At 41.3% G+C, this 72,089-nt stretch overlaps 1 long non-coding RNA gene across 1 annotated transcript; it reads left to right on the top strand.

Moving 5' to 3' along the window:
• Window positions 1-42,398: 42,398 nt before the first annotated feature.
• Window positions 42,399-57,622, top strand: LOC112641437 (uncharacterized). Its single transcript, XR_003124645.3, has 5 exons — window positions 42,399-42,529; window positions 51,530-51,692; window positions 52,675-52,967; window positions 55,449-55,596; window positions 57,480-57,622. It is a non-coding gene; the product is annotated as an uncharacterized LOC112641437 (long non-coding RNA).
• Window positions 57,623-72,089: the final 14,467 nt, after the last annotated feature.

Raw genomic sequence — 72,089 nt, 5'->3', positions numbered from 1 at the left:
AAAACTTTGCTTGGGACTTTAGTAATTTTTGTTGCTCAGCAAGAGATAAGATTGCATTGCCCTGAAAGTGCTTTTCAAAACCACCTAGAGGTAGTTTGCATTCAAGATAAATAATTAAATATTGTATAAAGTACATTTCTCTGCATCTCTGAAAACATTTATGCTCAGTATTTGATCTGAGTATTTTGTTGCTACTGCTAATGTGAATTTCTAAGCTAAAAATACCTGCCACTGCCCCGGACTTCTCACGGTGCCATTCAACACTCAGGACTGCTGTCGAGTTACTCTGATGATTCCTCACAATGGAGACCTGCTATGAGCCTTACTCATTTCTGCTGTAAAATTGCATGTTTGTGGTTTTCTTGGACGTGTCCCCATATGGTGTAATTAAGTAACATTGCTCACCAGATAAGTAGTACTAATTCAATTTGACTCTCACAGCTGAGAATTGTGTGTTCCCTTAGGATTCTTATTTTGAAGAGCTGGCTAAGCCTGGTCTTGTTCCACTACATTTTTGTCTATTGCCTTTCAAGCATGACTTTTATATCAAATCCCTTCCTCTCTACTTGGTATGTGACAGCAACCTTGGTATAGCGTTATGTTTCCTTGCTGGAGTTCACCTTCTAATTTCTTTGAGTTTCAGGGAAATGTCACTGCATTTTCACATTTCATTTGGAGTTTGAACATTCACCAGGAAAGATAAGATCGCAAACTTGCCCTGTGATCTCTGGTGAGTGAGCCACCATGAGAGGTTGGGACCATAGAATCTTAGTGCCAAGTGCTGTTTCATGGCAATATGGACATACATGTGACAATTTGTATGACATCTGATTTCAAAGATCTGGAATATTTTCTTGATAGAACTTTTATAAGTGTGATGGATATTCTGGCAGAAATACCAATTTTCTTCTTCATATTTAACTCTGTGTTATTCTGCATCAGGATATCGAAGTCGGAGACACGTTTTTTTTTCCATTCTAATCCTATTTAATCTCGGTCCTATTTTCATCACTTCTTCCTGACATTTGTAGGTTCCCCGTTTTCCTTCAGGCAAGACTACAAGGAGTAGCTAATCAATTAATGGCAAATTCATTGTCACATACATTATTACTGAATTTTTACTGACAAACATTTTTAAAAGTCTAGGAAATTTAAAAATACCTTCTACATACCTCAATGGTAGTATTTATTGGTCTTTATAAAAAAAATATTTATAGTAGAGAGAGAGCGTGCGAGAGAGCATGAGTGGGGGGAGAGAGAGAAGGAGGAACAAGCTCCCCACCAAGCAAGAAGCCTGATGTGGGGCTCAGTCCCAGGACCCCGGGATCATGACCTGAGTCAAAGGCAGACACTTAGCCAAGTGAGTCACCCAGGTGCCCCTGGTTTTTCTTTTTTTGAGCAGATTGTAAGGTTCTTGGGAGGAGAGCACGCCATTCAATGATTTTTTGGCACTCCAATACTCACTGCTTGGTAACAAAATAAATTTTAAAATATTTGTTATTTGAATCAGTAGTTTCTAACCCATGGTGATTTTGTCCCTAAGGGGATATTTGATAACATTGTTCATCATCAAAACTAAGGGAGGTTGCTATTAGCATCCAATGGGTAGGAGTCAGGGATACTGCTTAATACTCTAGGGTGTACAGAATAATTTCTACCTGCAACAACAAATTGTTGGGCCCAAATGTCATTAGTGCCTAGACTGAAAAACTATAATTTAAAATTTGTGCTCGCATTCTTAAGAAATTCAAGGAATTCAAGTTTTATTCATCTCTAGTTACCAATTTTCATAAATTACCATCAGTTCAATGAGAATACCCAAAAACAGTGTAGGGTTAGGGTTTGATTTGTGATATCTTTGTGATATGAAAAAAAAATAAATCATCCTTTAAGCTTGAATTTTTAAGTAATTTTCAATTTATGGAGCGATTGGATTCTTGCTTGAGCAGTTTAGAACCAATAGAAAATGCTATCCTGAACTTGGATGAAGTTAATAATGCTCAGTAGCGACTTGGCCTTAATTTGTTCTACAGCCACAGAAGTGTCTGTTCCTAATCTTGACCTGGCTTGAGTGTCATTGATCACAAGAGGCAGTGATCAAAAGAAGGTGAATAGATTCTTTTAAAACTGTCATCACTATTGTATCAACAGTCTCAATGGCAGCCCCGTTTTGCCAGCAGGTCAGTATCAGTGTCTTTATTCTGGAAGGACAGCTCATAAATTAAGCAGTTGACCTTCATGTCAGTCAATCAACATTGGGCCATCCAGGGCTGCCAAAACCATTAACTTTGAGCAATGGCCACTTCACCAAAGTACAAATGCAGTATTTATAAACCTTAAGTTGTTGTCTCTGCCAAAATCTCAATGACACTGTCTATTTCTCGTTTTCTTCCCATCCATTAAAAGGTGGGAAATGATAATCAATAGCCTAGAACATTATCTGCAAAAAATTCAATGACTCGGAAGTTAAAAAGCATACACAATAAAAATTCCAAGTAACATGCTTATTTTACAACTTACATCAGAGAACTAAAAAAGACTACAGCTCCAAAGAATTTAGTGATATCTTACCCCTTTCAGTTATTGCGTAGATGATGAAACAAGGCCTCGAGAAACCAAGCAAACTTCTACTAGGTCATACAAATAGTGGACTATCTTGAGTGACTCTAACTTCTCATGATCCAATTGATCTCTGCATCCCCTAATAAGGCCTACGTGACTAAGAATCCAGTATTTATTTACAACTAAAATACGCAGGAAATGTGGGCACATTTAAGATTTTCTTTCCACATTTGACAAATAGGAAGTAATCAGAACTTCAAATGATATGAGTGTTGCCATAAATAAAAATCCTATGTATATGTTTGAAAAGATTGGCTAATTTAATACACTTACTGCATGCCCATAGAACACTTCGAATGCCTAGAGACACAAAGACAAAACAGGCACAAATGTAGCCCTAAGGGAATTTACAGACCACTGATATCACTAGGAAAGATGTTTGTGTAAATCAGGCTCCCGATAAGAAGCAAGGGTACACTCAAGATAGAATAACGCGAGAAGAAATTACCTGCAGATGAATTTCCGGAGTGGGAGCAATAGAGAAAGAAAACAAATATAGGGCAGAATTAGCAGTGTGGAGGGGCAGGCATCAGCTCTGCTTGCAATGTCCGTGCAGCAGGAACGTCGTTTCAGCCGAGAAAGTGAAAGAACCATTAGACTTGGTTGCCTTACAAAGACCAGTGATTTGCAGGAGGGAACAAAGAGAATTAACAGGAACAAGTTATTGTTTGCTCCTTTTTTCAACTTCCACCTGAGGTCCCCTTTGGCTAACTACAACCAGAAACTAAATGACTTTAGATGAACAGAAAGAGACTATTTGGCATGAATTTCTCTCTCTCTCTCTCTCTTTTTTTTTTATACATCTTTGAGGATTTTCTGAGGTTTTCTTGCCTTAAAATTGAGTAACAATGTCACATCACAGTTCGTTGGACATTGTGATAACACCATCCAGATTCTCTTATAAGAATGAATAGTTCATTCTGTACCTCCTGTCTTTAGACCTCAGCTGTCAGCCTCTTTTGGGGATTGCCATAACTGAAGACTGCCATGTTGCCAAGAGTTATACCTCCTATGCAAGGTGCCTCCTATTGATCAATGATTGATAAAGACCTGGCCCTCTTTCCTTAAACTTAGGACAATTCTGAAAAGTCATCCCAGCTTTGTTTTCCACATATGGTCAACTGAAGTCTCTGTTGAGACTGTGTCAGATCTTAACTTCTTCCTCTCACCAACTCTGCTTCCTTCACTTCCAATTCCATTGGAATTCATCTCAAGAGCACTCCTGCATGGGAATTTCCATCTCAGAGTCTGACTCCTGTGGAGCCCAACCAGAGATAAGTGAGGCCAATAATCATCTGAGAAAACAGACTGGAGATGAGCTTTTGAAACTGAATTGCCTGCTTCTGGTCTGGCAGTGACCCCAAATGGTCACTCCTCCGTTAAGCCACCTCCACTGAGACTGCATCATATCTCTTCTCCCTCTGCTGAGTCTGCTTCATTTATTTCCAAAGGAGTTGAACCCCTTGGATTCTCCCTAATAAAACTCTTACTCTAATCTCCATCTCAGGATTTTTCCCATGCAACAGATGATGAGATGTATATAGCAGATGGTAGTAGGTGGAGAAGAGACAGCCCCTGGTACAAAGTAACATGACAATTGTTACAACTTTTACCTGGGGTGATGAACTGGGAAAAAGGGATTACACTAGTTGGTTCCATATATTAGGTGTGTGAGAAATAGAGAGCAAAAGGTAGCTATAAAGGACCCGTAATTGGGTGGAGTGTTAAACGTTATTGCCTTAGGAAGAGTGATGGAAAGGTTTAATTAATTGACATTTGAAAGCCAAATGTGAAAGGTAGGGGATTTTTTTTTAGCATATAAAAAGGCTTTCACTTCTTGTAGCTTTTATCAGACAAAGCTGCAGGCTAGCTAGCTCCAGCACTCATTCACAGGAGTAACAGAGCTCCAACGTTAGTTTAACTCTCAATCTAATCATTCTGTTATGTGCTAAATCCTAGGCCCTGATTAGGAAAGGAGTCCGTTCTGACACATGGGATGGGATATGTGGATTAATTTGACCTGGAAACGTTGAGTCCCCAAATTCCCATGAACACTCAAAGCTGAAGAAATGACTCACTCCCTATTTAGGGATTTCAGTCTCCGTCTTGTTTCAAAATAGTGGAGAGTCTTCCTTCATACAGGTTAACAAGATCTGCTCCCAGTTCCCCTCCTGGCCGCCGGGGTTAAGTCAGGAAATAACTCAGCTGGTGGCAGGCGGGGGTCAGATAAGGAAGAAAATGAACAATGCCCCAGAGGAACTATAGGGCCTACTGGGCATGAGTGCATAGGATGGTAATAGAAGAGCATGTGATCAAGGGGTTGGGTCAGGGGAAGAAAGGAGGCAAGAAACACAGTCATTATTTTGGCAGAGGTAATTGAATCCAGTCATCAGGCGTCTCTAGTGGGTCTGTTGTGATGCAGCGGGGGCAAGAAGGAGTATATTTAATATCCTGGTGTTATGCTTGGGCTTTCCTGGTACTGCCTTGGTCAGGTCTCATCGTGCATGGACAAGGGCTGCAGCCCTGCTGGATAAGGTATGAGCAACACGGGCTCCAGCCTCTCAGGCGTTGGGCTCTGGGTGCCCCAGGCCCCCTGACACGAGCACAAACGCCACCTGATGGAATAGGGAGCGGCAGGTAGAGGAGGGGAGCACAGGTGGGTTCGTAGGCCCAGTTCTACAGGGAGCAGCCCCGCTGTGCTGCTGCTCCCCAGCCCTCTCCGTCTTTCTCCAGGGAGAGGGGTCACCAGAGCCTGGGCTTCCTGCTCCCCTACTTGGTAGAAGCAGCAGCTCCTGGTGCTGGGAGGACCAGACCCCGGGTCGTCCCCTGCTGCCCCATCCCCAGCTGCCTCCACCCAGGTCGGGGTGGAGGCCGGGGTGGAGGCCAGGGCAGGCCGCAGCTGGGATGGCTCGGGCTGTGCGGGGCAGCTCCCCCTACGAGCTGGGCCCCAGCCTGATAGAGCCCCTTCCTCAGCTCCATCTCAGAATCCTTTCTCTCCTTTCCGGCCGCAGACCATGACGCATATGTGCCCTTGGGGGCAAATGTCAGAGACATGGGTACATTTTATTGAAACATGTACCGGACAATGTTTACAAAGCTGATCTACAAATAATTGCTACTCTGCATAGTTTTCAAGTCCTGTACTATTTTTGCTTTTTATTTCCTCATAATGAACACTTAACATCCTGATCCTAGTTTATTTTGTATGTTTTTTTTTCTGCTTTACTTAATGGAATATATTTGAATTCATAGCTTTCGTGTTGTGTATACAGACATTTTTATTCATATTGCCCAACTGTGACTAAATTAGAGATGTGAATCTACTCAATAACCGTGTTGGTCTGTTTGTCAGCCTTCCTCCCCTCTCAATCTATTTCCAAAGTGAAAAAGGATCAGTTTTCATTGCTTTCTTCAAAAATATCATAACTGAATTTCAAACAGATGCACCAGAGTTTAATAGGAATGCTGTGGGTGACCTGAACAAAAAATGAGAACAAAGCAAGTCAACCGAGTCCTGGTTGGACCCTTATTTAACTCTCTTGTCTGGACATGAGTAAACTAACTTAGTGGAGTTTGTCAAAATTTATTTATCTCTTCAGAAGTCGGTCTGACCTCTATGCCTATTTCATTGCAGACTATGTTCTCACTAACTTTTATTTTCTCTTCTCGCATAATCTGTCTCTGTCTCTCTCTTTTCCTCTGTTGGCATTTGATATTTTGGTTGTTTTAGAAGTGAGCTTTTCATGTCTGTTATCAGCATATTAAGCATAAGGGCAATAGTTCTGTTAGTACTGGCATATATATATCGACAAGCGTTTCAAGACTTAAAAATTTGATCACTGTAGCCGTTAACGAATTGTGATGATCTGAAATGATTGCTCTTATAGATACAATTCTTCCTGACTGATTTCTTAAAATTTGGTACGTTTGTTTCATGAAAATATCTAAGTAAGTTTGTGTAAGACCCTGTGCCTAGGACAGCAGCTATTTATAACCTGAGGATCATAATGAAAATATTCACCTTACTGTTATAATGCACTCAATGTTATACGTTTCCTTCTAATCACCAATCCTACAGATTTTAAGTTGTATTTTCATTTTAACTTAATCAAAATATTTTTAAATTTGTTATGAAACTTTTTTGATCCCATGTTATGTTGAAGTATGTTTTTTTACTCTAGAAGTATTTTGGAATTTTTCCAACTATCATTCTATTATTGATTTCTAGTTTTATTATGGCCTGAGAACACAGTTTGTAAGATTTCTGTTCCTTATATTTGTTCAGATGTGTTGTATGGCCCAGGATGCAGTCTATCTTGATAAATGTTCTACATGACCTTGAGAAGAATGTATATTCTGCTGTTATTGGATGAAGTATTCTATAAACGTCAAGCAGGTCCAGTTGATTCATGGTGTTTTTGAGTTCTATTATGTCCTTACTGATTTTTTGCCTGCTGGATCTGTCCATGACAGAGGAACATGTGACACAGAGAGGATAAGTAACTTGCTCATGATCCCATGGCTACTAGTTTAGATTTTAAGATGAGGAAGGGAGAAGTAATTTATTGACCTAATGATACTTGTTTACATGCTCAAGAATGAATAAAACTCTGATTTACAAGCACAGTGGATAAAACAGTGTCCTCCCAAAAATATGTTCACTTGGAACCTCAGAATTTGACCGAATCTAACCTTTGCATATGTAATTAAAGAAGGATCGAATTAAGATGCATAAGCCCAATGAATGTTGTTTCTAAAAGAGTGAACAAAGAGAGGTTTGAGATACAGAGACACAGAAGGAAGGGCAAGTGATGCTATCTGGAGGTGGAGATTGAATTGGAGTCATGTATCCACAAGCCGGGGAACACCAAGGATTGTCCACAGTTGCCAGGAGCTAGAAGAGAGGCATGGAACTAATTCTCTCTGGTTCTGGACTTCTAGAAATGTAACAGAATACATGTTTTAAGCCACCTAGTTTGTGGTCACTTGTTAGGATGGGCCTAGGAAGCAAAAACAAACATATGTTTCACAAGTTGGATAGCTCAGTGGAGCTAAATTCATCAGCATTTCTTATCAGAATGGTGACCCGAGGAAGCCACAGAGAAAAACAAAGCAGACCAAAATGGGTTTATATTAGTTAAATGAAACATAATCAAGAACATTTATTACTGATTTTTGAAAGTCCATATTATATTATATATATTACATCATATTGGGCTTTAGAAAACTAGATTTCAATGACAGTAACAGAAATAACAAGTCAATCACTCATTTGGAATGTATAGCATTCTTAATACTTATAATTTATAATTATCCCATTTATGTTGGTTTATTACTAGTGTTTTCCACTGGAATATAAGCTCCATGACATATTGGTGACATTGCCAATCTTATTTATTGCTCTACGTCAAATACCCAGCACAGTTTCTGGCACATAGCAACTGTTCAATAAATACTTGTTGGATGAGAGAAGAGTTGATACGTAAAGAATCAGCCCTGTGCCTATGATACAGCTATTTGTAGAAACAAGAGTTTTCATGCCATCCCAGCAATAGAGGCTAGAAAGCAATCTATCCGTTAAAATACATCATAGGTTACAAGGTAACCCTATCCACATAGTTATCATGGCCATTTTACCGTCACTTGGCCACTAGAATTCATAACTTGCAATTAAAATAACTGGGCAACTTTCTATCTTGTACTACTTTTTTGTGATGATGCCATTACATCTCACAGAACTTTTCTCTAGATTTAGCGAAAGAAATATAAGCTAAGAGCAGCTGACTATTTTGGTAAAGAACCTTATACCGCTATGTGAGGAGAATGTAACACTGATTGTTAATATTCATGAAAAATGAATCATTTATTTGCCTTCATTTCATGCACAAAATTCACCATGACATCAGTGGGAGCTTTTTACAATAATAAATCTGTGCCAAATAATAAATTACATTCCCTCGGATTAAATTAAAATGTGCACATTGAAGAAGTTCAATTTTAAGTTTTCATGACAAATGGAAATCTGGACACTAAAAAAACTGAAAGTTCCGTAGAAGAAACCTCTGCTGTTGACTTTCCTAGGATTTTCTTTCTCTTTCCTCTCTTTGTCCTCTAGCAAGCTGTTTGTAAACCTTCAAAATCAGGTGCTGCTGTCAGAGTGATGCTTTACGCTTTCTAAACCGAGTCTTATCTTGGCAATACGGCTTTACCTTATTTTTGATAACTGAATACATACACAGGATTTCCCCACATTCAAAAGACTTACTAGAAAAACAATCACATAAAACAAATGAAATTAAACATTCTTTCCACCACATGTGGATGTAACTCAAAATTTCAGAACTAGTATATTTTCTCGTGAATGCTATCATGTTATCTAAACTGAATTGAGACAGCAATCTCTTAGATTCTGGAATACTAAATCACATACCTACCCACAGATGTCTTGTGAGCTCAAGAGTTCTGAAAAGGGTTAGATAAAACCTCTAGATATTCCTTTATCACCATCAAAAAACACCAGCTAAGGGGACCAAATGTCACGTATCTATTCTTCTCTTATCAGTGCGAAGTGCTCCAAATAATCTCCCCAGCACAGGAGGCATCATGAAAAAAGCACACGCTCTCATTTCCACTCCTAATAAGAATGGAACACGTCAGGTGTTTCGCACATCCTATGCTGAACCACTGCTGTAGGCATCATGATGATTGATTTCACCCTGCAGTCTTCAGTTTACAGGAAATCCATATAAATCAACCAGAATATGGAAATTCATACCTCCCCAGAGTAACAGATTAACTGATTCTAAATTGGAGAAAAAAAGAAAGGTCAATAAGAAAGCATCAATGAGAATCACAGGAAAAATATGCCAGGTATTGAGTACTTTGGGGGGCCACATTGTGGGCTGTTGTTCCTGACTCAACAGTACATCCGGGAGCTTGCAGCGCAAACATGAATGCTTAGGGCAGCTCAGTTTACTGCTGTGGGGGAGTCTTTAATGCTTTTTGATTCGCATGTGAAGAAAAGCAAGGAAACTCTCCCTCCAGAAATCTCTGTCCTCAGGTGGTTTTCCATATAACTTTAGAGAGAGAGACTTCTACTCCTGAGACGGTAGTCACTGCCAAGTTAGAATGGCTTCCATCAGAGACAGAACTCCAAGAGGGGGGCTCCAAAGAATCAGAGGGGTCCAGCCAGAGAGGACTAGAACGGAGTTCTTGTTTGTACTATGGTGAGGTCAAAACTTGTTCACTCTTTTAAGAATATTCCCTAAAGACACAGTGTCTCTGAATGGTCCCTTTGGCCCTACGCTCTACCTGAGAAGGTGAAGCAGCGCCTCCTGAAAACTACGAACCCAACAAGAATTAGAAACGTATGATACCCTTGAAATAATCCGCTCTTTGCTCTGGGGTTGGTGCGACTAGAGGTGGAAGGTAGAAAAGAATGTGTGCAGGCAAAGGGCCTCAGGGTCTTGCAGGGCACCCGGGGGGCCTACCGTGTTGGCGAAGCAGCAGGGCCCCTGGCAGAGGGGCCCCCACCCAGTCATCGGAGGGACCGGGAGAAGCTTCGAGGAAGCTGCCTTCTTACCGAGGTACCAGCGATGGCCTCTGTGAGAGGAGAGCTCATTGTAAGGCCCTGAGCACTGGGTGTGTGTCCAACTCGATCCCAGCTCTCACTGGGTGACGATGGCGGGTTAACGGATTGAGGAAGACATCTGGCAGAAAATAGCAACGTGGGCTCTGGCTTGTTTGGGGGGCTGGGGCGGAAGGCAGGTCCCCCAGGGAGAGACCGGAGAGAAGACAGTGATACTATGGGCGAGTCTCCGACAAGGGAAGAACAGCAGCTGATGGGTCCTGAGAGGTCCCTACAATCTACAGGATACTTCACGTTAATGCATAAGACCAAATCGTTGTGCATCTTTTCTGTAATTCGAGGATGCCCTAGATGTTCATTTTACGAGCATACCTTGTTTTTTTTTTTTTTTTTTTCCTAATGAGCAGGGCTTCCCTATAAGTGAAAATGCTGTAGAATTTGCATTAATAAGAAGTAGAATCAATATACGTTGGGCCTTGTTTACATATAAGAAGCTATTCTGGGTATCTCAAAATAAAATAATGCCTTTGCTTCTTACAAACATTTTCAAGGTTAAGTTATTAATATCTTCTTTGTTAAGATGAATGAACTAAGGGGCACAGGGTTTAAATATCTTGCCAAGAAGCACAGAGCTATGAAGTGTTAGAGGCGGGGCTGGAGCTCAGGTCAGTTTGAGTTCAACCTCACAGGAAGTCCATTCTGCTAAGCCACTTCTTCTAGCAGGTTATGCCTAAATGTAATCACAAAATATTAAGGATTTCTGTCATAAAGCTAAAATATAAAGCTTTTTGACATGAAGACAAAATAAAATCAAAAAGAGCAAGTTGCACAACAGTGAATTTCCAAGTCCAAAAAATTGTTCAGGTAGTAAAATCGGCCACTGGCTTCACAATAGGTTGAAGTGATGACAAGGTTGAAGGAGTTGCTTTTATAAAATTTGTTTCCTGAGACAGGGGAGCCTTCTGGAAGGATGCTTGTCTGTGCACCTGGGTTGTGAGTAAACAAAGAACTCTTATCTCTGTGGCTTTCAGAACAAATCATTTTATCTGAAGGTAAAAAAGAACAGCCAAGGGTATCAATGAAGAGTGTTAAGAAAGAAAAAAATGAGTATCTGTGTCTATTCAGAGAACGAAAAGACTGAAAATCATTTGAAGCCTTGAAGCTCAATATCCAGTGTTTGGAAAAGCTACTGTCTATATATTTCTTTTTCTCCCCAGAGCAGTAGCCCGAGATCATTGAACGTGCCTTCAAAGCAGGTAGGGTGCTTGGCCGGAAGAGGTGAACCCCCACGGCCCACCGAGGGGGCAATGGTGGACTTAATGGGGCCATTTGAGCAGGAAGGGGCAACCGCCACGTCACTGCAGTAACAAGAAATCCTGATTACCTGGAGGCGGGAGCGGGGCTCGGCAGGGCCGCTGCGGCTGCGGGTCGGGAAGGGCACGAGGCCGCCCCTTCCCCAATCCATCTTCTGGCTCGTATCTTCATTTTGTCATCAGCGATTTCACGTAGCAATACCCAGAAAGAGCCGTCGAAGGAAAGGAATTCTGAACTCTAACCACTTTATTTCAACATTCATTCTGTTTTTACCTGGTGATCATTACAATCTAAGAGTTTGGGTTTTTTTTTCCCCCCCAAATAATAGATGACTTCATTCACGAAATTAACTTTATGGTGCCATTTTCACCAATACGGCTGTGCACTTTAGCATTTTAGGCTCAACAAGTTCTTTTAGTGTTTTCAGGTAGGTAATCCATAGGAGCAGGCTATATTTTATATTTGATTCTTTGTAGCCAGTATCAACTGCAAGACTAGTAAAATCTGTTATTTATAGGTAAATGTAAAATTTTCCTCCAACAAAGCTTTGTTTTTAATAAAATAAAATCAACTAAAATATGTAAATAGTTGTACAAACATTCAACATTTAGCTTCTAAGTGATAATAGTAATAATATTACTGGCCAATCGTGACGAATATTTATTGAAAGCCTACTATGTAGCAGACATGAGATCAGGCAAATGACATGCAGGACACAGAGATGTTCCCCCCCACTCTTTTCTCCCCGAGGCGGTCTCTCAGTCCCGGGGACGCCTCCAGTACAGTCCTGTCATGGAAGGAGTAGACGGAGAGGGTCTGGTCAGCATCTGTGTCATCAGTATCCTCGGGTCGCACAGATTCATTCTACCCCGGAAGGCCAACCCCTCCAGCGGGCACCTGCTGGCATGTCTGTTCTCATCCAGCAGCCAGTCTAAAGCATATTTTTGTGAACTACCTAGACCCCACGGCAAGACTTCACCCACAGAAAGTTCATTAACTTCCTTCCTGGGGTGGGGTGGGGGGATCTTGTGTCCATCCACAGGGTATGGTGAGGAAACCCCCAGCATCCTTCTAGTTCATTCATGAGCCATGGGACACTGACTGGGGCTGTGTTCCCAGCTCTTGGCAACCAATGTAGCTGTCGATCCTTTACTGTTCCTCTGTCCATGTGGAAACTTTTGCTCTCAGGTACCAGAGGGCCAAGTCCAACAGAAGTCTCCACTTGTTGCCAAAAATTTATGCAGGGTTCTGTAGGCATTAGGGGATGTGACAAAAGACAAAAGACCCTGGACATCTAACTGCCTGCTTTCCCCTGCTCTAAAAACACAGGATGCTGCTATTTCTTCTGTGATGCAAAATGCACATATGTGTACATAGGGCCTAGGCATGTAAATGTGTAAATTAAAAAAAAAAAAAAACCTGCTCTGCAGGTCATCTTTCAAATGTTATACTTTGACCCAGTTTATCAGATTTCTCTGGCTGTCATCAAAATTTCCCCTGTGACTATAGTCAACTGATGAACTCTCCAGGGGTGTAAGGAGCCTTTTTAGTAAAAATGGGGGAGGAGGAGCAATGTCGTGGAGTAGGAAGCATGTTGATTATTGAGTCACAACATTGTCTTAACACAGAAAATGGAGAGACAGGGAAAGAAGACATTTTTAAATGGAAACTGTCTTTTCGGGTCTGTTTCTCGGGATACATCCTATAATAAAATACTTGTCATATAATCCAACACCCAAAACTTTTTAGGTAGGGGGGAGAAGGTCCAGAGAAGTTGGGTAACTTTTCCAAGGTCACACACCTCCTCCTGTCAAAGTTCGTTTTAGAAGGTGGTTCTCCACTTCCCGGTCCAACGCTTTGTCAAACTGTTACCAGTGTAGAGTTTGAGGTGTTCCTGTGTGTTCCCGGACACACGCTGGCCAGATTTTCCCAGATTGGCCTGCTGTTCCTTTCTAGTTTACTTTCTAAACCTACTCAAGAAATATAACTCAGTGATCATGTAACATAGTCAAGTGTTCCCTTTTCCTCTTACGGAATTAAACCCTGAGGGACTGAGACCTTCTCTCATATGCTCTGGTAATAGTAATAAATACTACGTAGGAGCGTTCAAGAGGGGAAAATGACCCCCTAAGTCTTTTAGAGGTTGATTTAATGTTGCAAATACAGTATGTTTCATCATAATGGTGGTTGAATTGACTATTAAAAGATTTTACAGAGGTATAAAAATTGTGATATGATGTAATAGCCTTTGAAACAATCACATAATTTCAAGCTGTTACTAAAAACATTATACTCATTCAGTGAAAGCAATCATTAACATCTGAAATATGAAAGTAAAATATTTAATATTCAAGGCCCGAGGCCCAATAGCCTTATAGAAGTTTTCATTTTTACAATGAAGAATGAGAGAATTTATGTTATGACTGTCTGTCCTCAGAAGAATGTGGTATCATGAAATGAGTATTTTCAATATATTCAACGAAAATGACCCATCCAGAAGGCTGAATTCAAAAAGATTTTTAAATTCCTTTTAAAAATTACAACATACAGCATATCTGCTGTTACCTGAAAAATGTTTGAAAACTTCTCATCATTGATTTTAGAAAGCTTCTTTCCTAGTGTGGAGGGTGATTGTGGTGGTGGTGCTGGTGGTGGTGGTGGTGGTGGTGCTGGTGGTGGTGGTGGTGGTGGTGATGGTGGTGGTGGTGAGGTGCTCCATGCAACACCTAAGAAGGATATTAGCCTAGTTTATTTTGACAATAAATTCTTAAACGTTTACATTTTCCTTGTGATGGTATCATGACATAATCCTAATTCTATGCATGGTGTAAAGGAGACTCCTAGATGTCAGTATCATTAAAGTTTTTGTTGGTTGATAGATTTTCCCCTTTGGATATAACTCTTATTGATGTTTAAGAGCTTCGAATAAAAATTCATTGAGTGAGTTTCTCTGCTGTCTATGGGAACCTGCTGCGAAACCATTGATCTCTTCTCCTGCAACGCACAGCCCTGTTTGATTCACTGTTTTTTAATATCCAGGGAGCCGGAGCACAGGGGGTGCGGAGTATACATGAAAGGTCAGCAATTTGCTTTTACAAGGCATGCCCTGCTCATCTGTTATACTAACGCCTCTCTCTGCCTCACCCGGTAAGATAAGAACCGTCCAGCCACATTTCAATAATGCAGGCTCATTGAAAATTCTAAAGGAAAGCCCAAGTTGGAGTTGTGGAGAGAAAATTGGATAATATCTGGGGTCAATAAAATCGGAATTAATTATTTCAAAAGAGAGTTTGAAGTCACAGATTTGTGTCTCATGCATACCTCGTTTCCCGCTGTGGTTGAAGAAGAGGGAAGGTCTCTCTGTGTTCCAGGCACGTAAACACAACCTCAGCCATTCACGGTGCAAAAGTAATCATCGTGGGCCCCCCTGGCAGCAACATTCGCCACCCGTGGCTGTTGTCATGAGTCAATTATACTTGGACCACGGGTACAAGGGTTTCCACGCCAGCCTGTTTTTTGTGGTCGAAAAAGTGACCCAATGAGTCACTTTGGAAATACTATTATTTGCCACCCCGCCCCCCGCCCCGCCCCCACCCCCGCTGTTTGTTGTTTGCCGCCGCACATGGCAAGCAGCGGTCTAAGGCAGCGCGGGGCTGCGTGTTAGAACAGGCTCCCGGGGGACAGCAGCGCTGGGCCGCCAGGGGCCCCGAGCCCCGCAGGTGCCCCGCACCCCCGCCGTGGGAGGCAGGTGCTCGTGGGGGAGGGAAGCAGACACAGACACAGCGACGGGGGGGTGGGGGGTGGGGGGTGGGGGTGGGGGCCCTGGGGTCGCTTGCCCTCCGCCGCGCGCTCGCAGGGCCGCGACCCATGGAACCCGCGGCCCTGCACGTCCCGCATCCCTGTGACCGCAGGTGCCCGCCCCCCGCCCCCGCCCCGCCGCGTTCTCAGGGCACGTCCCACGGAACCCGCGGCCCTGGCGTCCGCGTCCCGCCGCCCGCAGGTGTCCGCCCGCTTCCAGAGGAGAGGTTGGGCCGCGGTTGGGCCGCGGGGCACAGGGGCCGCCAGGCCGAGGTGCGGGCTGTGGGGGCGGCTCGGGGCGCAGCGGGGCTGCACGTGCTTGACGCGCTTCGCTCCCACCTCCCGCTGCGGGCGGACGACGGCGGCGGCGGCCGTGACCTCCCGTCAGCGACCCGAGAGCGGTGATGGCAGGACTAGGTGACGAGCGGAGCCTCGGGCAGGGCTGTCCCCGGAGCCCAGGAGAGCACAGTCGAGACACTGATAGGGACACCGAGGCACGGAGACTCGAGGAGGGAGGCCTGCAGCCTAATAGATGATGGGAATGTGCATCTAAACGGCCGAACGACGGCCTTCCTGCTTCCTCGCCCCTTATCCGCGTCGGAGTAATTTGGCCGCCCCCGGTTCTGCCCGCCGCGGGGTGGGGGGGGGGGTCGGAGCGCCGGGCCCTTCCCCCCACCGCGGCCCTGCAGGGCCCGGGCGCCCGCGTCCCGCCCTCGGCTGCTCCCCCCCCCTCTGGCCGCAGGTGGGTCCCCGTCCCCAGGCACGACGTTCAGGGGGCGCTGAGGCGGCTCCTGTGTCTCTGGAGCACCCCGCGTTCCCCCGTCTGTTTCCTTTACACTCTTACTTTCTACTCTGCATCTTTTCTCATAAAACTGTTTTGGGTTTTTTTTTTCTTTTTTTTTTTTTCTGTGCCACTACTATTCCTCATTTTGGACCCAAGCCCATTCCTTCTGTATCTCGAAATACCACTTCTCTAAAATGTGTCACTAAATTGCAAAGAACCATTGTTGGAATAAGCATGTTTAGCTGATGTTCGGATACAGTAAAGCGGACCATACACTACAATTAGTGCTGGTGATAACGTGTGCTGTGATATTTGACATTAGTGCACAAAACATTGCTAGGCATTCCCACATCTGGGGTCTCCTTATGTCCCCTGGATTCTTGCTATAATTTTGAAATTCCATTCCAAAAATTTCTTCATTTCTTCAGACTTTCCCCCCTCTCCAAAAGTGCCCTGAAAAATCATTAAATTCTTTCCACACATTTAAACAAACCATTGTCTTGATTCAGTAAACCTGGACTGGGAACCAGGGATCTACATTTTTACTAAGTTAACAATAAGGGATTCCTGGCTCAGGCCTGCTTTCCTGGTATCGAAACCTTCTGTTCCTCTCTCAGAAGGGCTCTGGTTTAGAAATGCATTACGTGGTCACCCTAAATTAACAAATTTTCCTGCTTATTCTGAAGCAGTTGGTCCATGAACCGCTGTCTAACGCTCATCCTTACCAAAGAAAAAGAATAGATCACAGCCTTTCCTCCTCAAATGAGGCAGTGCGTGGCTATCATGAAATAGAAAAACAGATGGCATGATGAAAATATGAGGATGGAGTGCAGGATGCAAAATATGTTCTTTATCTCACTAGCATTCTTATTCCCATGCATTTCACTCTTTTCATTCTTTTGTAAGCCCCTATGTCTACAAAGGGCTTCATGGATGGGTATTAGAACCTATTACCTAAGGCCATGAGAGGGGGTGGCTGCCGAAACCCCTGTCAGGTGCTGTTGCCATGTTCGTTGTCTCCAGGTACATGACACATAGGTGTCCAGAGATCATTTTCATGACCATACGTGGGCACTTAGATTTCAAATGACCTCTGAATATGTGTCGTCAGCATTACATGACACATGTGCTAACACATGCTAATAAGGAACTATCTCATCTCCTTTCTTCTCCAATTTGTTAATTGATTGTAAAAACTGAAAATTCAGAACCTAAAAATAGTTTGCAGGTTTCGAAGATTAATCCCCCTTCAGTGGTTTCAAGGAAAAGAAATATACACATACGGGAAGTGTAAGACACTTTTTGTTTTTAAATCAATTATCTTGCTATGGATTTTCATTTTAATCGAATGATGCAGTTAATATATTTCCGGTAAACCTAAGTTGACCTACTAAAGTGGTAGTGAACCCCGGGGGGCAATGCTGGTGTTGGTAAGACTGTCTTGGTGATGGGGGGTGGGGGGAACAATAGTTTTAACTGGTATTTTCATGAGTCTCTATAGCATCTGGACATTATCTTTAAAAAAAAAAAAATTCCGTTCCTGTGATTTGTCTCAATAATAAACTCCAACAAATATCTCTTTGTTTATCAGCTTAGATAAAACTTTAACTGGGAAGAATGGGGACAGTGTTAATTGGAAAAGTATTTCATGGGGCTCCTAGATACCAGTTCACCACATGGTTTCACAAGCACAGGGCTGTTCCTTACATGGACATGATGCAGATTCGGAGCCTGGAGTTGCATAAATACTGAAAACCTTCCCCAGGAGGGAAGGTCACAATTTACTGCTTTGCTTTTCCTTTAGAGTTCACTTCAGTGCTTGGAGGGACGCTGACCTGCTGCCTTGTGCCTGCTCCGAATCCATCTCCAGCTGTTGATCTATGGGGTAATAACGCCCAGGGGAAATCTGGCCCACGGCTGAATATTCTAACGTTCACTGAAAACCATTACTGGCATTTTCAATTTCTTTATTATGCAAACCTTTAATGTCCACCCACAAGTTTAGGTAGGACATCTTATGTAAATCATCTCCTTGGCTGTGCCTTGTAGCATATGGCCACAAAAGGACATCCTGTTTGTACACAGATATTTGTCATATTGATAGTTTCTATCGTGGCTGTGACATAAATATCCATACCCTGAAGTATTTAAACAAGAAATAAGCATACGTCTAGAAGTCACGCTAACGCTGATTTTGTCATGGGTTCAGGAGACAGTGAAGTGTTATAAAGAGAAATTATATTTTGAACCAAACCCTGAGTTCTCTGTTTAGCTGTATAATTTTCTCAAGGTGTGAACATTCTCCTGTCTCTGAAATGAAGGGCATTACACCTACTGCTAAATATTACGGCAGTTCCCTACTCCATCAAAACACAGAGCAGCCTCAACATTCTAGAAGCAGATTTAGCTTCTCAGATGTCAACAGAGTCCAGTGAGAGCTGCAGGTTTAGGACTGTTCTTCCTCACTGGCCGTCAGTCAGCAGACATCAAGAGGGGATCCCACACGCTTAGAGTACGACTGTCCCTCCCTTCTGTTTGCAGCAATTAAAATGATTCCTAGACATGTAATCCCCCCTTCAAGCCCTTCATAGTCAAATCCTCACCAGCATTTTATGCCTTAGATTCATCAGCACTGAACATCACTTATGCCTTTTATCTCTGTCTCTACCAATTACCAAATGAGACTCTACATTCCGAAATAGCTCATGGTCTCCATACCACAACCGCCATATAATTAGGCCCATCTGCTCCATTAGTCCTGTCTCCTGGGAACCGTGTGCTGTATCCTCTGGAACTCAGTCCCTCGTCAGCAAAAACCCTTTTATCATTCAGTATCTTCTCTGCAAGGGTGCTTTCCCCCAGTCTGTCACTGAGATGCGGACACTGATTTTCCTGCATTCTTTCAAAGATGGTTGCGCTGCTTTCTGCCACGGTCCCCAAAACTCCGGGCCTGGAGTCGAACTGACTCAACTTCTCTGTTCCTAAAATCATACCTGGCATCTCATGTCCTTACACCGTAGTCTCCCAACCCCCATCCCTGCAGTCACCTACCAGACCATCTACCTCCTTTGCTCCCCATGATCCCTGGATTCTATTAACTCCTTAAACTTTCACTGTTCTTAATTATTGGTGATTTGAATAAACAGATCAATAATCTTTGTACTCTATTAGCCCTTTCAGCTCCTTGCATTGTGTTATCCCGGTAACACTGGCTTTCAGCTTCTTCCATCAGCTTTTCATGCGCACGACAGGCTGGTCATGTTGTCATGGACGATAACCGCAGACGGGAACACACCTGTCGCCCGGGTCGGTCAGGCGTGGAAACAAACGATGCCTAAGCTTCATGCTAGAACGACGCCCGTTTACTTGTTGCTCACGCCAGGCCTGTCGTGCTCGGGGCGGCTCTCCAAGGCAGCCCTCCACTGTGCTTGCTCCGCCTTGCGCTTCTGCTACCCTGTGCCTGGGGGACAGAGGCTCACACGGAGAATGAGACCTTCCCTCCGGCTCGTGGGCCCCCCCAGCAGCCGCCGCGCCCCTGGCTCTCCCACCACGCCCCCGGCCTTCACAGCCTGCTCCATCGACGGCCAAACCTCATCATCCCTTCAGATCCAGTGGGACTGACACCTGATGATGTCACATTAGCGCTGGATTTTCCGCTTTCCCGCCAGCCCTTCTTGATCTTCCGAAGCCAGCTTGAAACCAGGGTAGGGGGGCGGCGCTTCCTTCCAGGCACCCCCTTCCCTTTTCGGCTTCTCCTAATAGCCACAGTTGTCTGTACTCTCAGTCCTGCTTAAACACGTGTCTTTATATGCTTCATACTTTTTCGAGGTCTAGAGAATACTAACAGCCACTTCTATTGGCTTAACTTTGAATTTATCACTGGAAAAATCAAGTGGACGTGCAATGCTGCCTGGTAATAAAATTGCATTTCTTTTTTTTTTTTATTTTTATTTATGATAGTCACACACAGAGAGAGAGAGAGAGAGGCAGAGACATAGGCAGAGGGAGAAGCAGGCTCCATGCACTGGGAGCCCGACGTGGGACTCGATCCCGGGTCTCCAGGATCGGGCCCTGGGCCAAAGGCAGGCGCCAAACCGATGTGCCACCCAGGAATCCCCTAAAATTGCATTTCTTTAATCTGTTGACTCTTCTGTTCACCTAAAATACTATTTGACTCCAGTTTTCCTCCCTCAAGACACTAAGCATTGGGCAGCTGGCCGGCTCAGCCGGTTAAGCATCTGACTTTTGATTTTGGCTCAGCTCAGGGCTCCACACTGGGTGTGGGGCCTGCTTACGATTCTCTCTCCCTCCCGCTGCCCCTCCCCCTCCTCATCCTCAAATAATAACTGCTTCCGTTTCACAAAGGGAGGTGGCCTGGTCCTACAGAACTGCCTCAAATTCACACAATCCCGCTTGCCCTACCGCCATCACTCGTCCTCCCGCCTCCCAATCCATTCCTACAGGTGACAATTGTCTGCCTTGGTCTGATACAAGGCTCCGCTCCTGCGCACGAGGCTCGCCCAGACGCGGGGGACAAGTTTTTTTCTCTCTCGTCCCTTCGTCCTGAAACCCCTAATGCGGTCCCCGCCGTAGCTTCGCATCAGGGTACGGAGCTGTTTCCCGACTTCCTCTCTAACTGCAAATCCTGTTGGCTCTACTTGCAATACGATTTTAAAATAACTGTATTTATTCCACACCTACCTTGGGCCGCACCCTCTGCTCCCTGAACCGTGGCCTTGCCCGCTGCGGGGACCCCGGTCCGGGGCGGCCTCCGGGACCACGACACAACCTCGACTGCTCGCTGCGGCCTTGAGGGTCCCACCGCCTGGCCCCCGGCGGCCCCCCGGCCTGCTCTGGGGTCTATGAACGTCTAACCTTCGGATCCCAGAATCGCCCCGAGACATCCTGTGCGCACCTACTTTCCACTGAACCAGAGGTAAGAGCCGCGGAGGCTGCAGGTTTGGTTCACTTTGTCTACTGGCCTGTTATCTTCGTGGCGCTGCACCTGTTAACTCAGTAAGTAAAGATGGAATAAATAATCAGGTACGTGAAACTGCTCCCCATGTCAGGAGCTTCCTTCCTAACTTACCGGCTACATATGATCAATCTTTAGATTCTTTTTCCTAAAAATAATATTATCCTCCATACTACACCTTAACATACACAATTTCCTTCTAAAATAGTTGTGATTATGTCTGGACTCATCTCTGGTCCTCATCACACCTCCTTTCATGGCTACAGAGTAATCCTCCAAAGAGATTTTATCCGATTGTCCGTCTACTTAAATTCAAGGATCGCCATCACCATTGCCCACCGGGTACATTTACCTGCGCTCTGTCCTCCCCAGCCTCCTCCCCTCCCAGGCTCCCCGCCACACACCGAGCCCAGCCTTGGCCATCGCCAGCTGTGCGCGTGTCCTGCACACCCGCCTGCACCTTCTGTGGGGGCGGCCACTGAAGCCCAAGAGCCTGCTTCTGGAAGCATAAGTGATTGTCTCGCTCATGTGAGCTGCAAGGACAGCACACTGCACACTGGGTGGCTTCCACACAGTACAAGTTACTGCTCATCGTTCCGGAGGCTGGACGTCCAAAGTGAGGGTGCCAGCAGGGTGGGATGCCAGACTTGCTCAAGGTTGAAAACTGGCTGGACTTTCATGTGGCAGAAGGAGCTGGAGAGCTTTGTGGGATTTCTTTTCAGAGAGCACCAATTTCATTCGCAGGGGTGCCAGCCACATGACCTAATCCCCCTCACCAGCCAACTGCTCCCATCTCATTTAGGAGCTAGGATTATGACAGATGAAGGCAAATGTTCAGACCATAGAGATAATCTATGAACTATATCTGTGGAGAAACCACTTTTCTGCATGCGTCGTGTTCTCTGGCCACGGTTTGGGTGTCTGCTCTCTGCCTGGGATCCATTCTAGCTTTCTCCACCTGGATACTGACTCGGTGTTTTTCAAATTCAGCTCATCCACCAAACTCCCTCCAAGGATCTTCTCATCCTAAAGGTGCCACCTACTCCTCATATGTTTTATTCCAGCATCTACGATGTCCTTCTGTGTAATAATATCAAGATTCTTATTCACATATTAATTCGTATGACAATCCCTGTGTTAGTAATACCTGGCTGCCTGTGCGTCTTCTCCACTGGGCCCTGAGTTCTCTGGGTGCAGCAATCATGTTTTTCTCAGACTATTTCAGCAGAGTGGAGCGTAGTGCTCAGTGTATCACATAATCAGTTCATGTTTTTAGGATGAACGAAATCAAATCAAATGATATATCACATGGAAATGATGGAATAGCCATGAAGAGTGTTGGTGCTGCTCTTGAATGCAACCCCCAGTGGAAACTATGGACAACAGATAGCAGCGACTTTCCCAAGACACAAAGTCAGTCAGCAACATGGAGTAAATTGGTTCCAGATTATCTGACTCCAAGGCCAGTGGTGGCAAGTGGGATGTTTCCCTGTTTCCTGCACACCAGGAGGGTCACCACACAACCGGCCCCTTGGGGAGCACACTACACAGTGAAAGAAAACAAGGATTAGCCCCAGTATGGGTGAGGAATTGTCACATGCCCTCCTCTAGCTTCAACGTAACCAGCCAATTTCAATGGGTAGAAATGCAGTTTTTGTGTATCTGTTAAAAAATGTTAGTTGATTCCCTTATATGACAGACAGAATATAAGTACAAAGATGTGAATATGGTACCTTTGACTGATTTCACTGAAAAACACATCCATTCTGTCTCATTCTTCTAAATGGTTCCAGAAATGTGCAAAAAGCATGAAGACATTAGGAATTTAATTCCTTTATAATTCAAAAGAATTTACAGCCCGTCAGAATGAAAGACTCAGAACAGTGTCCCACAGAGGCACACCCGGGGCTCTCACAGACATAGAACAATGAAAGTTGAGGAGTCAGAGGACCCAACATAAAGACGATGCAAGGAATCACCAGAAAAGCAAGTATGAGTAGAAATCATATATAGAATCCAGTAGTTAAGAATAAAAGTCAAAGAAAATGAGTGATTTGGATAAAGAGCCAAAGAATGGAAATGTAGCTTCGAGAGGAGAATTGACACTTTCAAGTCATTCTGTGATCAAATATTTACATAACAGTATGTAAAAGGAATGCTGGCGCTGGGGAAGGCGTCCAATACGATTTATTTCCTAAATTAATTTGTGGTCTAGTTAAGTTTGAACAATTGGCATTTTAACAGATCATGAAGGTTAACAGGAAATGAACATGAAATGATGGCAAGAAGGGCACCGCGAACTAAATGAACAGCTTAAAAGAACTCAGAGTGCAGGAATGCTGGGCTTACATACGCAATGTCAAATGGTTCACTTTAATAATCAAGGATCTATGAAAGGAAATAGGTGGGATCAGATTTGAAGACAGAACTGTGCTCATTGGCACATCTGAATGGTCCCTCCCCCCCCACAAAAAAAAGATACATCCATGTCCTAATCAGCACAACCTTTGGATATTACCTTGTATGGTTAAAGAGTAAATATTACTTTATGTAGCAAAAGGCGTGATAAAGTTAAGGATTTGGGGAGGTGGAACCCATATTGGATTAACCTTGTGAGCAGTAAAAATAATTATAAGTGTCGTTATTAGAGGCAGACAGTGAGACATGAGACAAACACACACAGAGGAGGATACACACACAGAGAGGAGATGATATGAAACAGAGGAGAAAGACACGCAGCCCTAAACCAAGGGATGTTGATGTCCACAAGAAACCGAGAGAGGCAAGGAGCAAAATCTTTCTGGAGCCTCCAGGGAGAGGTCAGCAGCCCTGTTGACATCTTTACTTAAGACTCCTGCCCTCCAGAACTGTAAGGAAAAAAAAATCTGTTGTTTTAAGCCACCAAATTTGTGGTAGTTTGCTACAGAAGCCTTAGGAAACTAACATATAAGACAGAAGTGTCCATTTTTTTTCCTCCCTTAGGTTAGAAGATTTGGGGCACAAGAAAATATGTCATTTTGCTAAATGCTGAATGAATATTATTGTGACATAGCATTAATATTTATCAGGATATCTACTGAGCAAGAATATTACATATGATTTGAAAGGGAAATGAAAATGACTTCTTGGACTGCAAGGGCTAATAGTCCATGATCTTACCATTTAGACATGATTCATAATTTGAAATTACTGAAAATGTCTACCTACTTGTGGTCAGGTGCATTTTCCTTACAAGATTTTTTTTTAAATTTTTATTTATTTATGATAGTCACACAGAGAGAGAGAGAGAGGCAGAGACACAGGCAGAGGGAGAAGCAGGCTCCATGCACCGGGAGCCCGACGTGGGATTCGATCCCGGGTCTCCAGGATCACGCCCTGGGCCAAAGGCAGGCGCCAAACCGCTGCGCCACCCAGGGATCCCCCTTACAAGATTTTGTCTCCGTTGTGGCCACTGTAGAATTAGACTGGGAACCCCTCATACTGTAGTTTGGATGTCAAGACTGTTGTTGCTGCATACACACTGAGAGCATGTGAGAAAGTTCATTACTTCCATAATGAGGCTCTGTGGGGAAGTCAGCACAGGCCCCCAAGCTCAACCACATTGGTCGAGAGAGCAGAGAGGATGCTGGCTTCAGGGTTTTTATGGTAATTAGGTGGTGGGTCAGGGACTTGTGTTGTTTAGACATCCTGTCATCATCAAAAGAGGAAACCAGGATTTCTCATCAGTTTGCCTGGATGTGGAGCAGCTGGGGTAGAGGAAGGAGTGAGACTGGAAAGTTGTCAGCTGCCAAATATCTTTAAAGTATGGAATCAGGTCATTACAGTGTCCATAAAGTTAATTATTCAACATAGTAAGTACTGGATGTTATGTTTTCTCTATTCCTTCTTCTGTGGTAGTTGGTTGTTTATCTTGCTCCATTTTATCTTCAGTTTATTTTCTTCTGCTTTCCTCTGACTATGGAATAAGCCGTCCACAACCACTGGCATTCTAATTATGTAATTGAAGTACGCAGATCTGGATTTACCTTATAAATGATGCGCACCACTTCCCCGGAATCAGGTGGTCTTTGGCGTTCTCATGTTTGCACATGAATGTTTATACTCAGCCTTATGCATTCATCAAAAACTCAACTAATCTGGTAATCTGTAATTATCTGGAAGACTAAACCTTTCTGTCCTATCTTGAATGTAGGTATTGCAAGGTGGCATAAATATATACCTGATCGAGTGAGAGGTCTCTGGGGTGTAGGATTCCAATTTTATATAATGATGTTCAGTCACTATCTGATGCCACTTTCTGTTTTATCAGCCTCAGAAGATACCTGAAGCACTTTGCTAACTCCTCTAATAACTGTCCCATCAGACAAGTGATTGTATCTCATTGGGGAAGTAGGAATGAAGGCACTGACTCTGTATTCCTCGAAGATTCTGAACTTGTCTGATTTAAAGCAAAATGCATGGTTAGACTATCTCGCTCTCTGTAAGGATGCCGTAGCAGGACTTTGTCAAGGGATGGGAGTTAAATAGATTGCTCACGGAGTAGTTTCTGTAATTACATGGTGTGCATATCAAAATGGGTTTATACATTGAACTTCATATCACTATTCATGTTCCTATGAAAACATTTTATTAACCTAAAAGCAAATAACTGACATTTTAATGCCCAACATCACAGTCAAATGACATTTATAATAATACCCAGTAAATCTATAAAATTCTTCACTACACTAACATAATTAAATTAGGAGGTAACAGCAACAGTGGAATACAGGATGCCTGTGATTTCATCCATTTACAGGCCGAGGCACACCCCCATTTATACAATATATGTATATGTTTCAGATCTACATGTAAATATACATACATATGTTTATTTACATCTTTATCCTTTAAAACATTCACTTTTATAGTAAAAAAGTTATATTTAATCATTCCTCAAGATTCAGAAAAAGGGGGAAGGACATCAGTAACATATTTTTTTAATTTTGTATTTTCTTTTTTAGTAAATTGTAGATCTGCCCTTTTTTGTCATTTTGTAGTGTTTATATAGGTAAAACTTCCATTTGGCTTTTTTCTTTTAATCTTATTTTTTTTTTTGGTATTTTATTTTGTGACATTTATATTCTCATCTTAGTGATTCTTGATGTTTACCCCTAAGTATGCTTTTTTTTTCTCAGAAAGAAAATTAGAAAAGATGAATAACATGAACCCACAGTGAATATTCAGAAAGCTTAATAATTACACATCATTGAGAGAAAATCTAGAAACTTCATAAGTAGAACTGAAAATATTGGCCAATAAACTCATAGGCATTAACAGACAAAATATCATAATTCATTGGAGGTGTAATCATTCAGAAAATCTTACATAGTTTGGGAGACTCTGTTGTATAGACAGAGTATCCTTACTCTCTTAACTTCTTGTGGACTGAACTTGAAATGACCGCGTAAAATAAGTACTATACTCTTTGATTCCATTTTGTCTAAGCACAGACACAAGGTGTAAGGTGTCTTACATAGAAGGAAGAATATTGTTAATAATATATTAAACATCCTAGACTTATATATTCACAGAATTTTAGAACCAGAAAGGAATTAGCAGTCATGTGGTTTAGGAGACCAATTCACAAAACAGGTACAGTGACTTAGTAAATGGCACATATTGATTTGGTGGCACAGTTAGGGTTTAAAATCTTGTGGTTTAACTTTATTGATCTTTCAGTAACATAGAGCTATCTACTTAAACATGTTTAATTTCTATGCTATTACATTTCATTTATCAAGAAATAAATCAAGGTCCAAATACTGTTTATACACACACCATTTGAAGAATGTTGAGGACTAGAATATATTTGAAGATAGACTGTCTTACTGGAGATCAATATATAACGTAAGACAATTATATACAGAACTTAGTTCAAAAGGCTAAATGTTATTCAAATTATTTCGTTTGCCTTTTTTCTACATATGTGCCATATACCCATTTTCTTCCTGATCTTATCTAAATCAAGCAGGAATATGATTTAGAAAGTGGATTAAAAAAATAAAGAATGGGGGCACCTGGGGGGCTCAGCAGTTGGGCATCTGCCTTTGGCTCAAGTCGTCATCCCGGGGTCCTGGGATCGAGTCCCACATCGGGCTCCCCGCAGGGAACCTGCTTCTCCCTCTGCCTGGGTCTCTGCCTCTCTCTCTCTCTCTCTCTCTCTGTGTGTCTCTCATGAATAAGTAAATAGGATCTTTAAAAAAAATGAAGAATGGGAAGAAGGAAGGAAAGAAAGCAGAAAGGAAGGAAGAAAAGGAGGAAGAGGGAGGAAAAGAAGATGGGAAAATACGTAGAAATCTTTGACATCACCTCTAGGAAACATGCACCTCCACATGCACACACATGCACACATATGAACATTTGAATAAAATTAAGACAGTTCTGATAAACCCATAAATCACAGATAAAAAAACTCTTTCATTTTACTTCATTGATCCAAGATCCCAATGATTCAAATGTCTAATAAATGCATAATAATTTAGAGTGCATAAACCATTTCCCACCTATTCAAGTCTCAATTCCTTGTTTCAACATTCAAGATTCTCCACATTTGTCCTGATTCTTCCTGCCTAGTCCTAGTTGTGATTGCATGAGATTTTATATTAATTAAAAAGTGAGATTCTGAAAGAATGTTCCTCTTTCTCACTTTCCACTATTATTCATCATATTACTATCTTTGGCCTCAACATTTCTGAGCGTTTAGAGTACCTGACACATAGTAACTATCCAGCAAATATTTTCTGGATAATCAGATAAATGAATAAATACATAACCAATAAAGCTGTATCAGGGACTACTTTAAATTGCGTAGAACATTTCAAATCCATCTCAAAGTCCCTCTGGGTTAGAATATTTGAACCTGAGTTTAACCTTTGCCATCTTTAACCGTATTGCCAAATGATCCACATAGCTTCTTTGTGCTTTTGTTTTCTCAGCTATAAACTGGAGATGGAGGTTTAGTGGATTATTTTACACATCTGATTGCAGGAACTCAAAAAGTACCACAGAAACCTTGTCTTCCCGGACCTCTTAGCTAGGATTTCAAAGTCTGGTCTGATTCCCTCATCTGCACACCAGCATGGCCCCTGTGGATTTTTGGGTTTGCATCCTCTCTTTTCTGTGGTATCGTCTTGTAAGAGGTGCCAAGTCCATGTTTGCTCAGTATAGATCTGGTGTGATTTGGAGGCCTCAAGGAGACATTGTCCCTGCCACAAAATTCTCTACAAGCTGGGAATTCTGCTAGCTTTAGATTCATTCTGTTAACATTTTGATTCCTATTATATTACTGGGAACAACAGTACTTAGTTTAAAATGACTCATAATCATTATTAATAATAATAACAATCAATAAAATAAGTCATAATAAATTATAAAATAATAATGATGTTAATCATAAGTATTGAGTTTCACATTCATCGTAGCATTTAACACAAAAAATTATTGTGTAATACCTAAACTCTTGCTTTTTAATTGGCTGATTTCTGTCACATTGGGATCTAAGAGATCAAACAATGTCACCAAAACATGATCTGCTTTTCTTGCTCAGGCCAGCGTTTCTCCACATAGGTACCATTCTCAGGCAGACACTCTCCCTGTGGGTTCCGGGAAGCATTAGGCTTTTAACTTCCAATGGGAGGAACATGTCATTTTCCCAATATCTCCTAGCATTGTTATGGATTAAAAAGTTGAATGCAGTGGGGCACCTGTTAATTGAATGTGGGACTCTTGATTTTGGCTGGGGTCATGAGAGGCAGCCCCATGTGGGGCTCTGGGCTTGGGGCAGAGTCTGCTTGGGAACGACTCTCCCTCTCCCGCTGCCCCTCCCCCTGCTTGTAAGCTCTCTCTCCTTCTCTCTCTCTTTCTAAAATAAATCAATCAAATCTTAAAAGAACATCAAATGCATGGAAAACACTTAGAGCATAGCCTGACATATAATAGCATTTACTTGCTATTATAATCAGTCTAGCAGAAATTTGAAGCCTCAGGGGCACTGCTCGAGATGGGACCAGGTGTCTACACCCATGTACCTATGCTTTTGTAGGTCAGATTTCATCTCAGCTGTGGAGGAATGGAATCCAGCACTCCAAGATCTTGCGAAACAGGAGGATGGGAAGATTGGAAATCAGAGTTATATTATTAAAAAGAGGACGCAAAGAAGTTATTCAGGGAAAAAATGTATATGTTAATAAACATATATCATACTACATATATATGTTAAATACTTAAGATAGATGATTGATAGATATGTGATAGATAGATGATAGATAGATAGATAGATAGATAGATAGATAGATAGATAATAGATAGATATAGGTATCTATCTAGAGTTTAAGTCTCCACCATGGAGAGAAAATTAATTCCAGCCTGTGTGCAATTCTACAATACAGGTCCAAACACAAGAGAAACTTATTCTCTGTATGAAACATTGCCCTACCTAGTACTGTGCAGAGCGGTACTCCTATTCCTATACCTACTTGCGGTACCAGTTCTTGAGCCACGTTGCACTTCTGTCTCCGCTCTTCCACTTTAAGAAGACTATCATTACATTTGCAGATAATGAGATTCCAGGGGATTCCATTATATTTTGGCAGCCAAAATGAAATACACATTTCATCACCATCTTAAATCTGGAGGAAGCTAATGGCTGGATCCTGACCTTTTGTGCTTGGTGTGGAGATATGCAACATCCTTCACACATATGGACTAGTATGGGGGGAATAGAGTAGAGGCAACGGTAGCAGGAGTCAGAACACACACTTTACAGATCTGTTGGGTGCACGTCTGATTGCAGGATGTTATGATTCAATAGTGATTTATGAAACAGAAGCAAACATTTTCCTAACATCTTGCACAGTCAGTAACTGTCCTATTCTTCTCCAGTTACTGGAAAAGTTACTTTTATTTCTATAAAGCAAGTAATTGGCAGCAATGTGGACATATTGATCCTGAATCCAACATTAGTGTGGCCAGAGGAAAAAGAAATGTAAGTGTATCTTGTATCTATTTGGAGTGAGGTTTAAGCTGTTAAGTGACTTTCTGTGTGCCGTCGTGGGAAATGACTGGCTATTTATGGATCTTGAAAAATACCAGCAGAGTTCTACTTGAATTTATTTTAACATTGTAATGCCAATATTTATATGTCACTTTTTTATTATTCAAGGCTGCTACCAAATTTGAGCTTAGCTATTTCCACTTTATTAAAATAAAAATATTACTAAGTACAGATCTGATTTTTAAAAATGCATTAAATGGATTAAGAAGAGTCAACACAAGGGGCTGGTTAAGATGTAAGTTGTAAAACAAACAAACAAAAAAAAACGAAATAGCGTGCTGTCATTGCCACTGATCATTATTTCAAGCAGCATTAAGAAAACCAAAGACTTCTTATTTTATCCTTTCCTATAAGCACAAACTGCAGTGAATGTATACTTGCGTATTAGGAAAATGTAGTCAGCTACAAATTCTCTTTGATTAGGACTTATTTTATTAGAGATTCTATTTATTTTTTCGCCTCTCCTGAAGTATTTTCAAGTATGCAACTTACTATTCTAAATGTATATTAATCCTCTCCAAAAGCAAGTCAAAACTATGTTTTAAATCATTGAAATAAAATTTTCACCATTAACTCCCACCAAGTCTAACATATGGACACTCAGCATAAAACATTTTTATTAACAATTTGTAAAACCCCTATATCTGCTGGTTTTAGACTGAATAACAGCTTTTATGTCTATAGTTCTTTATAGATTATAAAACACTTTTATACGTGTATTTTCCCCAGCACCTGTGTCACTTCTGTGAAATTAAGTCAGTATTTGAGGGAGTATATTGCAGGCTCATATTCCACATCACAATTGCTGCCAGCCACGCACTCGTGGTTAAGAGAATCCATGTGTCCACCTAACCACCTACCACACAGCGATGTAAGACGGGATTCAACCCCTGGTTAACACAGTTATAAGACAGTCCATTATTTCAGTCACTTAGCTTAGTTTTCAGTGTTTCACATAGAAAACTTACACTTTTTTCCCCCCACTTAGTATGACTGAGTGATGGCAGTAAAATTTATGTAGAAATTATTCATGAGGGAACATTGCTTTTCAAAACCTACTCATATGTCTGTTAAACGTGAATTGACGTGACTATAATCTTCATGGCACTCTCTTGAGGGACTAGGGCTGTTTACAAGTAAACTATCATCTCCACATCCTTCCTGTAAATATTTTCAACCATTGTGATTCTTTGATTCTTTTGGATACTTGGGGAGATTTGTGTCCATTTTCTTCAAGGCACAGAGAATAAACAGCTTGCTTATGTTTGGCAGTACAGACATCATCAGTTTGCTTTGATCTCTCATTAATAATATAAAATATATCTATAGGTAAAAATACAGCAATAATGTAGGAGTCTTATCTGAGCTTCGGTAGTAAAATGATCAAATAGAGGGAAAAAAAACCTTGCAAACGAAACTCATCTGCCATTAATAAACCCCATCTGCCATTTTATGGCATATACACAAACTGCTATAGGAAGATGCCAAGACAATTTAGAATTTCCTTCTACAAGGGCCTGAGCCAGAACTAATTTCATTCAAAGGATAAATGAGCAAAGTATTCCTTTGCCAACTGACAAAACGTAATGATTCATGATTAATGGAGCCTTGTTTTTTTTTCTTCGAAGACCTCTTCTTTCGGCATGGCGATCCTGTAATCAGTGCAAAAGAACCTGAAACTTTAAATGTGAGGGCAGAAAATCTGATCTATATTTTATGGTTAGGATTGGCTCATTATTAGCAAAGAGAATGATTGATGATAGAAAATGTTGTCTTTTGAACCTTATAGGGCATATGCTAAAAATACTTTAAAGCATTCATCTGCCCTGTATGAGACAATATTAAGTTTCTTAGGAAACAAGTTTTTTCGCTGTTTAAATGTTTTCACTCTGATGATCAAATCTAATTACTTAAAATACCATTAAGGGTTGTTGACTCGATCACTTATGATTTGTTTTTTTAATTATAAAATTGGAATCACTCTGACAGTATTAGCAGCCTTTTTAGTGTTCGCAGTAGAGTAAAACAGTAGCTTGTATCTTCCTAAATAATTTAAAATAAAAGCACTCCTGATGGAAAACAATAAAGTGCTCTATTTTTATTCGTAATAATGAAGGTAAAAGAAATGATTGAGAAAAAAGTTAATCAGCGCTCATTTCTTTACCATCCTCATTGTCTGTGATATTAGTTCCCAAATTGTGTGAGACTGTTTCTCAAAACTGTACCAGAGGAACAAGGTAATTATCATTGGTAGTCTATTTGGGTTTCTCCTTTGACCTTGGGCAACTATTTAATGACATAGTGCACTACTGCCAATTTATTGTCAGCATAATTTATCTTGCTGCTAAGTAATGGGGAGATTTGGTAAACATGAGATCAATAAAAATGTGAAATGGCGTTGATCACATTGTGAAAGGATATGAAAGGATGATTACTAGGTTGAATAAAGTTATATTCAGAAGCAGTGTATACATTACGACTAAAAGTCAATGAAATGGCCATATCTAACAATACTTCATAAAGCAAAATTAGAAGATACATGCAAGAGCTTTATTGGACAATGAAACTCTTCCCTGACTAATTTTTATAGTTATAAAATTTATATCAATGTATATTTGCCTGTTGTGTACTTAAATGTTATTACATTAAAAATCAAATCAAGAGGCGCCTGGGTGGCTCCGTGGTTGAGCATCTGACTTCAGCTCAGAGCGTGACCCCAGGGTCCTGGGATCGAGTCCCACTTCGGGCTCCCTGCAGAGAACCTGCTTCTCCCTCTGCCTGTGTCTCTGCCTCTGTCTCTGGGTTTCTCATGAATAAATAAATAAAATCCTAAAAAAAAAATCAATTCAAACTAAAGCATATTGCATACTAGAATAACCAGATGAACTTAATTCCAACTTTTTTTCACTACAAAAATGACAAGGTTATGTCAAAATATAAAAGGAGTCATACGATTTCCAGTTGTACCTTCCAGTCCTTTGAGGGAGAAGACTCCTGTTATCTAGTGCATGTAAAGTGTTTCGAATAGTAACTGGCACAACTTATTAACATGTTAGTGCTTATGATTTTATCATCACCATCACCATCATCTTCATCATCATCAAAGACTTAACGGGAACAAGTGGCAAGATTTGCAGTATAAAAAACAATGGAATTGATGGGAAAATCTCACAGAGTACTCAGTAGCAATGGAGAAATGGTTACCCACAGCTGCCAGAACTAGGGAGAAACACAGGGAGAAAGGCTAATCTACTCCTCCATGTTATGGGGCAGTGGTTTCTACTTTTGAGATTCTTTCATCAATAAAAAGATCATGTGTAAAATGTTCCCAGGACAGTGCCTGGCACGTATCAGACTAAGAAACAAAGAGTGCCTATTCTTTCATTTTTAATAATGTTCATGAAAAGTTCCTTTTTCTCAGGACCCAGACATGTGTTTTTGATATTAATAAGCTTATGCCAAATTAATTTAGCATATACTGAAAATGGTAGACAGTCTCACTGAAAAAATCATAGATGATATTCAAACTAAAATTCATATTAGGAAGATTGGTAGATTTTGCCTTGGGTTGCCAGCATTAATGATTACTATATTGCAGTTATGATGTATGTCAGAAAAGCTTCAGTAAAATCTATAAGCTAAGTTGGTCGCTACTGGAAAGTCAACAGGCCAATTCCGGTACAATTATTTCTCTCTCTCTTTTTTTTAATAATAAATTTATTTTGTATTCGTGTTCAATTTGCCAACATACAGAATAACACCCAGTGCTCATCCCGTCAAGTGCCCCCCTCAGTGCCCATCACCCATTCACCCCCAACCCCTGCCCTCCTTCCCTTCCACCACCCCTAGTTCGTTTCCCAGAGTTAGGAGTCTTTATGTTCTATCTCCCTTTCTGATATTTCCCACACATTTCTTCTCCCTTCCCTTCTATTCCCTTTCACTATTATTTATATTCCCCAAATGAATGAGACCATATAATGTTTGTCCTTCTCCGATTGACTTATTTCACTCAGCATAATACCCTCCAGTGCCATCCACGTTGAAGCAAATGGTGGGTATTTGTCGTTTCTAATGGCTGAGGAATATTCCATTGTATACATAAACCACATCTTCTTTATTCATTCATCTTTCGATGGACACCGAGGCTCCTTCCACAGTTTGGCTATTGTGGACATTGCTGCTTGTTTTGTCTTAGTAGTTACTATGGTTTAATTTAAGCCAAAAAGTGAATAGGCTCTAGACACTCAGAATGGTGGTGCAACTCAAAATGTTAAACACTAATGTTTATTCATGTTAAACCCTCATGTTCCCTAAAAAGGTTTTCATTTTTGCAGTTTTTTAATATTTTTTTTCTTGATTTCTATAAGAAGTCACAATTTTGCAATCCAGCGGTATATTTAGAGTGCTTCCTAGAGCAAAATATGTGGATGTAAAGAACTCTGTGCCTGTGCGGATGCTTGAATAAAACAGTAAAATATATATATATATATATATATATATTTCCTTTCCCTTACTCTTTCTATTCTTTCACTTCCATTCCTTAACATACACAAAAGGGATTTAATTTTTGATTAGACATCCCGACATTATTGTAATTCATTCAACATATTAAACATATAAGCTGTTATTAGCAGCTCTAAATTGGTTGTTGGATTAAATGACTTTTAATTATTCTATTTCAAATTTTCCACTTTTTCAACTACTTACCTAAGGTTTAATGACTATGATGGCAGGGACTGTGTGCATCATGAATATAAAAGAAACCTGAAAGAAGGAACAACCTCAATCTGATCATTAAATTATAAATATCAAAATTCTCAAGACATATAAATCTCATTTAGTTCATGATGCAAATGAGTTAAGTCGGTACTTCAGTTTCGAGTGTATGTGTCGAGTGAGAATCTTTTGAGAAACATTATGTGTCATGTTCACTCACAAAATTTCAGAGAGTTAATTCTGTTTTTCCAACTCAAGTAGGATAAACATTGACTCTGGTGTCCAGTAAACAATATTTCCCCTTTCTGGGTGGGCTGTGGTATTTTATTTTTCCACATTTTGTCTTAAGTTTTTTCACAATAAACATATATTGAACATGTTGGTGTAATATTGTTGATTCAATTTAATATTGACCCGTAGTTTTCATTACTTTCCATATTTCTACTGGTAAATATATTTCCCTAATTCCTTAACAAAATTAACTGAAGGAAAAGACCAAGTTGATAATATTCATGTCCCGAAATGTTTCCTCTGAAGATGCCATGTCCTCTGGCTGGTTGGAGGGTGAGTTGGATAGTTGATTTGTGTAGGGGTACGTTATACTGTGAGAGATGAGATAAACAACCAATAGGTAACTCCAGGATTTCAGGCTAACTAATTAATAACACAATCCTTCCCTTAAAACCTTTTCCCCTCAGAAAATGCTTCTAGAATCTATTCCTAAATAAAGCCTCCCCGGGGGCACTTCTTTCCCACACACATCAAAAATATACAAAACTCTCCTTTATAACAGATTCTTGGATTGGGCCTAATGCATTCTGAAAAAGAAGGATAGAGATTAAGAAGAAAAGAATCACTGCAAAGAGCATGGGGGCGTCTCCCCGTTTAGCAAAACCCACAAGGCCCTGACACCTATCTTCTTGCTTTTTTTTTTTTTTCCAAACTATATTCTTTTTTCCTGTGATTTCCATCAGAAACCCCTCCTCTCTTCTGAGGATGTCTCTTTTGTTCACATGCGTGGTTGATCACATAACCGAGATTTAGGCTGAAGCCAAGTGACAGTGCCACTGAGTCTGGATTTTCAATCTTTCATTTTCTACCCCCTGTTGCCAGGTCTTTGATATGTGAAGACTGGTCAGAAAAAAATGAATTGCTTTCCAATATTTGTTTTATTTTATTCTCCAGGCTATCCGTCCAAAGGAAAAATATTAAGCATGGGGGAGAAATGACAAATTGTGAATATAAAATAAAACAGTCATAAGGGAAGAAAAATTTCACTTGTATAAAACCTCATAAAGATTTTATGTTACTTCTTAATCCTTCGGCAGCTGCTAGGCTAAGTACTCATTTGTTCTGAATGTATTACATGGCGAGATACTTATGCTAACTCTAAAATATACAAATTAAGCCTCTTTGCAGAACTAACAGTACTCAAGGAGCACCTGATGGAACCACCATAATTTAATAAGCAAGATGCTCATTATCATTAATACACAGGGCTTTTGTTTGTTTATTTTGACAAAACTCCTTCATTAAAAGCACTTAAGCGAATTTAGAATCTGTGAAAAAATGCTCTCTGTGCAACCCTAGAGGGAGAAATGGACTTTATTTTTATCACTATGAAGCTTGAGTTGAAAGACCAAATATCCACAAAACAGTAGATCAGAAAATGATGTGAGTGGTGTGAACATTTGCTTTTCTTCACTCATTCTTCTATCTCTCAGTAGACGTAGGTCGAATATCCACTGAATGCCAGACATTGTGTTAAGATGCTGAATGAGGTGCAGAGTTCTTTATCCTTTTAAAACTACTTCCCTGGACATCATTCGTTCACTTGGTACTAAATGCTTTCTGGTGGTGAACAGATAGATGATAACCAACCCCCAGTGAGCCCGCTGGACGTGTGTACCCATGTGGAGTTCACACAGAGGACAGTGAGGTTCAGGCTACAAGTTAGAGTTCCTTGCTCTTGGTCCAATGTCATTTTATATTTCCTTGTTAACCCTCAAACATTATGAACTTGGCCCTTCTGATTACTAAAGTGTTTAAAGCCACCAAAGTATATTGTTAAAAAAAAAAAAAGTAGAAATTTTTTTCTACCTATAATAAATTACCAGAACCATTGAAGTATCTTGCCTTTCCAACTCTTGGTTGTTATTCATCATAATTTTAATATTTATTCTAATTTATAGCCTCCTTCTCTACCCAGAATGTAAGTTCCAGGATGTGAAGGTTATTTGGATATTGTTCAGTGATGTGTCCCAATTTCCTAGAACAACATCTGGGACTTAGAAAGCACTGAAGAAATACAGAATAAAAGTTGAATGCGGGGGGATCACTGGGTGGCTCAGCAGTTTGGCGCCTGCCTTCGGCCCGGGGCATGATCCTGGAGTCCCGGGATCGAGTCCCGCGTAGGGCTCCCTACATGGAGCCTGCTTCTCCCTCTGCCTGTGTCTCTGCTTCTCTCTCTATATATATATCTCTCATGAATAAATAAATAAAATCTTATAAAAAATGTTGAATGCGACCATCTGTGAGTTTTGGTGCATGTCGTAGGGCGTGTTGGGTGTTAGCAGTTTTATTCTCTCAAAGAATCACAAATTAGAACTCAGACCACCCACTCTTTTTTTCAAACCAATTAATGGTGGTTTAACAAACACCATGAGGTCTTACAATGTCAATTTAATAAAATCACACTGGCTTATCATTAACTATCTCCTTTAATAACAGAACAGAGAAAGCACAATGCATATACTGGGATAATTTCAGAACTTTATTTTAAGCTATGTTATTAGAGCCTTGCTAGGCCATTCTTTTGCTCTTGACACAAATAACACAAACTAACTCTAGTTAACCTCTTTCTAGAAGCTTTTGCCCATTCTCTGGGGCAGCTGGTTAAGAGAGAAATGAATACAGATCAAGTCATGGGTGTAGAAGCAAAGAATGTAGAGAAATCTACAATTTTATTATTAGCCCTTGAATAAGTTTTATATCAAACTCTAGGAAAAGAGGCTATGGGGATCAATAGGACTTTTTACACTGACACTCGTGTGTGTGTGTGTGTGTGTGTCTATAGACGTTTCTTATATATTGGACTGGTCCATTTTGGAATGGTGTCTACACCTTAAGCTATCAAAGGGGAATATTTTTTGTTTGCATCACTTCCTAAAAAAAGTACATTCCATCTGGTAAACAAAAAGTGAAATTTCAAAGCAAATGTAACCAGAATAATAGATTAGCTGGGAAATTCTTAAAGCACACCCACAAAGCTACCACAGCCTTCTCACTCTCTTCTCTCACACCCTTTTACATGACTGTTTATTTTCCCTTGTGTGATGCTTCTCACAGTACAGCAGGGTATGTCCAGGTGGAGCACCCCTTTCAAACCCTAGGCTTAGAAATTTAGCTAACTCATCAAACAAAAGGCATATACATTTGTAAAAAGGGTTTCTAGATTGCTCCTTCTTGGAAATATACTGTTTAAATAAATCCATCATATCTACAAAAAGTCTTTGTTAATACATTTCAAGAGAATTAAGGATCCTGAATATCTTTTCCATTTGTTATTGATGTAATGTTAGGAATCCATTAATAAAATTTTAAAAGCAGACACTAAAATAAAGAAAATAATATTTTTACATGGAACTTTACTTTTCCGGAATTTTTTATGAGTGGATAAAATAAATAATCATAAATGTTTTAATCTTGAGAGCATTAGGATATAAGATGTTTTATTATTTGTTTTATCTTTTGTGTTTATTTGTGTTTGTTCTGTTAATTTTTTCTTTACTTTTGGTACCATATGGTGATAACGGTCCCTATTTTTTTTTTTTTGCAGGTGTTCTTCATTTGCAGTATTCATGTGTTTGAACACTGTATACTGTGGCAGTGATTGTAAGCGTACACACTGGCATTTTAAAGTCATGATTTGATGAACAGAAGATATTTGATCATTTTCTCATGTAAAGGATACCTGAAGTTCGGAACTTTAGTGAAGGAACTGTACTCACGTTTGGATTAAAACAATGCACCTATGTCTTTAAATGGGAGGCGGGGGCAATTATCTAGGGGACTAAATATACCACATCTGTGAAGGAGATTTAAGTAGATGCTTTCTGTAAACACCGCACATTCAAGCGAGCATTTCAGAAAGTTTCCAGGTTGACTTTTATTAAAGTAGAAAAAAGACACTGTGCTTAGAAATGCATGCCCACACTTCAATCCCTAGTTAAACATATGAATGTAGTATTCTCCTTTTCTTCTTTCTTTCCTTCCCTTTCTCCATCTTCCTTACATCACTCTGTTATTGTCACATTTCCATCTACCTATTGACGTTCACTGACCTAGATATTCTTCTATGCCAGTAGCTGAGGAATATAAAACTGAATAAGCCGGGCTCACTGCTGAAGTGAGGTTTAATCACTTTTTTTAGTCAAATTTTTGGGGAAATGTGTATCTGATATAGTCATTTTTCACAATGAAATAAGCATGATGTTTGAAAGGGGCTAGCTGAATATTTATCATCTAGAACAAGACTTGACAGAGTAGTAGCTCCTTCTTAACAAATTGATTTTCTATTTTCCACTTGGTCTGTTGTGGAAGCTACTAATATCCCCTACTCGTACTTGACTTTCAAGTCCAGGAAACCAGATGGGTCCTGACTACCCTCTGGTCCAGCCCAATGGGCCAGCTGAAACAATGCTCTGTGTGACCCCCCGTCCTTAGGTCTACTGAGAATGGCTGACTTACTCTATGAATGAAATATGACTGGATCCCCTTCCTGTTCAGTTCTCAGGCTCCACAATGCTCAGCAGGCAGTACTCAATTTAGCAAGGTCTTATCCATCACCACTGAAAAGATACCAGGCATTGACTTGATGAATGGAAGATAAATCATGAGAGGGTTATCCATTCAGGCAAAGCTGAATGACACTGACAGAGCCCTGCGTGAAAGCTCATTTTGTGTTTGCCTGTACAATATCTCACTTGTCGTGAGCTTCACTTGCCAATGATATCGGTGGCTTCCCCTGGATGAAGCCTTCTCTCTTTATTCCCTTCAGCGAGTCACCCGGTTGGTAAGAGGCGGGAAAAAAAAAGAAAGAAAGAAACACCAAGGAGACAAAATGCTATTATCATCTGAAAAAATTCAAGTTCAAAAACGTATGTTGTCTTTGTCCTTTGCTACAACAGAAACTCAACGTGCAAATTTTTGTCGTTGTCATGTGGAAGCAGATGAAATAGCTCCAAAAGGTGGCCTGACAAGGTTATGGGAGCCTTAAAGGCATTACTCCATAGGTAGTCTTAAAATTCCCACAAAAATACATTTGACCGCCATGCTATTCTATCCAGAATATAAGAAATAAACTCCTCCATTTTTTTTGGAAAAGAAACCTAAAACTAATTTGGGGAAGTAAAAGATTTTGAGCATTTCATTAAAATGGTACTATAATTTTCACATAAAATGTTGAAGTGAAATGAGAAAAGTTATTGTGTTTTCTCTCACATTTTCATAGCAGTCTGTTAAATATTGAAAACGAATGGAAGATTCCATAATACATGAAAGCCGTGTTAAAAATTAAGTTAGTTTTGTATAGCACCATGTTATTTGATACAAAAATATTTTCACATCATGATGTAGGAATTTGTAGAGACCACACAAAAGACACCTCAAGTCCTGAAGCCAAGCCCGATGTAGGCCTGTTATTTTGCACTGGGGACAATATTCAGAAGGCTTGAAATAATTTAAAGCAGCCAGTTATTAATGACTCTTCCACACTTGTTAATAACGCAAATAGGAAATTTGAGTATAAGATTTTAGCCATTTTCACCAAGATGTTGGTAAATCAGCAAAATACTCTTTCAAAGAATAAGAGAAACTAAGCAGCCTATTGTTGCTGCTTTTATATTTAGACACTTGTTACAGTGACAGAAACACTAAGGAAAATAGAAGAATACATCATTTTATCATAATTTTGGATGAGACTAAGTTTTGAGATTAGCTTTAATGTTCTGTAGTAGTCACAGAATGAAGGGAAGTAGTTAAAAATTAAAAAAGCAAATATGTAAATTGACACTTCATTTTTTTATATCTCACTTTTATCTTCAAAACAAGATATTCAGCCACTATGGAGTGGTGTTTACTAAGTTCATTGTTAACTCTAAGAGAGTTTTAATGCATACTCCAGTTAAATCATAACAAATTCGATAAAAGCCACTTTATTTATTTATTATTTATAATAGTCACTTTTTAATGATTATTCTTTGAATTTGGGAAAGAAATAGGAGATTTAAAAAATTCTGTAACTTCATTCTAAAGTACATCAACAATTACTTTAATTTCGGTATGGAAAGAATGAATGAAATTCTTTTAAAATTATAACATTATAGCATTATAACAATTTTGAGGGTTTTTACTTATATGCTAATATCTTGAGTGAAGGAACTGAAAAAATGATAGCCTTTCAGCTGGGCAAAATAACAAGAAATGAAGAATTATGTCAAAATGTCCACTAGAAATTAAACCTTTTTTTTTTTTTTTTTTTCTGTTTCAGGATGCCTGTAGTATTTTCTCTATGAAAAGTCTAAGGCTAGGGGATCCCTGGGTGGCTCAGCAGTTTGGTGCCTGCCTTGGGCCCAGGGTGTGATCCTGGAGACCCGGGATCGAGTCCCACGTCGGGCTCCCTACATGGAGCCTGCTTCTCCCTCTGCCTGTGTCTCTGCCTCTCTCTCTCTCTAGGTCTATCATGAATAAATAAATAAAATCTTTAAAAAAAAAAAAAGAAAGAAAAGTCTAAGGCTAATGAGTCTATCCATCTCGTAACATGTTGCTTCTTGTAGTGTCAGAAGTTACAGGTTTTATAAATTTCATTACGAAGGTACATGTTGTATTGATCTAAAATATTACTGTAAGAATTGTCATATCCTGTAATATATCAAAGCAGAAATATTATTTTCAAGGAAAGATTATATGAAAGAAACTCATTTTCAAAGGCATATCCCAAAGGCTAGTATGTGAAACAGAATTTACCTGCATTTATATTTCTAGTGCAGGCAATTAAAACCTAAGGATTATCTGAGGGATATATTTTCCATTTTCTGATTTTTAAAATACTAACTTGGAAATAAATCCCTCAAGGTAATAAATTGGACCTCCTATTGAGAATGACCAGTTTACTTAAAGGATATACTGATTTTTGTCACTAAAGGCGTTGTAACTGTTTTATCAATGCAATTTTTTTTAAAGGAGGGCAATATTTTTTCTCTTGATGACCTGTTGACGTTAAAGACACTTGGTATCTCTCTTTTCGCACGTATCCAATTTATTCGTGTTAATTTTTCCGTGTCAGTGTGGGAGGGAATGCGTTATGCACCCGTGGGAGGTAAAAGACGCGACTTCACTCCGCAAATATTCTAGCAACGTGCAGGCTTGTTGGGCGCTAGGGACCGAGACGTCTCGGGGGCACTGCTCGCAGGTGGGGGCTGGGCAGGTGTCACAATAGGAAAGGTCGCAGGTCCAAGGCGGCGCCGAGAGGAAGAGCAAGGGCTGCAGGGACCCCGTGGCCCTCGGGCGGCCCACGACCCGGTGTGACCCCGGGGAAAGCTGTCCCGGCTGCGAGGGGGCGCCCCTCAAGGGGCCGCGGTGCGTCTGCGGGGCTGCGCGGGGCCCGGACGGTGCGGACGCGGGGGGGTGGGGGCCTGCAGAGGGGGCGGGGGGGGAGGGTGCCGCCCCCGGACCCCCACGACGGTGACCAACGGGAGGCTGCTGGGGGGCCGTGGGTGTGCAGGCTGCGTCGGGAAAGGGAACGAGCTGGAAGCCAAAGAGGCCGCAGAGGTCCCCAGGGATTGGCTGTGTGGGTGGACGGGAGGGGGGTCCAAGGAACAACCCTCGCACCGCTGGACCCAAGGACAGCGCACAGGGCGTGAGACTGGACCGCTGAGAATTCCGCCAGAGCTCCGTGCCACCCCGTCCGCGGCTGTTTTAGTGACCCGTCTCATCCGTGATCGTGCCCGGCGTCCGCTTAGATGTCTGAAAAGTCTTTCTTCTCCTCCTCCTCCTCCCTCTTCTCCTTCTCCGTCCTCTTCTCCTTCTTCTTTCTCCTTCTTCTTCCTCTTCCTCTTTCCCTTCTCCCTTTCCTCCTCCTCCTCCTCCTCTTCTTCTTTTTCTTCTTTCTTCTTCTTTGTCCTTCTCTTCTTCTTCTTCTTCCTTCTTCTTCTTCTTCTTCTTCTTCTTCTTCTTCTTCTTCTTCTTCTTCTTCTTTCTCCTTCTTCTTCCTCTTCCTTTTTCCCTTCTTTTCCTCCTCCTCCTCCTCTTCTTTTTCTTTTCTTCTTTCTTCTTCTTCTTCCTTCTTCTTTTTTCTTTTCTTCTTCTTCTTCTTCTTCTTCTTCTTCTTCTTCTTCTTCTCCTTCCCCTTCCCCTCCTCCTCCTCCCCCCCTCCTCCCCCTCCCCCCCCCTCCTCCCCCTCCCCCTTCTCCTCCACCTTCTTCCCCTTCTTCAGGCAGTGGAGTAGCCCATTTATTGATTTTTATTTATTTAATTTACTTCTTTTTATTTTTTAAGGTTTAAAACTTTTTTATGTAACTTCAATTTGCCAACATACAGTGCTCATCCCATCAAGTGCCCTCCTCAGTACCTGTCACCCAGTTACCCCATCCCCCCACCCACCTCCCCTTTTCCAACCTTTTGTTCATTTCTCAGACTTAGAAGTCTTTCATGGTTTGTCTCCCTCTCTAATTTTTCCCCACCCAGTACCCCTCCTTCCCTTATAGACCCTTTTGCTATTTCCACATATGACTGTAACCGTATGATAATTGTTTCTCCCATTGACTTATTTCACTCAGAATAATACCTCTATAGTAAAAAAATTGGTTTAAAAATAATATATTATTTAACATATTTATTATATTTTATACCTATATTTTATACCTAATTTTGGACACGTATTTTTGCACAGTAAAATATTTAAATCAGTTTCAGCATTCTACCCCATACAGTAGTACTTCCCTTAATTTTATCTCTCATATCCCTCAAAAACAATACATTACTTAAGGAATATGATGATCCCTCAAATTTGTTTGCATGGTTGTTTCAAACTTAATACAGTCTTATCACTATGTTTGTCATTTTTTTTTCTCCATAGCAGTATGTTCACAGAGCTCTGAAAAGCTCATTTTCTCATAACGTCTGTTTCTAACTACAGGCTTTCCCTGTGATGAACCAAAATGCCTCAGATTAGGACTTAGGTGAAGTCTTAGATGGAATTATGAATTAGATGAAATGCATCACCAGCAGAACGTTTTCTGTTTCAGTTATACTAGAGAATACCGAGTCAAGAAAATCATGAATTACAGTGTTGGCACTGCGGAGGCACGAGTGTCCTACCTCTCCCTACCCTCTGTTTCTGCCAGCTTCTCCCCTCTCTTCACTTCCCCGCCAAGGCGTTTCCAACTCTGCCTCAGCCCCCTTCTATCTCACCCTCTCTCTCTGACTTGTTCTCGCACCTGGCCTCATTGCTTCATCCCTTTCCTTTACATACTTATTTTTATTTTTTGCCATGAAGCATCACTGAGGACATACACTTCCTCTTATTGCAGCCTCAATATCCTGTGTGGTTCCCATCAGGACAGCAATGGTCTGAATTAATTAAAGTATTCATTTATGCTAAATGTATGCATTGTGCTTCAAGGCAAAGGTAACATCTTAAAACACACACACACATAAGCGTCCACAAAAACTTCCACCTGAAAAAACTTACATGACTTAAAAAGAAAACTGAGGAAAGGCCATATTCTCCATTTTTTTCACTGATTGTTGCACTAGACAGAGAGAGAATTCTTTATTACAATATATTATAAAATGATTATCCTTTTGTAAAGTTTGAAAATTAAATTGACTTTTTAAAATCACAGATTAATCATCTTTTGCAAAATGTACTTCATTGACTGCAAACAAAGTTCTCCTGAGCAATTTTATTTCCCTTTAAAAGACCTCAAACCACAGTTGGTCTAGATCAAAGGTGCACATAAGCAGTAGGCTTTATAAGTAGTAGATTGTTGTGTGTTTACTACCTTCTGTAAGTGATGAAATCATTTGATTAGATTTACTTACCATCTTACTAGAAAAGGGTAGGAGATAAGTCATATGCAGAGTTATTTAAAAACAAGTTTTACATGATAATAATCACAGCTTACACAAACATCCTAATAAAGGAATAGACATCTTCTTCGCAATTTTGCAACAGCACAGGAATGATAAAATAGATAATTCCACATAGGAATTAATTCAGTAAAAGAACAGAGATCCTTGGATGGCTCAGCGGTTGAGTGCCAGCCTTCAGCTCAGGGAGTGATCCTGGAGTCCCTGGATCCAGTCCCACATCGGGCTTCCCCCATGAAGCCTGCTTCTCCCTCTGCCTGTGTCTCTGCCTCTCTCTCTGTGTCTCTCATGAATAAATTTTTAAAAATCTTAAAAAAAAAAAAAAGAACAGCATTAAGTTTGGTTAGTAACACATGGTAGGAGTCCTTTAACGAACTTGAGTTGTCATAAATTTAATATGTAATATTTTAGTGATCTGATCCTCCATTTTTTATTATTTACTTTTTATCTAAGGAAATGTTAAAAACTCACTCTGTTCATTTAGTGCAAAATTTTCAAAACCTATGTTCGCTGTCCTGATTGCTGAGTGAACAGCTTACCTATAGCACATGGCCCCAGTCCCACACGTATGGACAGTCAGCACTCTACTGAATGAAGGACATTGTGAATTGAAAGGCAACATAATCATAAAACACAATAGAGCCTTAGAACTAAACATGCATATTTCAAAATGAATAATTACATAAATGGGTGACTTTTTGGCTTTGCTACTTTGCACATTTTAAAAATGTGCTTTAAGCAACTTGTAAAATAGTCATATTGTAAAAATACAGACTAAATGTCTATACTAACTCCTAAATGATGCTGTGTACAACATCTCTTAGTGTTGCTACATGGCCATTGTAATTAGGCTACAGCAAAGCAAATTATTGGAAACTTCATCTGGTACACTCAAGCAATGGACTAATGGATTATCAAGTCAAACTACACTGCAAACTTTAAAATTAAGTTGCAATTGAACCCTTTTAGATCCACAGCAGCATATGATTTTGTTTCACTGGATTAAATGAGTTTATACTTAAAATTTCTGTAGTTTGCTAGATAGTAAAGGTGTCCTTTATATCAGAGAGTCAATCATAATATTTTTTAAAATCTGCGACAATATAAGTGTGTAAAGATGATGACTATGGCAGATAATTCTAATGCAACTTAACCAAATGCTGATTTAAGCATTTATCTTTCAAGTAATTATTGCTACCCACAAGAAACACTCATGTTTTAACAAATGCTTGTGTCCTAAGTAAAGAATATGATCTTTTCCCGTATTCAGTAAATATACTAATACATAAAATACATTTCTGAGATGTCTGTTATTTTCCTGCTCGTTTTTACTCATGAAATATGAGTTTACTTTCAAATAAAGCACAATATTTCATTAATATAATAATTAAAGATACTATAAACGCATGTGAGCACTTTCTCACGCTAATTAAAGCAATTTTAAGGTTGATGAGGAAGTTGACATTCCTATGTCAAACCACACAAAATTAAATTTAAAATTAAGATCATGAATAAGTCATGAACATGTTTGAGCAAGATTCTGTTGCCTTGTTTCAGATTATGACTGTTTTTTTGTTGTTGTTGTTGTTGTCTCCCCTTTGATCTCGCCCCCCCCAAACAAGTGTTTTGCCAGGTTATCTGCTGGACATCAAGTATGAAAGGTTTCCCCACTGGTCTCTAGTATGAAGTAGAAGATTAAGTACCCACAATATTTTGTTTGGAACTGAGAGTGCATGTTTAGGAAACCAACCATGTTCCTGATTACAGTTGCCTGGGATTAAGGCCCCATACTGAATTAAATCCGAGAAGCATTTAAAATATTGCAGCGCCATTTTTCTGTTTTACTGAATAATTGGTAACACTAGATTACAAGATTTGCAAGCTCCCGAGTTGCTATATTTTCACAGGGAAAAGGTTCCCTTTCATTCAAGCTTAATAAGCTTGGCCTATATCAGCTTTTCTCACATCAGCCCAAGTGTCACATTTGGGCTGGGGGAAGCTTGTTAGCAGTAATTACCAGCAGTAGGTTCTATTATTTGCCAAAGTAATTTTCGCCGCTAAGTACCACCAAAACTGCCTCAAGCCTTTCATTTTTTCCCTTCCTCTTGCCTTCCTTTGCTTCTTTTAAGTTGGCGCATTTTCCCAGGATACTGGGCCGCGCCGGGTATCATGCGCTGTCCCGACGCGGGGTCAGGCGGGCGCGGGCCTTTCACAAACAGAGCCTGAACCCCATTAGGGATGCAAATCCACCCTGTGAGCCGGGATTGCTGGGGCGCACAATGCGGGCCGAGCATTCCTCCGCGGCGGCCTTTCACGGGCCCTTTGTCCGCGTCTTAGCATCCCAGCAGCCCGTTCAAACTGCAGCTATTGTCCCCGTGGGCTTCACGAGTTCCCCGCCTGCCACCAACTCACAATGGGCCGATATGAACATCTTTGTTACCGCTTTTGTACTGTATATCAGAGTAATGTTTCAGCAGATTGGGGCCTAGGAGGAAGAATTAAACCTGTACTACACAGAGCATGATGAATTGCAGGATTTACATATCATTTTGAGACTTTGGGGGGCGCCCCCCCCCCCAGAGGGAAAGGTCGTCGCTGAATGCTGTTGTGTCTCAAAGGATGTTGTCCAAAGACAGAGTGACAGAAAAGGAAGTGATTTAGATAGTCCCTGACAGCTTAATACACAGAATACAGACGAATTGTGGAAACTCACAGGCCTCCTGTCCTTTTCCTACATGGGGCATATTTGATTCTGAATCTCAGTGCGATTCACCTCAAGGAACTTCATGTGCTAGCAGCCCCCGAAGTCCTCTGCCTCAGAACGCGCGGGTCAGAGCAATGCTGATGTGTTAGATACCATTATTCCTGGTTGACATGAAAACTTCCATTTTGGGGGGACTTCCTCTCTGTTGGAAGCAAATTTTTCAGTGTCCGTAGCAGCAAGGATTTCCAAAACATATCATCACTTTATTTATACGATCAAGCGTTCCTCCTCTATTTTTAAGGTTTCTCTGAGCGTGCAGGCTTTTTAATGACATATTCACGAGGTCTGTAAACTCTGGAATAATCTCTTCCAATATGGAAAGACAGTTATAAAGAAAATAATCCCGTCGTGCATCCTTCCACCGTGGCCAGTTTCAACCTGCTGCTGTGAGGTCACTGAATGTGGGGTTGAGAAAGGAACATACCCAGCTGGCTTCCCTGAACTTCACAGCCCAGCTCCAGCACAAAACTGGAAGGATTTGGTTGCTTTTTTTGGTTACTATTTTGTTTTAAGATCTTCTCCATGATCTTACATACTTAGAGGAATGCTATAGAGATGTATAGATGGTTCGATAATGGTGCTTAAAATGCTGTAATTATAGTGGGTTACCATCTAGGAGCTGTCAGTAATATGGTTGACATAATTTATGTGTATTTTTTTCCCTTATTTTTTTAACCGGTATCTTTGGGCTTTCTACGGTATGTGACTGGCATCAAAATGAAGGAGTAGAAATGAATCTGAATAGACTCATTCTATATGCTTCACATTTTCAAGAGGTAGACAGACAAGGCACAAGAATTTTTTTTTTTCATTTCAGTTTGGATTCAAAGAGAAGAATCATTTATTTGATGAGTTCTAGTAAACAGACTTAAAGGTATGTTTACTATTCATGGGCACAGTAAGATCACCAGATCCCACATGGATATCTCTTTATAAAAGAATATGAGATTAAGAAAAATGGGTTTAAAAAAAATCTCTTCTGTTTTATGGTCCAAAATTGCTGAATTGCTTATAAATGCCAGAATATACAATGCAGCTTCCTACTATTGCATCTGCTGCTCTTTCTACTTGGAAGGCTCTTGCATCACAATTTTAAATTCTTTAGTGAGCTGGCACCTATTCTGTACGTAAGTCACTTTGACATGCCTCTTATATTATCTGAGCACGCCTATTGGGTGGTGAGGCCCTAAGAGAAGCCAACTGTGTCCCTGAGCTTCCCATCACCCAGGCACATGGCACAGCGTCTCAGCAAATCATGGTTGAACCAGAATTCACTGAATCATAAAGTACTGGCCCCTTGTTCCTATTTCCGTGCCTTCACAGTTTTTGTATTGATTCCCAGTTTATTTTCTTTTTGTGATTCAATATCTTAAATATTCCCACCAATTCCTTGTCAAAGCGATATTGTCTGAATGAATTTTAACAGGGTTCAGCTAGGCTCCTCTTATCACCTTTATTTCTAATTTTCTCGATTTGCGTTTGTTGTGTTTCAGGATACTGACTTGCACCCAGAGCCCATCAAAGCAGTTTTCTTAACTTCCTCACCCTCATACCTTTAGCCATGTCATTGGTTGAGCAGCAAGATGTGTGTGTCCTTTTGGTAATCAGCACTTACACACCACTTTGCACAGCTTAAAAATATATACAACATCTAACAATATTTTTTATTGCAATTTAGCTTGCTTTGTGATTTTTTAAAAGTGTACCAAATAATCTGTAACATCAGAGGTACAAGATCCACAGATTCTGTACTCCATCCTGTTCACGTCAGCTCCTGAAGACTGAATTCTACACAGAGAGCTCACAGCCAGAGTACTGGGAGCCGTGACTGATTTATTCTCTTCCCCATTACCTTTTAAAAACGCCGCTGTGCATCACCTTGTTAAACATCCATTTATCTCATATGCCATTTACTAGGCCCTGAAAGGATCTGAGACACAGGCCTTATACGTTACACAACGGTTAACTCAAGGGGCACCCTGGTGGCCCAGTTCGTGGAGTATCTGACTCTGGGTTTCAGCTCAGGTCGTCACCTCAGGGCTGTGATATGAGCCCTGCCTTGGATTCCAAGCTCAGCATGGAGTCTGCTGGAGACTCCCCTTCTCCCTCTGCCCCTACCCTGCCTGCACAGCGCTCCCTGTCTCTCTCTCTCTCTCTAAAACAAAATCTACGGGAACCTGGGCTTGGGGATTTATTTTTGGATATGATATCAAAAGGATGTTCCTTAAAAAAATAGATAATTTGGGCTTTATTGAAATTAAAAGCTTCTACTCAAAAAAGGAATGTTAAAAGAATGTAAAGGCAAGCCACAGACTAAGAGAACACATTTGAAAAAAACGATCTGAAATAGGATTTGCAATCAAAATAGACAAAATTCCCATAAAACTCAACAAGGAGGAAACAAACAAATTAAAACATGAGCAAAAGTTCTGGACAAATATCTCACCATAGAAGATATATAAATGGCATCATAGAAGATAGAAGTTCATATGTAAAAGACGCCCAACATTATTTGTCATTAGGAAAAGGCAAATTAGAAGAACGACAAGATTACACTATAGACTTATTCAAATATTTAAAATCTCCTTCCAAAAATCATGAGAATATTCTGCTGGTGAGGGTGCAGAGCAGTAGGAATGCTCATTTATTGCTGGTGGAAATGCAAAATGATATGGTCACTTTGGAAGATGACAGTGGAGGAGTTTCTTACAAGCTAAACATAGGATTTACCACATAATCCAGAAATTGTGCTGCTAAATATTTATCCACCTGATTTGAAAACTTACGCACACACACACCCCAAATGGAATATAAAAGTCACAAAAGATTTATTCCTAACAGTCCCAAACTGGAAGCAGCCGAGACGTCCTCCAAGGGTGCGTGGATAAATAATCTAAGCGCATCCATGCAAGGGGATGCAATTCTGTCATAAAAGGTGTGAGCTATCAAGTCATGAAGAAATGTATTTGGGTAAATCTTAAATGCATCTTTTGCTAAGTGAAGGAAACTACACTGAAGACAGCAATGACGTATGATTCAAATTACGTGGCATTCTGGAAAAGGTAAAACTCGACACAGGTTCAAAAGATCAGTGATTTCCAGTAGTTTTGGGAGTTGGAAGAATCGAATAGATGTAGCACAGGAAACTTAGGGGCGAGGCAGTTTACTGAGATTGTTCTCTGTGATTCGGTCGTGGTGGGAAAATGACAATGTGTTTGTCAAAACCCATAGAACTTTACAGTAAAGAGTAAAAATGCTGAATCTTAAGGTAGACAAATATTCAAGAATCACGTGGAAGTCGCTAGATTCCGTGATGGAACTAAGACCGAGACAAGAAATATAACTGTAGGAAAAATGTGTTAAATAACCTCGTGTGCTGGGCGGGGGTGGGGGGTGGGGGTGGGGGTGGGGGCCCACCCCAGCGACCCGCCTGAGTGGAGACCAGGGCAAAGGCCCCTGCGAAGGTCAGAACTAACTCGGGCTGGTGGAGCTGTTTCCCTGGAGGGGAGCTGACCTGCCAGGCCCACCCGTGTGGGTGGAACAATTAAGTAAACAAAACAAAACAAAACAAAATCAGTTAAGTCAATGTGTAACCGGGTTTCTTACAGTCAGAGTGAAAGTCTTTATTTTAAGCAGGGTAACTGCAAGAATTAAATTCCCAGATATTTTTTCTCCCAGGAAAGAAACACCCTGATCCTTGACCTATGTTTTAATTCCTCCAGTTTAGCCCTATTTTCCGGGATCCTCTCCAGCGTTAAAAGTCTCTCTGTGATCAGATCAGGGGGCCAAAGCACCTGCACTGAGGGGCTCGAGGCACACGGAGCAGCGGGTCCAACTCGACGCAGCAATTCCATCCGGAAAATGAAAGTTCACTGAGGAAACAAGGTAGAAAAGTGTTGCGTCTCCGAACTGCTCCGCTCCCACGGGCTCCCCTCCCACAGGCTCCCCTCCCACGGATGTGCTCCCACAGATCTGCTCCCACGGTCTCCCCTCCCACGGGCTCCGCTCCCACGGCCTCCTCTCCCACGGGCTCCCCTCCCACGGATCCGCTCCCACGGGCTCCCCTTCCACGGATCCGCTCCCACGGATCTGCTCCCACGGGCTCCCCTCCCACGGGCTCTGCTCTCACGGGCTCCGCTCCCACGGCCTCCCCTCCCACGGGCTCCCCTCCCACGGGCGCTGCTCCCCGCTGCTCTGGGATCGAATGGGTCCCTGGGCTTTGCCCTCCCGGCACCGAAGGCGATGACTCGTCCTGCCTCGGCCCGCGTCACCCCCGCCCACGCCCCGGACTCCCCGGGTCGCAGGGCCACCAGGTCCCTTTTGCAGCGGGGCTCCTGCGTAGGGGCCCTAATGTAGGGCCGCAGCCGGGGAGGCGTAGTGATGGGGGAGGATGCTGGGCGGTGTCAGCGCTCCTGCTCTAGTTGGGATCCCCTTACCCTTTAAGAACTAAATCCTGTCAGAGGCTCAACAGCGGGCGCCCCCCGCCCCCCGCAGCGCACTCCCCGTGAAGCGCATCTTTAGGAGGTAATTTGAGGCACAGACGGTTATTTCCACGACATCAAAAGGGGCACGTTGTGTGCACTTGGAACCGTCCATTAGAAGAGAAGGAAGCTGCCAACCGCGCTCGCTCCAGTTTTCAAGTATTTGAACGACCTGTAGGCCTCGGGGCCACAGGCGCCCTAATCCTGGCATCACTTGACACCTTCACGGAAATCCCTTCACTCTTTGTCTTCTGAGTTCATTCTCCACCTTGTTAGCATTTCCTAATGCTTCCTTTTTAGCCGTATTTTATGCGGTTGTCTTGGCACCTGATCAGAAGACGAAGGCATAAAATTCATACGATTCTCTAACCTTGTTCTCATTCCAGAGACGGATCTCTCCTTAAGGACCAATTTCTGAGAACTGAGACACCTGGTTTCTTGAAGAGAACCCCGGAGGACAGCTCCTAATCATCTCTCAGCATTCCCGCACAAATGGAATATGATTTCGAACTTTTTAAAATACATTAGTATTCGTACTCAGAGTTGAATCTTTATAATAATAGTCTGGAGGAACCTAGACTCTGAGCAGAATGTGCAGTAGAATCTGGAAACTGCAAAATGCTGCCTGTGTGATGAAAGGACTGCAGGGTCGCTTCCGCCTTGGGACCTAATAGGCCAGGTATTATCTAGGTTTATATAAAATAAGTTTTGTAAAAATACAACAATAGCACATAATCGTGACCCCACAAGCGTTTATGGAGTGGCTCCCGCAGGTGAGGTACCATGGATGCCACAGTGAATCTCAGAAATTACTGCAATTGGAAATATGACTTACGTAGGTTATTTCATCTTGTGTTAATGACCGAATCTACAAAAACAACTCCGGAATCTCTTTTTCTGGTTGGAAATAAATTGTACCTTGAAACAAGTTAAAAACAGGTTAACAGTAAGTGCCAATTTTTTGCTTTTTTAGATGTGAAAGAATAAAGGGTCAACCACAGTCACTCAGCAAGGAGCTATCACACATCTGAATACTTCCCTATTTCTCCTCTGACCAAGTGTCCTACTCAGACTGACACTCTGTATCACTCTTAGCGGAGGCCCAAGTCCTGATATCCTTCCATTTACCATAAATAGTTGTCCTGTTTGTAATGTCCTCCAACTTCCCTAGCAGCCGTTGCAGACGATGGGTCCCTATGAATTTGTCCCTACGCTGGCTAACTCAGTTTCGTGTAAAAACGAATTTAGTCCTCTACCTTGGCTTTACCCATTTGTCTTTTGGTGTGAGGCTGTAAATATGGGGCGGGGGGGGGGGGGGGTCTGAGGAGGTGCAATTCTTAGGCTCCTCGGTTAGATACACCATTGACCCATTCAGGGTTACCCAGCCTCTTCTCGAGAGTTCTGTGCCGGATAACTAAAGAGTTAATAACTTTAATTTAAAGTTAATTTAATTTCAAATTTAAATTTAAATTAAATTAAATTTAAAGTTAATAACTTTAAGGAAACTAGACTTGCTTTCCTTTCAACCCGAGGACATATTTTTTTCCTGCTCTGCTGTTCGTTGGGCAAGTGCATCTCCCATGATGCTTACCACAGTGGATTATTTAGTTGCGAGTTTCTAAGTTCCTTTGATCTCCTCGGATAAATGGCACCGGGTGGGGACACTATTGTAGTATTAGTGCCATCTTCGTCGTATAGTAATTACACGAAGGATAATAAGGACCCAATCCTTTAAAATGCAAAGCAAGTAAGTTCCCCCAGATTCTTTGTCAATACAGCCATGCCCTCTACCAGCTTCCCTCAGGAAGGCTCCGTTTCAATTACGGGAATGACCGTATTTATTCATCGGCTCACGTAAAGCTACCAGATAGGTTAACCAGTAAATGACATTTCCCCTCTTGGGATATAATAAGCTTCTCACGAAAAGAGCTACGCAACCCTTTGTGATGGATTCCCTTGTCATTCTGTAGCTGCATCATCGTCTTTCCGTGAGTGTGACAGGTCTACGTTGCACCACCACCGAAGCCTCACGCTCCGCCCGGGTGACCGTCACCTCCTTGGTCTCAACACTCTACACCCCCAGAAGTCTAACCTTGAGCATTCCCAAATTAAAATAAATTTATGCCCTACTAAATCTTACACAGCTACAGGGAATTAGTCAATGAGCATGTTTCCTGAAAAGCAGACAGCAATTAATTACCAGGCTCCCTCTTAGAACTGATTTTAGGAAAGCTCAGCCTTTCATGCCACGGACTTACTGTGAATGTAGTTGAGGCTGTATCAAGTAAAGCCCTCTGCTCTTATGTGTTCTATTCAGTAACTAACGTGAAAAATATACCACAAATGTTATACATATATCAGAATTGATGTGAATTATCCTCCCCAGCCCGTTTATAATTTGATTTGACCCATGACAAAGTGATGCGTTTATTTATTCTGTTCGCTACTAAGGTAACTGAAATCATCACTTGAAAAATTAGTCTGCTTTTTATATTCTGCTTAGACAACAGTCTCCGTTCTTAAGCCCTAAATCTATAGTTACTTTCCCTTTCTGAAAACCTGGTCTGTAGTTTCCTATTCAATCCCTTACCCCTTAATAAAGATGTTTTCCTGTCTTTTCAACTCCTTGACAGAGAGTAGAGATGTTCTCTCATTTTGTCACCCAATTCGTGTTTTGTGAATTTTGCAGTTAGATTTAGATGAGAAATTTCTCAGTTTGGAGGGGATGCAAGAGTGAAGTGGAAGGTCAAGGAAAAAATATTTTATGTTCTTATATAGCTTTTTAAATTATTTCCCTCTCATGGTATATCTTAAAAGTTACTTATAATTATAAATTTTCTCCTGCAGTTGCAGAGATCATCCATTTCACATGTTTCTACCTCATGATGTCCAACACTATTTTAAAAGCAGCTCCAGAATTCTATGTGGATGTATATGGGTTTTTATGCAAAGTGTAATATGTTTTTGGAGTAGCAAGGATTTTAATCAGCAGATTTAAAAAATAAAAAGCAGGCATAACTATTTTGTAAGGAGATAAGAAGACTTTAATAGCAGCCATATATACATTAACATTTTATTGATAATTAAAACATCCAAGGCCTTAGAAACAAGTGCAAGAGCTTGAATGGAATTCCTCAGAACAGAAGCTTGGTTTTACCAGGTACAATGTCGGCTGCCTCAGGAGTTAAGAGAAGCCATTCTTCAAGCTGCGAGATGCTCCTGACTGTGGCCGTGACTTGTTCTTGGGACATGCTGGCACGGGGACCACTTTGGTTGGCAGAGAAAAACCACCCTGTGTGAAACCTCAGGTAGCATCTTGCCCCGCCTCCTTATTTTATGGGTGAGAAGGCCAAGGATCCCGAAGGTGAAGCATCTTACTAGACACGATCCATGAATGACAAGGAGCATGGGGGAAGGGGGCAGACAGCAACTATTTCCTACTGACCGCCTACGTTTGCTAGGCCTTGTGCCAGGTACTACATGTGCTTTATTTTATGTCATCTTTATGATTCTTGGAGGTGGGGAGTTTCTTCTGATTCTACAGAATGAGGAGAATCTGTAAACAGGTTCAGTTGCATAATCTGTGGGCCCTCGCACGAAATGGCAATGCCAGGCCCATTGTTCAAAAAGTGGAAGAAGTCTTCCTTTCTGCTGCAGTTTTTTCTGTGGACCTGTCATGGTGTCTTTTTTTTTTTTTTTAATTTTTATTATTTGCTGTTAAGTGTTATATTCCTTAGGGATGGGGAATGATGTTCTTTTTTTGTTTAATTGTTATCAAACAAATAAGATCTTTTGTTGACTTTCCTCCCTGGAATATAAATTCCAAGAGATCAAACACAGGCCACGTTAAATTTTTATTTTTAAAACATCCCTGGGACAGATTCAGAGCAAATAGATTTATATGAGGTTGTAGGTTCTTACATATTTTCACTTGACTTAAGCATTGTCTCCCTGGCAGCTAAGGCTGGCGCTTGTCTCATAAGACAAATTTCTCAAATGTATTCAATTCTAATACTCACTTGATTCACTTGTAAAAACCATTCTTATTTTCCGTTTCCCAGCTCCATGAGATTTTAATGAATTTGGTCAACCAGAGGGCCATGTTCAAATGGGAATCATATCATAATACACCCTGCAGAAGCCACACTGATGACTTCCTATTCCACACAGAACAAAATGTAAATCCCTTGCTCTGGCCTACAAACCCATATGTCAGCTCTTTTTAAGTTTCTCTCCCACCACCTGCTCCCCTGCTTGTGTGCTCCAGCCACAGGACTTTTAAATGTCCTGTTCTTTGTAAATGCCAAGCTTGTTTCTGCCTTTGTATTTGCAAATCTGTGTGGCTGGAAATATCCTTCCCCTGATCCCTTATGGAATTTGCTTTCTGGTCATTTAGGTACCCTTCCATCATTATCTCTTGTAGAGCACCCCCCACACGCCCCGACCACACAAATTGAAACTGTTTCCTAGAGCTCTTCATCACATCTCCCTCCTTCATTTTGTCCTGTTAATGTGTTAACATGTAGCCATCTGAACTTATCTTGCTTGTTTATTGCTTAATTACTTAATATCTTATTCCAGAATATAAGCTCCAGGAGATCACAGAGCTTCGATTAGTGTCCGTCATTCAATAAGCATAAATGTGTACTTTACCCCATTCCAAACCTCCGCCCCACCCTTTACACTCACCTTAATATTTCTGGGTTTAACTCTGAAGGAAAGATCCTGACTTTTCCTGATCAACATCTCCCCCCGCACATGTTTCTGATCAGAATGTTTAAACACCGAAGGGTATGGTGATATAAAGTATTGATCGTGTGTGCTCCTAACCCTGTCACACTCAGGGCAAAATACTTGGTGTTCCCTAGTACCATGATTGAATTTCAAAAGGGCTGGATTGAGGGTAAAGGTGGAGTGAAGATCAGATATTCGATCAGATTATCCACTGCGAGAATTGCTTGCTGATGACTGCACCAGGAGCTCTCTGGTCTAAATGTGTTCCTGGCATTATCATTTGAGAACCTCAGCTTTGAAATATATTTAAAATTTTCACAAATCTGGATTGTGTTATCCCTGCATAATGTTCTTGCTATCTTGTTACCACTTATCTCTTTGAGGTGCTAACTTGTAATATTTTAAAATTTGGTCAAACTACATTAGAAGCTGAAATAATCAATTTTCTCTGTTACAGAATTAATATGGACTTATCTAAGACAACGAACAATTAAGCCAAAAGAAGACATTTACAATGACACGTATTCTCACCGAATAAAGATAACCACCACTGACATTTTTATATACGCTATAAAAATGCATACATAAAATAAGGGCCCATGCTGGGTAAGTGTTAGAACTTTCAGTTTTCACTTAATATACAGTTTTTTAAAAATATATAGTTTATCTTCTCATATAATTATAATTATGTTAATAGTTGCATGGAAATCCACTGTATGAATGTGATTATAAGAAGTGTGTTTCCAGTTGATTTTACTTCAATTTAATTGACTCAGAACAAATACTCATATTTATTGCCATCTTGAGTCCTCTCTGTATTAAGTCTACCTGGACTGTCATGTAATAAAATACCACAGACCGGGCAACCTGATATAACAGGATTTTTTTTTTTTTTAAGTTCTAGGGGCTGGAAGTCTAAGTTCAGCATGGTTGGGGTCCGGTGAGACTCTATTCCTAGCTTGCAGGTGTCTGTCTTCTCACTATGTCTTCACATGGCAGAGGGAGAGAGAGAGAGAGAGAGAGAGAGAGAGAGAGAGAGAGAGAGAGAGAAAGAAAGAAAAGAAAAGAAAAGAAGAAAAGAAAAGAAAGAAAGAAAAGAAAAGAAAGAAAAGAAAAGAAAAGAAAAGAAAAGAAAAGAAAAGAAAAGAGGAGATGAAGAGGGAGAGGATGAGGGGAATAGAGAGGTGGGTAGGGAGGGAGAGCAAGAGAGTGCGAGCCTGAACTCTTTGGTACCTCTTTTAAGAGTACACTAATCCTATTGGATCAGAGCCCCACCCTTGTGACTTCATTTAATCTTATTTACCTATAAAGGTCATATCTGTGAATCTCTCAGTATAATCACATTGAGAGTTGGGGGTCCAATATATGAATTTGGGGAAATAATTCAGTCATTAACATTTCCATAACAAGCAAAATTAAACTAAAGCATCTCTATATTATTTTTAAAAATCTCAAAAAAAGTAAAATTTATATTTTTCTAATAGTTTGAAGGGTGTTTAAGAGTGGATTAGTAAGACTGCTCTAATACAAAACAAGTGTTATTTATAGGGGGTTTGGCAGGGAAAACCAAAGATCTGAGTCATAGAGGTTTGCCAGAGTCACACACTATTAGCAGAGAAACACGTAAATTCAAGTATTCTAAATCCCAGGTCTGTACAATAATATATAGTTTTCACATCTGTAAATGAATCAACAACAAATGCATAAAATGAAGTCAAATAAATAAAATACTCTTACATGCCTTTATGAAACATTACATTGGTTTCAAAAACAATAGTCTATTTGCACCAAGATATCTCATTTTTTCTAGAGGTTATTATTCAAATATTCAAGGGCCTTTTTCTGTTACTATACCACCCTATGTATTCTGTTGAATTGGATAATGATCTCAAACTTTGCTGTCATGAAGTGTTCTTTGAACATGTGTATGTTGTGCCTGATTTAATAATAAACAAACTATTAGGCTTACTCTTTCTCAAAATAATTAGCTAGGAACGAGGGCTGTGCCAGTTTCATAAAGTGAACTGCAAACTCCGTCCTATATCCTCTTCTATCCATAGCTCCCTAAAAAGATTTCTCTCTTTATTAGTCTGCAGTGATATTCTTGATGCTGTAATTTTCAAGTGATACACAAAGTAGAATATGTGATTCCTTCCCAGAAAATAAATCTTCAAAAAAATAAAAAATAAATGAGCCTTCTAAAAGGCTCTACATTTAGTAAGCTCAGATATGATAGTGGTTGATTATTGGTTCTGCCCTAAAGAAGATGAGCTTATTTTAAGGGAAGACATAATCCTCTTAATATGTTTGCTAGATGGAATTCTAAGTATATTTAAATGACATGATTTTAAACTAGATAGCAACTGAGAATTTAAATGGATTTTGTTCTAGTATCTTTCTTCTGAAGATTAAGACTGAGTTGAAAAAAATTTAAAATCTAAGCATGAATATTAAAAGAAATAGAAATGAGCACAATTTTACAACTCTTTGAGGATTACATTCCTTGTAATTGTATATTTCCTCATAAAAATGTTTCTATAATTTTATTTATATTTCTTAAATAAAGGGCCTAATTATACTAATGAACATTCATAACAAACAGTATTAAGTTGGTACAGCAGCACTTATACAGATATTTAAAATGATTAAAGGATGAGCATTTCTATTATTCATCTGTCTTGCTGTAATAAAAGTGCTTGTTTGTAACTCTTCTATATAAATTACCGAGTGCAAAATACAGTAGGAGAACATAAATGAAACCAATACAAATTCCCTATCTGTTGATAATCTCGGGTAGTTGGCGACCTAAAACATGCATATGAACCATACTGAATGGAAAATAATGCCTAAACGGGAAGTATAAGAATTAAGGGAAGTGCCGATGGAGAGGAAGATGAGAGACCATCTAGCTTGCAGAATAGGACACTTTGCAGAGTAAGTGACATTTGTATTTGATCTTAGAAATGGAGAAAATGTGGCTATTTAGAGATTGTGGAAGATATAGGGCCTAAATGTGAGGAATGGAAGTGGGGAAATAACAGCGACTGTTTTCACTACCTGCAGCAAAACTATACAATTGCATAGTTCGACATTCTTGAATTTAGAGCATAGATTTAGAGAAATGAAGTGAACGATGGGGATGGAAAAGGTAATCTGTGGCCTGGGTTGAAGAGGAACTTGAATCCAAATATTGGTTGTTGTGGGATTTAGGATCAGAGAAACAGAATGATCTCATTTGTGTGCCAGGAAAATGAATCAGTAAACATGGTGCTGGTTTTGTTTGATGAAAAAGGGGCAGAACAGACAAGGTGGAAAAGTAAGGAGTCATCCCGGCAAGATGATGGCAGCATGACCCTTGGGGAAGCAATGCACTTCTAGTGAGATATACGCTGTACCAGAGAGCTCAGTGCCAAGACTGCCGGCCCTTACCCACCCGCTGGACGTGAGGGAGAGCAAAGAAAAAAGTCAAAGACCATTTCAGGATTCAAGAAGGCTACTCACCTCTTTAACCATGAGCAAATAAAGGAGACCAAACTGGGGAGAAGGACGGTGGCTCCCGAGAGAATGCCGGCCACCTGCGTCTGTGCTGCCAAGCGGCAGCCGCCACGGGTGACCAGGAGGTTGACCAACATTACAATGATGAAGGTCATCTTCCTCCCAAGAAACGAAAGAACAGAAGGACGACTGTGTCGCGGCTGCTAGTGAGTCAGGGGCTAAGCGGTCTCGCTCTGCGCTCGCGTGCTGGGGGCCCGCGTCTGTAGGCACGTGTCCTGGCCCGCGCGTGAGCTGCGCTAACCAGGCCGCCGAGCCCCGCCGGGACGGCCTGCTGGGGGGGGGGGGTCACACAGCTGTTAAGGACGTGGGTTTGATTATTCTGACCAAGTGCACCTGCCCCGCTCTCAGTGACCACCATGATCCCCCAAGGGGGAGTAACTAGGGGCCCGAAGTCTGTAGCACCCTCTGAGAATCAAATGGAAAGTAAGTGAAGAGAAAAGAAGAGCAAGTTTGTTCAATGCTTTTTTTTTTCCTTTCTGGGTTCTCATACATTCATAATGTCTCAATCACTATTTACTGGGTGTTTACTGGGTGTTTACTGGGTGTCACAGAACCTCGCATATACCCCAGGGCATGTGTTTCAAAGCAGTTTGTGCAGTAACCATTGTGCTCTCCAGCCCGGCGTCACCAGCACCAGCACAGCACGGCGGGCGGTAGAGGGCCCGGATTCGCAGGGAGGCTCCTGCGTAGCCCGCGATTCAACGGCAATCGCCCTGAATTCCTTTTTGCTCCTACAGGGACAAAATTAGCTCACTGCTGAGAGGAAAACTGATCTCTCCGGGAGACCACGCCAGCTACCATTTAATTTGGCATCAAATTTAATTTTTTGTCTCCTAATGTACTAGCAAACTCCAGATTTTGCCACAGAAAACAGTATTTAGTAGTCTGACTTCAAATAACTCTCAGGGTGGCGTTTTATTACTTTGGTGAATTTATCAGACGCGGGATCTGGCCTTGAGCCTTGGATGCTCTGAAGCTGGATTTTGTTAATACAGCATGACCTGGGCTAGTGTCTCGGAATGGGAGGGGCCACACATTAACCGAGCCCAAGGGAGGGTCACATGAAGGCAGGATTCCAAATCACTAACTCATAATGAGAAATTCTAATTTTTAAAAAAGATTGTATTTATTTATTCATGAGAGACACAGAGAGAGAGGCAGAGACACAGGCGGAGGGAGAAGCAGGCTCCCTGAGGGGAGCCCGATGTGGGACCCGAACCCAGGCCCCCGGGGTCACACCCTGAGCTGGAGGTGGATGCTCGACCACTGAGCCACCCAGGTGTCCCAACTTTCGTTTCTGGTAGACAGATAATTGGGGGAAAAAAAGTCAATCATAAGAAGTTTAATTTTATAGCCATGGAGTCAGAGTTAAGGGATTTTGATTATTCAAATATTTTATCATATTTTCTGATTTAACTTTGTATATCTATTCCACAGAAGGAAGGTTCCCGCCAGGGGAACTTCATTCTAAATACCCAATGTCTTCCTTATAAACATCCAAACAGATACTGGAAACTTCAATGTCTGTGATTTTTTCCCTCTTTTCTCTACGTTCACTGATTGGCCAATCTCCCTTTAAATATGACCTTTGTATGTTAATCTCCTCAGTCATCTCCTAATGGCATTTGGACGGATGTTAGGAGTTGATCTACAGGGTGATCCTCAGATTGCAAATCTTCAGTGTGTCATCGAATCGTCAGCACAACCTGATTTAACTCACTCCTACTGGCAACTTTCTATTACTTGCATCACACTTTATACTATAATATTTTGTTTATGAAGAAAGGGGTCGTGAAAGCTCTATTTGTATGTCTCAAAGGAATTTCAAGCTCCCACTGGTCTCCTCCTCAGGCTGTAAATTCCCTGAGGACAATTGCAGTGTCGTCAGGAGAGCGAACACTTACGAGGGCTTTGGTTGGGCCAAATGCTTTGTTAAATACTTTAATAAATGTGATTAATCCGATTGCACTCTGCATCTAAGGGGTAAGGACCAGCATGTCCTCGACGGACAAGCCTAAGTCAGCTAGTAAATTTGACTTCAGATTTCTCCAGTTTGAAGTTTGTTCCTTACCTGCTTGGCCTGGGAGACCAGCTGCTGGATTTTAAGAACTAATGACATAAACTGGCCTAAGTAGGAGCAGATCGTCTCTCACTTCCTTTCTCTCTACCCCCTCCCCCCAGCCTCCCCTTGCTCCACATCCCTACCTTGTGTGGTGCGGGTGCAGGGTGGGGACCAGGGAGGGAGAGATTTTTTAATTAACCTTTTCCTTCCTCAGATAGCTTGTCATTTTCTACCCAAGAGAATGATTCTGAAAAATTTCTAGTAAAGGAGGCCAACAAAAAACGCACATATATAAAAAGCAAAGTTACAGGGATGCTCACCTGGAAGATGGGATAAATTGTTAGAATTAAACAACAAAAAAAATACAGGTTGATCAGAAAAATATCTGAGCATTTAAAATTAACTAGGCAGGGACAGCTGGTGGCTCAGGGGTTGAGCGTCTGCCTTGGGCTCAGGGCGTGACCCGGGGTCCTGGGATCGAGTCCCACGTCGGGCTCCTGCGTGGAGCCTGCTTCTCCCTCTGCCTGCGTCTCTGCCTCTCTCTGGGTCTCTTGTGAATAAATAAATAAGATCTTTACTAATAAATTAATCAATTAAATAAAATTACGAGGCAGATTACGCGAGGGAAAGAGAGCTCTTCTTCTCCGGTGAGGCTGCGTCTTCAGTCTTGGAAAGCCTGGAAGGCCACCGACGCACGTGTTTCTACTTCTGCATCAGCTTTGGATTAGAATCCGTCTTGGATGCTCCTGAAGCGGTAGCTTCTCGGAGTGTTTTCAAGACTCTTAGAATTTTTTTTTAAGATTCTGCGTATTTATTTGAGAGGGAGCAGAGCAAGAGAGCGAGCGAGCGGGCGCACAAGGAGGGAGGGCAGGTCACCCCAGCCGCTCCCCCCGGGCCCGCGCCCCCTGGAGCGCGGCTGCTTGTCCTCGGACCTATCGCTTCCCACAGCGAACCCACCTGCCGCGGCTGCGCGGTGTGAGGCCGCCCCCACCCCCCACGCTGCGGGGGCGTCGCTGGGGGGTGGTCGCTGCGGGGGCGGTCGCTGCGGGGGCGTCGCTGTCGGGGTGGTCGCTGCGGGCTGGTCGCTGCGGGCTGGTCGCTGCGGGGGCGTCGCTGCGGGGATGTCGCTGCGGGGATGTCGCTGGGGGGATGTTGCTGCGGGGGCCGGTGACGGCCCGCGGGGGGGAGCGGGGGTGGTCCCCGTGGTCTTCATTCATTACTGAGCCCATCTCAAAATGAGCAATTCCAGTGACAGATGCATTTCCCCCCTAAATTTCAGATCACTTTTGTCTGGGTGCTGGGCGGCCGCCAGCACTTGCCAAGGACACGGAGGCTCCAGGACACGAGCCCCAGTTGTCCCTCGGCCTCCGCAAGCCCGGGCTGCCGTCCGCGGCCGGTGAGGAGCCCGGGCCCGGCACCCAAGGCGGGGGCGCCCCCGTCGCCGCGGCGGGAAGGGCCACGGGGGCTCCCCTGTGGGCGGTGAGGACGGGCCGGGAGGGGGGAGGTCGCGGCCCCGGGGCGACGCGTGTCTAGAGGAACCGCCGGGCGGGGCGCCCCGAGCCCGCGGTGCTGCGGGAGGACCCCGTGCCCTCGAGGTCCCCCGCGCCCCAGGTTTCCCTTGACGGCACGTGGAGGTTTGATGGCGACACGAGCCTCAGAGGAGCGGCCTGCGCCCGGGCGCCCGGAGGGGTGCACAGCCCCAGAGGGTTGGCCTGCCGGCCCGGGCGCCTCCGCCCTGGAAACCCGGAGGCCGCCCGCGCCTGGGAGCCGCCCGCACCGCACCTGGGGGCAGCCACACCTGGGAGCCGCCCGCACCTGGCCGCCACCCGCCCTGGCAGCCCCCCGCATCCACACCTGTCAGCCCCCCGCATCTGCACCTGGGAGCCGCCCGCACCTGGCAGCCACCCGCCCTGGCAGCCCCCCGCATCCACACCTGTCAGCCCCCCGCATCGCACCTGGGAGCCGCCCGCACCTGGAAGCCACCCTCCCTGGCAGCCCCCCGCATCCGCACCTGGGAGCCGCCCGCATCCGCACCTGGGAGCCGCCCGCACCTGGGGGCAGCCTGCACCCACACCTGGGGGCAACCCGCACCCGCACCTGGGGGCAGCCCGCACTCCTGGGAGAAGCCGTCCAGAGGACTAGCGACAAGGAAAATCTCCCCCTTTTGTGCAGGTCAGAAGATCTGGCTACAAAGGTCAAGGCAACACAATATGAAAAATAAGAAGAGACGTGTCAAGTCAAAACACTGCAAAGAAATACAGATCTTTATTTTATTTATTTATTTATTTTTTTATGTATCAGGTATTATTCAAATGCCAGGAAACGTCATACTTCCTGTTGAACTGTCAAATCATCTTAGAAAGAAGCTTCCAAAGACAAAATGTCAAGGAACGACGGTCCGACACTAGCAATGGTATTCACCCCGAGGAAACCGATCGTGTTGTCGGTACCCTTTGGGCGCTTCCATAAGCAAGTCAAAAAATTACTTCCAATATTTTCATGAAAATTGGACAGCACAAGCTCTCCTTTCATTCTCCATGATTGGCAAATAAATATTTATAGCTCTATAGTGATGTATCATAGATAATAGGAGTTTTTCATTATAAATGACCTTAGGAATGACCAGATCCTCACTTGCAAGTCAGAGAAAAAAATGAAAGTCTGAGAGATCAAGTGACTCGCTCAAGGTCATCACACAGTTTTTAGATATGGGAGCAGAAAACAATTGTCCCCCCACCCCCCAAACCTCAGTGCTTCTTTTTGTACTAGAACATGCCAGAGTCACTTTTCCAAATGGAAAAGAGATTTTGGTCCTCTAAGAATGTAAAGCATGTTGAGATGAACAAAGAACTACCTACTTCTTTAAATTATTTACAATTCCAGAAATAAATGAAACAGATAAATTTGGGAGCATCACACACACACACACACACACACACACACACACAAGTACTTGGTACAGAGGACCTAGCCTGCTCCAGTGACTTGCAGATAAAAAGCTCTCCTTTGTTTTTATTTAAACCATGTGCACGGTAAGTGTAGAGGTAGAAATTTGGTTAGGCCAGCAATGGGGCAGTTTGAAACTAGTCATTATTGGAAATCCTTGTAGGAAAAAATAATATTTAAAGGTCAAAACTGGGTGACCTACACCATATTTGTTTCTGCCTGTGATGATGACAGTCAACTCGACAGTGCAGGTTCTTTAATTCCTCAAACACACTAGAAATATCTAGATATTTCTTGCTCTTATCCTAAGATATGTGTGCAAATATCCCTCTCATTTATTTGATTTCTGATTGGGTCCACACAAGTAGTGAGCTAATGTTTTGTTCTCTCCTGTCTTCTCATGACCAATGTCGAACACACTTTAAGAAAAGCATGTAGGGGATCCCTGGGTGGTGCAGCGGTTTGGCGCCTGCCTTTGGCCCAGGGCGCGACCCTGGAGACCCGGGATCGAATCCCATGTCGGGTTCCTGGTGCATGGAGCCTGCTTCTCCCTCTGCCTGTGTCTCTGCCTCTCTCTCTCTCTCGCTGTGTGCCTATCATAAATAAATAAAAAAAAAAAAGAAAAGCATGTAGACTAAGATGTCGATATCAGATGAGAAAAATATGCTATTATTTATAGAGGACCAGAAAATAAATAAATTAATAATACATTTTTTTCTCTCAAGAGATTCTGCATTTCTCTTTGAAGGATGGTACTCTTGGGGTCAAGGTCATGGGCAAAGGAACACGGGAGAAATTCCTTTGCAGCTGCTTGCTCTGGGCAGGCATGTGGAAAATAAGCAGATGACTTCAATTTGCAGTGTCATTACTCACCCCGTTCCTGACATTGTCCTCGCACAAACACACATACCACGGACAGCACAAAAGCTCTATTCCCACATGCCTGAACCACACTACGTCAAAACAGATTTGGAGAAGAAGGTGTTTGCTGATAGATGGCATGTATTCACTTTAAGTAAGGATGGGTAGGTCTTTGCCACGGTTTCCCTAAGGTAGTTGATCCCTACTCGGGCTTCTTCGTTTTAAAGATACCCCATTCCAACTGCACGATATAAGCTGATACTAAAAATGGGACTGAGACGATGATATTGATCACACTGGCCATCTAACAATGAAAAATCATTATAATTTTTAGTAGATTTTTGATACAATTTGTCTACATATGAAAAAACAAGATGTTGGGAATTTAGGGGAATTTTCCATGAAGATACAGCAGAAAAGATTTCGACCTGAGATATCAAGGTTTTCTTGTTTTGTTTTGTTTTTTTCCATGTAGCTCTGGTTATAGGTCATACAGTGAAAACCTTTCTGTGGCTCCTTACTTTTTCCTCTGAGTTATTAGAGAAGATTCTTGCTCTATGGAATTGTCTTTGACTCTCAGTTCAGACCAGGGTCCTCTAGATGCTTTCTTTATAACCTGCACCGGGTTTGTTTTGTTTTTATTTCTACAAATTAAAAGTTATCCACGATGTCACACAACACAGTCAAGACAATATTTTTATAGGAGTAGGTTTTCCGCTATATATTTATGGAGTTTTAAAGACCTATTAGCTCTTTTTAAATAGATTTTCTTAACATAACTTTTATGGTAAAAGTTACCCTCTTTGAGTATATAATTTTAAGAGTCTTGACAAATATAGACACCCATATAACTACCATAATTAGGATGTACATTATTGTTTATTTCACAATTGTTTGCAACATGGAAATCTATTTAGTATTAGGAACTAATATACATTCATATGTTAAAAAACATCAGTCAAAAAAAAATCAGGATTTCTTCATCTAAGGCCTATGTACCCAGAGATGTATCCATGGAGGGGTTAAGAATGTCTGAAGACTTCCTGGAATTATATGCAAAATTATGTGAATGTATAAATGTGTATTTTTTAGGCAAAAGTGTTCATATTTTCTATCAGAATCTCGAAAATGGTTCTGACCCTCTAAAATGTACAATTTGATGAAATTAGCTCAAAGCCACAATGAAAATAAATAATTACTTTTAAAATTTCTCATTCATGCTTTGGCTATGGCAATAGCTCTCTCCTTAGAATTTGTTTCCAATATCACTCATATGACAATAATTTACCCACAAAACACTTATTAAATTTCTACTATTTACAAAGCACTATTTACAAAATTTCTACTATTTACAATAATTTACCCACAAAATACTTATTAAATTTCTACTATTTACAAAGCCTAAGTTTTGAAGATAGGGAAGATGAACAGGAAATATCCCCATCTCTAAGAACTCTCATAGTCTAGTAAAGCCTATAACATCCCTGCTATTGGTATTATGACAAATTTTTTACCTGAAGGAATCCTGCATGCATGTTGCAGTCACAACAGAACGGAACGCTGATTGAAATCAAGGGCCAAAGGAGGCACAGATGATCATTTGTCTTACACTTGGTTATAATAGGGAAATCCATTTTGCTCTAAGGACTAAGATGTATATTCATTTTTCTCTGAAGATTTCTCCATGTCTAAAGCACTTCATGTGTAGTGATTGCTGAATTCAAATAAGTATAGATTGATTTCTGACACTTGCCATTAGTGTTAATACTGGATACAAATTTTTCAAGTATGAGATAAATATGACTTGATAACATGAGTTGCACAGCCTCAGTGGGGACAGGATCCTTGGTCTGATGATGCTCGTATGGTAATCTGCAAAGGTCCAAGAAGTGAATAGAAAGAATAGAGGGAAAAACTGAGGAAGAATGGCCTTCCACTGAAGAAATTTTGTCTTGTGGCCTTCCATTCTTTCTTTTAATTGTTTTCCCTTAATAATAAGACAATTTTAAAGGACCTTATGTAGTTTTAACCAATTATCTTGTAAAAAGAGGTTGTATATTTATAATGATGTGCTTTCCTTCTGATCTTCCCTGGAGGTTTGAACATTGATTCCACAGAGATGTGCATACATGTACTTACAGGCCTATACAAAAATACCTTGTTTCATCCTCAACTTTATGTAATTTGCTGTCTGCTTCTAGAGTCATCTGGCTCTGACAGAGGACTCAATACTGCTACACTCTCAGTCCAATTAGGACTTTCATTAGAAGAATTGTAAAACTCTACTCCTCCCAAAATGGAGTCAACATTATAACCCTAGTGTAAGATATTTTCAGGCTTTTAACCCAATTATGTGACTTAACCATGGCTACCTTTTAAAAAAATCTGGTCTCACTTGCAGTTATAAATTCCAGAACAATTCATTTTTAAACACAATACTCTATTTCTGGGTTCAAAATAAATAGAAGTAACTTTTTTTTAAAGATTTTATTTTACTTATTTATTCATGAGAGACACACAGAGAGAGAGGCAGAGACACAGGAGAAGGGAGAGGCAGGCTCCATGCAGAGAGCCCGACGCGGGACTCGATCCTCTGTCTCCAGGATCATGCCCTGGTCGGAAGGTGGCGCTACACCGCTGAGCCACCCGGGCTGCCCAAAGTGACTTTTTAATAATTAGTGGTATCCATTGATGGAGGGAATACTAGTAACTTAGTGTAAAATCTCTGCTAGGAAGGCAAATCTAGAGGGGGAAAAAAAAGATCAGCTGTTTAAGTTACTGGCCTGAGTGACTTTCAATGAGTTTAAGGCAAACGAAATGGTGTTTGTGCAGAAGTCGGATAAAAAGTTTTCCTACAGTGGGTGGAAATTGAGTAAGGTCGTCATTATGATTCTAAAAATAGTTTTAGATATTTATCTTAAATATTTTGCATATCTGGAAAACATTACATAATTTTCTCCTTTTATATAAGTAACAAATAGAGTAGTACTGCAGTCCTTTTGGAAGGATGAATTACATGAAGAAAGTACCCCCAGTTTTTTAGGTTCTTGAATTAGCAACCAGAAATAGAAAAATTACAAATGCAACATTTCTATTTGTTCCCCTTCCCCCAAACTGAGATCAGTGGGTATTACTATGATAAAAAATATTGATTTGGACAAGTCTGGTTTCTTTTAATTTGCCTGAGAGAAGCTATCTTCTCTTTGAGAAAGATCTTCTTATAATTACTTTCAGACACAGTTCTAACACCTTCCTTTTCTGAGACTGAAAAGTTCCGATATCATTCAGAGTAGTTGTTTAATTGATGCAATTGTATTTAGAATTATTTTCAATCTATGCTGCTTCATTAAAGTTTTCATTTTATTGTTTTAAAAAGATTTTATTTATTTATCATGAGAGACCAGAGAGAGAGAGAGAGGCAGAGACACAGGCAGTGGGAGAAGCAGGCTCCATGCAGGGAGCCCGATATGGGACTCGATCCCAGGACCCCGGGGTCACAACCTGAGCCCAAGGCAGACACTCAACCACTGAGCCACCCAGATGCTCCCAAAGTTTTCATTTTAGGCCAATAATTATTGTTGTTATTTCTGTAATAGAGGAGTCACAGACACAGCAGGCAGGATGATACAAAAATATGAAGATGAAAATTGAGTAAGAACATAAGGCATTTTGACAAATGCTTAAAGAGCAAACACTTTTTCTCATTTATATCTGTTTCTTTATCATTCCAAACATGGCTCTGTATATAGCAGATTCAAAAAACATAGTACTGGTATGGCCTGGCTTAGCCACATTAAAAGATAGACAATGTCAACCTATAGATCTCACTATTCTGGGATCTACCAAATCAGAATTTTCACATGTGAAAATTGTGGTGGGATATGTATTTTTATAGAGATTTACTGGTGGCACTGATTTATACTTCTGATTATACTTCTGATTAAGAAACACCGAGTGATCTGTACACTGAATAATATTCAGACAGTTAACCTATATTGGGAAGAAAATAAGACATATAATTTGGTAAATTATTGCTGGGAGGTCAATTCTGGCTACATGGAAGAATATTTTCAGGAGCTTTTAAGAAATTCTAATGATTGGATACTACAATTCAGTGCTTCATAAAAGATCCCAAATGGTTCTGAAGCAAAATCAGGATTGAGAACTACTGACAGAGACAAACTATTCACCACATAATTGACAAGATAGCACTTTCGATTTCCCTTCATTGTATTTATACAACCTGGTTGTGCACGAGTGTAAAATTTATTTCTGTACTCCTATTTAAAGTCAATGGACAATGTATATAATATTTAGTCATGCTTCCTTTGCCACAGTGATTAATAGGAATTTATTACTTATTAATTATATCACAGCAATTCTTAGGAATTTAAAGATGTTTGATATGTACTACTCATGGAATTAATTAGTTGAATTTTATGTCTCATTTTTAGTAACTAGATAGTGATGACAATGCTGGCTGCTACCATGAATAGGCCAAAGATATATAAAGGCTCAAATGCAATGGAATTTTATTTCTTCTATAAAAGTAATGGGTGAGTTTGCAAGTCAGCCAGATGATGTCATGCATGCATTCATTCAGGAAGTCAGGCAACAGAGACTCTACTATCTTCAACATGTGATTTCTAAGGTGACTCTGGGGCACCTGGGGGAGCTCAGTGGTTGAGCATCTTCCTCCGGCTCAGGTCGTGATCCCGGGGTCGTGGGATCGAGTCCTGCATCGGGCTCTCTGCACAGAGCCTGCTTCTCCCTCTGCCTGTGTCTCTGCCTCTTTCTGTGTGTCTCTCATGAATAAATAAATAAAACCTTTAAAAAATACTCTGGGTATTCCAACTCTATACTGAAAAAATGCTCGGGAAGACTTTATATCTCAGGCTCGGAAAAGGTATATGGTAACTTCATTTACATTTCATTAACTAGAATCAATGACCATGTCTAACTAAAATGGAGGACAAGATACATAATCTTTATGTACAACAAAGAAAAACATGAAATAACTAGCATTTTCTGCCTTGGTCTAAACCTGTGCTTTCTGAAAAATTATTTGCCTCTTATTTCTCATAAAAATAATACATCTTCATCCCTCCTCATGAGAGAAAAGGAAACCATCCAGATGCCGTGCTCAATTCACTATCAGGATCTCTGCTGAGCCCTGTCCATAAAGTCCATACGTGCTTCCCAGGAGAGAAAAGACCAGCTCTTTGCCCACTTTTGGTGACACGTCTAACAAACAGAGATGGAATTGGGGCAATGGAAGCACAAGATGACTTTTCGTTCAGAAAGGAATGATGGGGAGACACAGAGTCACTGGCAATAGCAGTGATGAGTTAATACATGTATGCTGTTATGTGTGCGTGTATTTGTGTGTGTGTGATGTGTACACATCCTACAGAACCTTCAGCTGCTATTCTCCCTGCAGCATTGCACCCAACCTTATTCAACTCATGGATGAATTCAATTCATGGATGTGATCCCAGAAGTTGGTCTGATTTTAGACACTGAAAATGGGCACAGGTCCTAATATAGGCCATGATGTCAGGAGATGTTGTAAATAACAAAACCATTAGTGTGACCAAGAGAAGTGACTTGGTAGTTGTTGGGTGGTGGTGTAATGTTAGCTAC

Source organism: Canis lupus, chromosome 33 (assembly GCF_003254725.2).
Source record: "Canis lupus dingo isolate Sandy chromosome 33, ASM325472v2, whole genome shotgun sequence".
In the NCBI taxonomy this organism is placed as follows: domain Eukaryota; kingdom Metazoa; phylum Chordata; class Mammalia; order Carnivora; family Canidae; genus Canis; species Canis lupus.
This window is presented reverse-complemented; position numbering and strand designations above follow the sequence as displayed.